This window comes from Pleurodeles waltl, chromosome 12 (assembly GCF_031143425.1).
Source record: "Pleurodeles waltl isolate 20211129_DDA chromosome 12, aPleWal1.hap1.20221129, whole genome shotgun sequence".
In the NCBI taxonomy this organism is placed as follows: Eukaryota; Metazoa; Chordata; class Amphibia; order Caudata; family Salamandridae; genus Pleurodeles; species Pleurodeles waltl.
Genome location: NC_090451.1, coordinates 45,052,000 through 45,124,088, shown reverse-complemented (window position 1 = coordinate 45,124,088; position 72,089 = coordinate 45,052,000). Strand labels below are relative to the sequence as shown.

General features: G+C 48.0%; 1 protein-coding gene across 1 annotated transcript; it reads right to left on the bottom strand.

Annotated features, from left to right (window-relative positions):
• Positions 1 to 12,598: 12,598 nt before the first annotated feature.
• On the bottom strand, positions 12,599 to 65,444 carry TMEM38A (transmembrane protein 38A). The gene is made up of 6 exons (XM_069217077.1): positions 65,204 to 65,444; positions 23,739 to 23,895; positions 21,908 to 22,092; positions 18,250 to 18,337; positions 14,930 to 15,047; positions 12,599 to 13,185 (listed from the first exon to the last, which is right to left on the bottom strand). Exons 1-6 carry the CDS (start codon positions 65,328 to 65,330, stop codon positions 12,949 to 12,951), a joined length of 912 nt encoding a protein of 303 aa, XP_069073178.1. The 5' UTR covers positions 65,331 to 65,444; the 3' UTR covers positions 12,599 to 12,948.
• Between the last annotated feature and the right edge of the window lie 6,645 nt (positions 65,445 to 72,089).

Below are 72,089 nucleotides of genomic sequence, written 5' to 3'. Positions count from 1 at the left end.
TGGGGGCTACATACTACAGAGTGGGATGGGTTTAGGGAAATGTAAAGAAGGGTTTATGGAGAGACAGGCAACTCCAAAAACCCACACACAAGAGGAAGCCCATCGCTATTCACAAACTACACATCTAAGGTTACGACAGCTCTAAAGGTGACAAAACAGTAGTAAATGTACTCCAGCCGGCCTGGGAGACAAGCTCTACGCATATTCTGCAACACACTCCCATTGAAAATAATGGAAGCAGGTACTTAATACAACAACCTAGAGAAAAATTATATTTAATGGTAAAAATAAAGTATAATTATTAAATAAGCATTTTACTAAATATCTGGAACTATTTCATATTTATATTTTATATTTAAATATCTTCACCCATTTTTGTAGATTGATAAAGTTTAATATTGTTCCTATACTTTCCTGTAAGTACATCCTCACTTAGGAGTGAAAAGTAAACCCTTATAAGTCTAACCCTGGTGAAGATCTAACCTCAGAAGTGGTGAGGAGTACAACTGCCCACTCACCCAGAACAAGAAGCAGGAGGCGAAGAGCACGGACTTCAGCAGCTGGCTGGTTTTCATGGCTCACGTCCTGGCAGTCAACTCCAAGAAGGGGGTGTCCACCGACGGTCCAGGAGAGAGCTGGGGGACATTCCAAGCCCCCCTTCCCCAGCTACAGGCGTGCTTCTTCTGTATGGAGACCTGCTGGGGCTGCCCTCCCACACCAGATACAGAAGAGCGCTGCTGTGATCATACCAGAGAGCTGCTGGAAGTACAATACCACAGCAGAGACCTGCAGTACCACAGAAACGGGCTACTGATAGAACAGCGCCACAGCACAGAGTTGTTGGGAATTCTGTACCACACTAGGGAGCGTCTGGGAGTACACTGGCAGAGCAGAGAGATGCTAGCGGTACAGTACCACAGGAGGGAACTGCTGGGTGAACAATACCATAGCAGAAAGCAGCTGGGAGTACAGTACCACAGCAAAGAGCTGCTTAGAATGCGGAACCACAGCAGACAACCGATGCAGTACCACAGCAAAGAGCTGCTGGGAGTGCGGAACCACAGCAGACATCTGCTGAGGGGGGAAGTGCCGTAGCAGGGACCTGCTCGGGGCGGCAGCACCTCAAGAGGGTGCTGCTGAGGGGACAGTACCACAGCAGAGAGTCTGAGGGGACAGTACCACAGCAGAGAGCTGCTGAGGGGGGCAGTACCACAGCAGAGAGCTGCCGGGGTACCGTTCCCGGCTCCAGCGCTGTGTGCCTTCTGTACAGACAGGAGCCTGGGCAGGGCAGGAGGCCGGCCTTGTGAACCGGGAAGTGCATCATCGGCGTGTGCGGGCACGCGGCCTGCATGCTTTCTTGAAAGGAATCCAGCCCTTACATCCTGGGACCAGCCCTGACCATGTATGGTTCCTGTCCGCTGCAGGAAGTGAATTAATTCTAGGTGCGGCGGTGGGAATTGGGAATAACATGCTATGTGTTGTGTGGCGCTCCATGTCGGCAGAGCATCTCCTGTCCAGTCCTGGACTTCCCATGTACACATCATTGCTGTCAGATGTGATAGGCCATTGGGTTTAACTGAAGCTCACGAAGACTACATCTCCCAGAATGCACTGGAGTGCCAATGAAATCCGAACACTGGCAATGTGGCTATGTGTTGAGAAAGGCGAGTTTGCAATGCTAGATTAACATTTGTATTTTTACATCACGTTCCTGTTTCTTGTGGTCGCATTGTCTTATGTGTGTCTGTTTGGTTGCATTGTCTGCAATAGTGCATGTTTGGTTGCATCGTCTTATGTAGTGCATATTTGGTTGCATTGTCTGGTATGGTGCATGTTTGGTTGCATCGTCTGTTGTACTCCATGTTTGATTGCATTGTCTAGTATGGTGCATGTTTGGTTGCATTGTCTGATAAGGTGCATGTTTGGTTGCATTGCCCTGTATAGTGAATGTTTGGTTGCATTGTCAGATAAGGTGCATGTTTGGTTACATTTTCTGGTATAGTGCATGTTCGGTTGCATTGTCAGATCAGGTGCATATTTGATTCCATTGTCTTGTATAGTGCATGTTTGGTTACATTTTCTGGTATAGTGCATGTTTGTTTGCATCGTCTGATGAAGTGTCTGTTTGGTTGCATTGTCTGATAAGGTGCAAGTTTGGTTGAATTGCCTGATAAGGTGCATGTTTGGTTGCATTGTCTCGTATAGTGTATGTTTGGTTGCATTGTCTGATAAGGTGCATGTTTGTTTGCATTGTCCTATGTAGTGCATGTTTGGTTGCATTGTCTAGTATAGTGCTTGTTTGGTCGCATCGTCTGCTGTAGTTCATGTTTGGTTGCATTGTCTGATAAGGTTCATGTTTAGTTGAATTGTTTGTTATTGTGCATGTTTGGTTGCGTTGTGTGGTATGGTGCATGTTTGGTTGAATTGTCTGATAAGGTGCATGTTCTGTCGCTCTGTCTCTCCTTACTCCTACCTTTATACTTCTGCCTTTACCTCTGTTTTTACTTAGTTTTTCCCTTTTCTTTCTGTCCTCAGGTCCCCTCTCCCTCCCGTGTTGCTGCTGCCCCTGCAGCCCCTTACACCCTGCGAATCGCTTCCCACCCTCCCGCCTCCCAGCTGACCGGACCACCCGCCTCCCTTCCCTTCTTAATGGCGCCCACACACAGCTGAAAATGTGCCAAAGGTAAGCCTGTCTTTGCCCATCCGCGCCTGGACCGCACGCAGCATCAGGAGCCCGGATCTCCGACGAGCCATTCCCTGGCCGCCCTCCATTGCGTTGCCAAGACCCTCCACCGCCTTAACACCGGACGTCTCAGCGCCAGTTGCACCGCATCTCGTAAGGACACCAACGACCCTTTCTCCTGCCCGAACTGCCACCCATAGTTTCAGTCACAAAAGACAACCGGAACACCCCAAACCTGAAACCACTGATGCCCGCCACAACCTCATCATCTGCCTCCTTCTGAATATACGCTCCCTCCTTAAGCACACCACCGAACTCTGGGACCTGATCAACTCCACCCTTCAGACATCGCCTTCCTATCCGAGACCTGGACCAATCCTACCTCTGGACCAGACATCACCATCGCAATCCCAGACGGCTACAACTTCATAAGGAAGGACCGACCATCCCGTCCGGGCGGAGGACAGGCCGTCGTACACAAGTCCTCACTCCACATCAAGGTCAACAGGGAGGAACACTACACCACAATGGAACACCTACACTTCCTGATCCATGCCACTCACAACTCCTCCCTCCGAGGCACCCTGGTCTATAGATCACCTGGCCCCTGCCCAGACTTCATCGACGCCATTGTAGACATCACCAGCCCCCATGCCATGGTGTCCACCAACTTTCTCCTCCTGGGCAACTTGAATTTACACCTCGAGGACCGCAACGACCGAAACACCGCTTCCCTACTCGACAATCTCACCACCCTCTGCCTCATGCAACTTCTCACTGCGCCCATGCACGCCGCAGGACACAAGCAGGGCCCCATATTTACCTCAAGCAACCGGATCACCATCAAGAATACCTCCACCGCGGACTGGACCAACTATCACTGCATACACTTCGCTATCACCGCACCCAACAGCCGCCTCCGAGTACCCAGGGTCCACCAAAGGAAATGGAACAGAATCACTGACGAGCAACTCACCACGACCCTCGCCAAATCACCCTCACCGACGAAGCGAACGCTGCAGCACGCAACATCAACTTCTAGATCACAGAACATGCCAATTCCTTAGCCCCCCTCTGATCAACTTCGGTCAAACGCGTCCCAAAAAAAGCCAGCTGGTTCAACACCGAACTCCAAGAATCGAAACGCACCTGCAGGCGCCTAGAGAAGAAATGGAGAAGCAGCAAAACCAATGAAGACCTCTCCTCCTTCAGAGCTGGCATTGCCACTCATCACCAACGCTTCAAGAACGCAAAAAAAGCCGCACTCCGTGAACGCATCAACACCTGCGCCCACAACACGAGAGAACTCTTCACAGTAATCAACAAATTCACCAATCCTCCCTCTGAAGCCACCAACATCCCTCCTATGGAAGACCTCTGCGACAAACTGGCCACTTTCTTCCACCGCAAGGTTAAGGACATCTATGACAGCTTTCTCCCGCAGAACCCACCCAGCGTCGGATCCTACGACCAACCCAGCCCCTCAGAACCCACCCAAACCATCCACAGCTGGTCCACTATCACCACAGAAGAGACCGAAATAGTCATGAACAGCATTCACTCCGGAGCTCCAACAGACCCCTGTCCTCACCACATCTACAACAGAGCCAGTGCATCCATCGCCCCCGAACTCCACAAGACACTGAACTGCTCCATCAAAACAGCCACCTTCCCCAAAGATTGGAAACATGCCGAAGTCTGCCTCCTCCTGAAGAAACCCACAGTTAACCCATCAGAGCTCAAGAATTTATGACCCCTCTCTCTGTTACCCTACCCAGCCAAAGTCCTGCCATAAACTCACAGCTGTGACAATTCCGGGCAACAACTTTCTGGACACCTCTCAGTCTGGATTTTGCAGCAACCATAGCACGGAGACAGCCTTTCTTGCAGGCCCCGACGACATCCGCACACTCCTCGACCGCAGACAAACCGCAGCACTCATACTCCTCGAGCTCTCAGCAGCCTATGACACGGTCTCCCACAGCACCTCATGCACCAGACTCCACGACGCAGGAATCCGCGGAAAAGCCTTGCAATGGATCCAGTCCTTCCTCACCGGAAGAACACAGAGGGTCGGGCTCCCACCCTTTACATCCAAACCAACAGAAGTCAGCTGCGGAGTCCCTCAGGGGTCCTCCCTGAGCCCAACGCTCCTCAACATATACATGGCCCCGCTTGCAGCCATCGTCAGAGGTCACGAAATGAACATCGTGTCATATGCTGATGCCACACAACTCACCATATCCCTCACTGAAGACCCGGACAAAGCTAAGAGGAACTTTCACACCGGGATGAAAGCCGTCGCCACCTGGACGAGGGAAACTGCCTCAAGCTCAACTCGGATAAGACCGAGCTCATCATCATCCTCAGAAACTCCACCTCAGCCTGGGACGACTCCTGGTGGCCCACATCGCTCAGTGCACTCCCTACTCCGAATGACCATGCTCGCAACCTAGGAATCATCCTCGACTCTTCCCTATCAATGACCCGACAGGTAAACGCAGTCACCTCTTCCTGCTGGCCCACCTTCTGCCAACTCCACAAAATCTTTAAATGGATCCCGGTCGACTGCTGCAAAATAATCACAAACGCCCTAGTCACAAGCAAGCTCGACTACAGCAACGTATCTATGCTGGCACCACAACAAAGAACATCAGGAAACTACAACTCATCCAAAACGCCACCACCAGACTCGTCCTGAACCTCTCCCACTACAAACACATCTCTTAAAACCTGAGGACCCTCCATTGGCTCCCAGTACAGAAGTTATTCAACTTCAGATTACTCACCCACACCTACAAGGCATTTCACAATATTGTACCGGCCTACCTGAACCATTGCATCTCTTTCCATAATCCCGCCAGACCTCTCCGCTCCACCCAGCAGGTGCTAGCTACCATCCAATGCATCCGGAAAACCAACGCCGGAGGAAGATCTTGTGCATACCTCGCAGCTAAGGCCGGAACAACCTGCCCATGCACCTCAGACAAAGCACATCTTCGAATGAGGCCCAGACCCACCACCAGAGCCTTGAGACCCTCACAGGTGAGTAGTTGCGCTTTATAAAAACTGATTGCTTGATTGATTGTATAATGCAAGTTTGGTTGAATTGTCTGATGAGGTGGGTGTTTGGTTGAATTGTCTGATAAGGTGCATGTTTGGTTGCATTGTCTGGTGCTGTGCATGTTTGTTGAATTGTCTGATTTGGTGAAAAATGAAGCTTGCATACCTGGTTGGCATTGTGCACTGTAGTAATATGCATTGTGGGCCCTAGGTTTAGACAAGGTGTTTTCAACTTGGCGCTACAGTTTGACACATCACATGTGTCATGAAAAGGAGCAAGGTGGATAGAGTAACGCATTTTATGTTGTGCACATCCCTACACCAACTCTTTCCTTTGAAGTACACTAGAGCCTTGCTGGGTTTGTACCAAAGATGGAAGCTGGGAGTGTGAATACCTTGTCCGGTTAGTGAGAACTGGCTGCTGTGTTGGGTTGCCTTGTTTACTCACATGTAAATGAGGAATTATATGCACGACTGCCTTGTGTGACTATGTGTTTGTAAGGTATAAAATGCATGCATGCCTAGCCTAATTATGTATAAGTGAGAGATTATATGCATGGCCGCCTTGTTGAATTATGTGGGAAAGATTATATGCATGGTTGCCTTGTTGGATTATGAGTGAGAGATTATATGCATAGTTTTCTTGTTGGATTATGTGTGAGAGATTATATGCTTGACTGTTTTGTCAGATTACATGTGAGAAATTATATGCATGGCTTTCTTGGTGGATTAGGTGTGAGAGATTAGATACATGACCGCGTTGTTGGGTTATGTGTGAGAGATTCTATGCATGCCTTTTTTGACAGATTATGTGTGAGAGATTATACGTATGGCTTTCTTGGCAAATTATTTGTAAGAGATTATGTACATGTCTGCTTTGTCAGATTATGTGTGAGAGATTATATGCATGTCTTTTTTGTCAGATTATGTGTGAGAGATTATATGCATGACTTTCTTGACGGATTATGTGTGAGAGATTATGTACATGGCTGCTTTGTCAGATTATGTGTGAGAGGTTGTATGCATGGCTTTCTTGGCAGATTATGTGTGAAAGATTGTATGCATGACTTTCTTGTCGAACTACATGTGAAAAATTATGTACATGGCTGCTTTATTGGATTATGTGTGAGAGATTGTATGCATGGCTTTCTGGGCGAATTATGTGTGAGAGATTGTATGCATGGCTGCCTTATTGGATTACATGTGAGAGATAATATGCATGGGTTTCTTGTCAGATAATGTGTGAGAGACTGTACGCTTGGTTTTCTTGTCAGATTATGTGTGAGAGATTGTATGCATGGCTTTCTTGACGGATTATGTGTGAGAGATTACGTACATGGCTTTCTTGGCAGATTACATGTGAGAGATAATATGCATGGCTTTCTTGTTAGATTATGTGTGAGAGATTATATGCATGACTTTCTTGACGGATTATGTGTGAAAGATTATGTACATGGCCGCCTTATCGGGTTATGTGTGAGAAATTGTATGCATGGCTGCCTTGTCGGATTACATGTGAGAGATAATATGCATGGCTTTCTTGTTAGATTATGTGTGAGAGATTGTATGCATGACTTTCTTGTTGAATTAGGTGTGAAAGATTATGTACATCGCTGCTTTATTAGGTTATGTGTGAGAGATTCTATGCATGGCTTTCTTGGTGAATTATGTGTAAAAAATTATATGTATGGCCTGCTTGTCTGATTGTATGTGAGAGATTATATGCATTGCTGCATTGTTAAATTATGTGCCACTTTCCTTTCCCTCTCTTTTTCTACAAAGAGGGAATGCAGAGAAGTGAAGTGCAGTGTGTAGGAAAGTACCATCTTGCCTGGCATGTTACCCCCATTTTCACTGTATGTATGTATGTTTTAGCCCCTGTGTCACTGGGATACTGCTAGGCAGGACCCCAGTGCTCATAGTATGTGCCCTGTATGTGTTCCCTGTTTGGTGCCTAACTGTATCACTGAGGCTCTGCTAACCAGAACCTCAGTATTTATGCTCTCTCTGCTTTCTAAATTTGTCACTGCAGGCTATTGACTAAATTTACCAATTCTCATTGGCACACTGGTACACCCATATAATTCCCATGTATATGGTACTTAGGTACCCAGGGTATTGGGGTTCCAGGAGATCCCTATGGGCTGCAGCATTTCTTTTGCCACCCATAGGGAGTTCTGACAATTCTTACACAGGCCTGCCACTGCAGCCGGAGTGAAATAACGTCCACGTTATTTCACAGCCATTTTTCACTGCACATAAGTAACTTATAAGTCACCTATATGTCTAACATTCACCTGGTAAAGGTTGGGTGCCAAGTTACTTAGTGTGTGGGCACCCTGGCACTAGCCAAGGTGCCCCCACATCATTCAGGGCAAATTCCCCGGACTTTGTGAGTGCGGGGACACCATTACACGCGTGCACTATACATAGGTCACTACCTATGTATAGCGTCACAATGGTAACTCCGAACATGGCCATGTAACATGTCTAAGATCATGGAATTGTCACCCCAATACCATTCTGGTATTGGGGAGACAATTCCATGATCCCCTGTTTCTCTAGCACAGAACCTGGGTACTGCCAAACTGCCTTTCCGGGGTTTCCACTGCAGCTGCTGCTGCTGCCAACCCCTCAGGCAGGATTCTGCCCTCCTGGGGTCCAGGCAGCCCTTGCCCAGGAAGGCAGAACAAAGGATTTCCTCTGAGAGAGGGTGTTACACCCTCTCCCTTTGGAAATAGGTGTGAAGGGCTGGGGAGGAGTAGCCTCCCCCAGCCTCTGGAAGTGCTTTGATGGGCACAGATGGTGCATCTCCCTCTTCGACTTCTACCAAGGATCGACCGCTGACTGCTCCAGGACACCTGCAAAACCACAACAAAGTAGCAAGACGACTACCAGCAACATTGTAGCGCCTCATCCTGTCGGATTTCTCGACTGTTTCCTGGTGGTCCATGCTCTGGGGGTCATCTGCCTTCACCCTGCCAAGAAGAAATCTCCTGTGGGTCGACGGAATCTTCCCCCTGATAACGCAGGCACCAAAAGACTGCATCACCGGTCCTCTGGGTCCCCTTTCATCCTGACGAGCAGGGTCCCTGGAACACAGGAACTCTATCCAAGTGACTCCCACAGTCCAGTGATCCTTCAGTCCAAGTTTGGTGGAGGTAAGTCCTAGCCTCCCCACGCTAGACTGCAAAACTGTGTACTGCATGATTTGCAGCTGCTCCGGCTCCTGTGCACTCTTCCAGGATTTCCTTCATGCACAGCCTAGCCTGGGTCCCCAGCACTCCGTCCTGCAGTACTCAACCCTCTGAGTTGGCCTCCGGCGTCGTTGGACCCTCCTTTGTGACTGTGAGCCAGCTCCGGTTCACAAATCTTCTAAGTGCCTGTTCAGGTACTTCTGCAGGTGCTGCCTGCTTCTGTGGGGGCTCTCTGAGTTGCTGAGCACCCCCTCTGTCTCCTCCTCCAAGTGGCAACATCCTGGTCCTTCCTGGTCCCCAGCAGCACCCAAAAACCTCTACCGTGACCCTTGCAGCTGGCAAGGCTTGTTTGCGGTATTTCTGCATGGGAACACTTCTGCAACCTTCAGCACACCGTGGAACATCTTCCATCCAAAGGAGAACTTCCTAGCTCTCTTCGTTGTTGCTGAATCCTAAGCTTCTTCCATCCAGAGGCAGCTTCCTTGCACCTTCATCCAGGGTTTCCTGGGCTCCTGCCCCCCCAGACAGTATCGCAACTCTTGGACTTGGTCCCCTTGCCTTGCAGATCCTCATGTCCAGGAATCCATCTTCAGTGCTTTGGGGGTGTTTGTGGTTCTTGCAGAATCCCCCTATCACTACTATTGTGTCCTTTTGGGGTAGTAGGTGTACTTTACTCCTACTTTTCAGGGTCTTGGGGTGGGGTATCTTGGACACCCTGACTGTTTTCTTACAGTCCCAGCGACCCTCTACAAGCTCCCATAGGTCTGGGGTCCATTCGTGATTCTCATTCCACTTTTGGAGTATATGGTTTGTGTTGCCCCTAGACCTATGTTCACCTATTGCATCCTATTGTAATTCTACACTGTTTGCATTACTTTTCTTACTCTTACTTACCTGTTTTGGGTTTGTATACATATAACTTGTGTATATTACTTACCTTCTTACTGAGGGTACTCACTGAGATACTTGTGGCATATTGTCATAAAAATAAAGTACCTTTATTTTTAGTAACTCTGAGTATTGTGTTTTCTTATGATATTGTGCATATGATATAAGTGGTATGGTAGGTGCTTTGCATGTCTCTTAGTTCAGCCTAAGCTGCTTTGCCATAGCTACCTTCTATCAGCCTAAGCTGCTAGAAACACCTCTGTTCTACTAATAAGGGATAACTGGACCTGGCACAGGGTGTAAGTACCACAGGGTACCCACTATAAGCCAGGCGAGCCTCCTACACAGTGTACAGACAGATCTCTGCAGCAGGACCACTAGCCCACTGGACTACCTTTCTGGTTGACAGTCCTTTTCAGGTACTAATCTTGAGAGGAGCTAGCCTCAAAGCATACCCTGGGGCAGATTCCATTTGATTACTGCCCAATAACCACTGACTGCCCCCAGAACACCAAGAAAGGGCCTCATAGGCTGCTTTCTGGCAGATGTCTCACAGTCAGTCTCTCCCGGCTTTTTGTCCATGTGGTCAGGGTCTGTTCCATCTCACACCTGGCAATCCAGCTCCCTCTTCTTCCAGGTCAGGCCACAGCAGAAGAACCTATCCGAATCCAGCCCTTCTCCTGGCCTAGCCTGACCCAACATAGCACACTTGACTTTGGCCTTGTTTACCATGGATCTGTGAAAGGATATCTCCCAAGTCACTGTCCACAGCACTAACCACAGAGGAGAAGCCACACCGCAAACACAAACAAAACATTAGAAAACACAGCTCAAATATGACAGTACCAGGCGTGGACTAACCCATGGAAACGCCATTTTGGGTTCACAAGAACATGAGTCTCTGCGCCTCCCTTGGAGAGCTTTACACACATTAACTTATCTTAGATCTGCTGCACCCAAAGTGGTTCAGTTTAACTTACTGAATTCCAGTCACTCTCATTTTTGGCAACATCTCTCTGGAATCCTGTACGTTTAGATCTGCCAAATAATCCACAGGATCACCAGTTCCTTACCATTTTCAATTCGGGATCACCTGGAAGCGCTAGAGAAGATAAAAGTAGTTTTAGTCCAGGTGGTGTAAGATGTGGGATGTATTAAAAAGGTAATGAGATGGGAACAAACTATTGTGCTACACAGAAGAGGATCATTTTAATGGGTCGCCTAAGGTTTCAGATCCTTGACGGTCACAATTCCAAAGTACTTGAACAAAAACAGGTTTAATCATACAAATTCATACCAATTTCTGTAAGGGTTTTTTAAGTTCAAACGAAATGAAGGGGGTTATTACAACTTTGGAGGAGGTGTTAATCCATCCCAAAAGTGACGGTAAAGTGACGGATATACCACCAGCCGTATTACGAGTTCCATAGGATATAATGGACTCGTAATACGGCTGGTGGTATATCCGTCACTTTACCGTCACTTTTGGGATGGATTAACACCTCCTCCAAAGTTGTAATAACCCCCATAGGGTCTGTAGGACTCAGTTCAAGTAAAATATTGTTACCTGTATTAGATCTCTCCGGTGTGAGTTGTGAGCGATGGTGAAACAGTCAAGACCGTAATTGTCAGCTTGTGGCCTGGACAGAGAGGATGTCTCATGCGAGGTGCCATGTTGGGTGTATCAGACAGGTGGTATACCAGTGGTTCCTAAGCATTTTAGAACCACGACTCACTTTTTAGAACAACTAACTTTTGTGACCCACCTACCTTTAATGGGCATGAGGCAGGCATTTCTTAATGCAACTAAAGCATTTTGTCATGTACAGACGACACATATTTCAACTAAATGGCCACTACATTTGCAGACATACAGTTTTACTGATGAAACTATACTGCACACAACTGGTTGCAGTGAATGTTTATGATGTGTGCACCACCAAGAAAAGTGTCTTGATTTGTTTTGATCCCATTCAAATATTTGTTTACACCACATTTCACAATTACACAAAAATGTGCTTCCGTTTTTGCCTTCCAACTGCTGAATGTGCACATTTAATTTACAGGTATTTATATTGGGCTTATTTACTTTTATTACTCTGACTGTAAAGTGAGTAGAGTTTGTAAATGAGATTCCTCGTGTTAAAAAAAAGTTGCAGTTTGTCAGAATCATTTGCCATCTGTCCTTGAAGTGCAGCAGAAGTGGCAAAAGAGATACAGAATTTACACGCATCTGTAGTTACTGCTTGGACTTTCGCAACCCACCAAAACTCGGCTCACGACCCTCCAGTGGGTCGCAAAACACAGTTTGGGAAGCACTGAATTGTACCATTTGTATTACAGAAATAGTTTCTTTATTGTTTATTAAAGATCTACAGCAGTGGGTTTCTTTAGGAAACTCACCTAAACTGAGCTGCAAACAGTGGTTAAGCTGCTGACCAATAATATGTGAGCATCCTCTTGGAATATGCTGGTACACATAGAAACTTGTGTGAGGCCATCATTTGTAAAAGGCTTTTGAGGGTAGCAGGCAACAATGAAAAGAGGGTATGGACATGGTGGTGACCTGAATAGTTAGACGTTACCAAGGCCTTAATAGTCAAAAAGTGTTTGATTTCACTGATAGAGTAAAGCTGTTTATTAGAAACTGATTTATGCCAAATGTAATTGCCTTGTCCAATCACATGTAACTAGGCACTGATCATACTCGGCGAACTGTCAGCAGAAATTGGCAAAAGCAAACGCCAAATTAAAGTGTAGGAGAAAATTTCAGAGAAAATATTTATTGTTGTCAATTCTGAATCTTTCTTGCATGTATAAATCATTTGCATCAAAAATCTCCAAGACCAATGTGTCATAAATAATATAGAAAAATGTTTAAAACATCTTATAAATATGATATGATACCAGCTTCCTTCCGGCACCCTGATTTCAAAGTACTTCCTTCTCACAGGGGTGTAAGAAACTTGGGATTCAGTTTTTTTAATAAGTTATAGTGCTTTAATTTTATTAGAAACTATGGTGTTGACACAAGTTGTCTTTCGTGATGTGCGGACTGGAGTCAAGGGGCATCGGTGTAGGTGTTCCAGTGTGGACACGCGCAACTGGGATCTCTCCTCATTCTGCCTTCTTTGCCTTCCGCTTTCTGGTGCTTTCGTTGAGCTCCTCCTTGGACTTGGCGGCGGGCTGGGCTGGCGCATGGACGCTGCCATGGGAGCTGTCATGGGAAGAACCATGGTCGTCATGGTGAAGGTCGTCATGGCTCCAGCCGATGGAGCCAAAGATGATGGGAGACAAGAATGCCTCAATGGGAGTGAAGGGCGAGGCGTGAGAGTGGGTGGCTGTCATGAAGACCTGAAATGAAACAGAAAATTGGTCAGCACAAAACCCAAGTCTACCAAAAGCTAAATGGGTGCATTTCTTAGGGCCTGATTTGAACTCGGCAGACGGTTTACTCCGTCACAACTGTGACGCATATCCTGTGCGCCAAAATCTAAATCCTATTATATTCTATGGGATTTAGATTTTGGCGGATGGGATATCCATCACTGTTGCAACAGAGTAACTTTTCCGCCGAGTTCTATAGCAGATCCTTAGAATGGAGGCAGGAACTTCTTGGATTGGAGTAGCCACTTATAGAAGAAGTTCTGATTATGCACGAAAAGGAGAATCTGAGCAGTGGAATTTCAGAGTTAAAGGCTTTCAAAAGATACTTGATACTCATCTACATTACCAGTGTATGTTCCAGCTTTCTCCCATGTGACATCTGACATTCCTGCAACTCAGCCATCATGGTGGCCAGTAGGTCTGAAGAAGTACCCTTGTGTGCTTGTTCAGAGGAACAGACGATGGAGTGGCCAGGATTTACCTTGTGAACCCCCTTAATTGGACTGGGTCTTGGAGTAAACCAAAGGAATTCAGCAGGGGCACCTCGCCCTATCTAGATATTCCAGCTCCAGCTAATACCTGGAGATGGTCACGTGGTCTTTTGGTTTTGTGCACTGACTCCTTCGGCATCCCCTGGTTTAGGTTTTCTGTATTTTCACCGGTGAATTATTAGAAACGAGGAAGTGGGTCGAATTCAAACTACTGCATGACTGGAGACACCTTTGTGACTGAAATATTTGAAACCAGATATCTAAGGTGCAACCTTTCAGTCGACTCAGCAGTCCTACTGAGATGCAGTTTAAAGCCTCTTTTTCATGCAGTATGACAATTACAGGGTGCGGCTTTGCACGCAAAAGAGAAATCATTTAGCAAGTCCCATTGGTTCAACATTGCAATGTCAGGTACCAGAAAGAGAGCTTTTAACAATTATTTTGCAAGCACCTCCAGGCCACAGAATAAAATGGTCTAGAAGGAGGATAGGACTCGACTTTTGCTTTGAATTGTAAGATGGGGGCTTTGAAAAGACAAATAAATACTTCTCTAAGATGTAAAACTCTCCAAATGTGTAGGAATTCCTAGGTAACTTTAAAGCCCAATCTGGAAATCTCAAAATAAATGCTTTGCTTCGTACATTTTTATTAATTTCTAATAAAAACGTTAGCACTTTTCTTTTTATTCATTGATAACAAATCTATAAATGTTTATATTGTATACAGTTGCACTAAAACGGAAGCCCTCTTCTTTTAAATAGCACTAATTTGCTGTGCATTCAGTTCTAGAAAAAGCTGTAGAATGTTTTCTTTTTAGTCAGTTCCTATAAAACTATAGAAATGTTTTATTAGATTCTTATAAAGTGATAGAGCTTTTCTTTGTGTTCAGGTCTTATAAAAATACAGCACCTTCTTGTATTCAGTACTAATAAAATCTAGAACTCTAATTTAGCTACAAAACATTTCTTTGCATTCATTTATAATAAAAACAATAAAAATCTTATTTGTATTCGATTCTAATATAACTATAGACATTTACTTTTCGATCATTTTCAAATAAAACAATAGAATTTTGTAAAAATGAAATTTTACTAATTCATTCTAAAGTAAAAACCATGTGTCATTTTGACTGAACCTTTCCATATTTCCAAAAAACAACGGCTCGAGCTATGGTCTTCACTGTTGTGTGGTATGCTTGACCACGAGCCAGAAACACATACCTTTGAGGCGGCCATGAAGAGTGTGAAGAAAAAGATGAGGTTGGCTTTAGAGACAGGAAGCCAGTGGGACTGCTGGAGGGTGAAGAGAATGGCTCCATAGAGACTTGCTTTGGTGGGGCTGCAAAGGAAACACACTGCAATTAGTTACAGTGGAAAGCCATCCAACAAACCCGTGACGAGGCTAGCCGAGTAAAATATATCCCAAAACATGGAAGAACTGGATCTTGAGTTTGAAGGTTGCTAGTTGAAGCCAAGTGGCAATTACCACATACCATGCCAATTCACTGGGGCACTTGGCTGTCAGTATCAGTTTTGAGATAGTACAGTGAAATAAATCCTCCATGTTACAATAAATAATACTTTGCCCCAAAAATGAGTATCAAAGCCATGCGTCAATCCAGGATTTAAAGTTTCCAATGGGCCACATTGCAATTTATGTACCAAATTTGCACAAATGTTTTTTAGTGTAAATTCAGGTTTTGAATTCCAGAATCATGGATTTACATTTAAACCAGTATGTTGTAAGTTATTGGGTCTTCCGGGACTTTCAAAATTCCAAAATCCAATACATAATTTTCTGCAATAGAAATATCAAATCATATTGCTAAATTTTGGATATCTCAAAACAATCTGATCACAGCACGGAAGATCTTTAAAGCACAATGATGTGGTGCCTTTAGAGAGAGACTGGACCAAACTTTTCACTTCAACTGATTTGCTAGCAGGCAGAATATTTCAGAATGCTGAACCATCTCATAGAATCCCTGTAAATGGCTTTACAGATCATTACATTTATACTTAAAGAATAGAAAACTAAAAAGGAATCTAACACTTAGACCAGCAGGTGCAAAATCCCCGAACGACTGCTAAATTTGAGAAGAATTACGGCCTGATTTAGATATTGGCAGATGGGTTACTCTGTCACAGCGGTGACGGAAATCCCGTCTGCAGAAATCCAATTATTTCATTTGGGATTTAGATTTTGGTGGATGGGATATCCGTCATCGTTGTGACAGAGTAACCCATCCGTCAATGTCTAAACCATGCCCTTAGTTTGAATCATGCTACAAAATATTGTGTCAAGGATGTCAACTACCAAAATACCCAATTTGAAGACATATATCTTCAAGGGGTATAAGTGTGGAGTTAAAAATATTAATACATGCCTATGAGCACAAGTACTTATCTTTATTAATATTTTGATAGTTGATATTCCAGTAATGAAATGTTTGTAGTTCGGTATTTTTTATCTGACATACAACCTATATGGGATACATGTAAAGGGGATCGCGGGCATCATTTAGTCATTTGTAAGATGCTAGTCTGCCTGTTAAACTCTAGTTTTGAGAAACTACATTAACAGAAAAAATGTAAAAACATTGCTGACCCGGTATTGAATAACAGGTTGAGATGTTACAAAACAAAAGTGTTTTTAACAAAAACTTCCAACAGTTCCTTAAAAAGAGTAATTGAAAGTTTGTACAAAATATTTTTTAAGAAAAACCTGGGAACAGAAAAAATGGACCAAGAGGACTCATGCAATGGTATCTATAGCAGACGAACAGCCAAATCATTAAAGAAGCTACAAAGAGAAGACCACGTCACAATTTGTCTCATTAATGGGTCTAACGTTTCAGTCCACATCATTCCGGCTTCGCAATGCCTTCACCAGCTACCTGTTGGGATCTGGATTGACTTCAAGACTCTGTGCCTCGCACACACAGCATTGCGCGGTTCAGCCGCGAGCTACCTGATGAAATTATTCACTGCGCATCACCTGGCCAGACGTTTATGGGTGGCCTCCCCTAACCGGCATGCACTGTGCCAGTCTAGAGTGAAGCAGTTTGGAGGAAGGTCCTTTTACCATTAAAGCTCATCCCTCTGGTATTCCCTCCAACAGTAAGTCTGTAGTTAACCCAACCGCAAATCTCGCCGGATGCAGCCAAAGGCCTGACTCTTCCTCCAAGCTTTTCCCTTGAATTACTTATTCCTACAGCCGTTCTTCCTCCCTGAAGCTCTTGACGCTCCCTAGAGTCTTTAGGCTGCATGGGTACATCATAAAAGCATGACAATGAATAAATTAATTAATAAATGTTAATATTATTGTAGGCTGTTTTTTTATTTCTAATGCAGACCTAAACCAGAGGTGGGAAGAGTGGAAGAGGGCAGATGAAGGCAGGAGAGTGAAGACAACAGAAAAAGGACAGGTAAGGCACACTGGAAAGAATGGGGGAGAAGGTAAGGACTGGTGGTGTATGTCTTGTGTTACTGCCATGCTCTAAGGGTTTGCAACATTTGAAGGCGCAGACATTTACCCAAGATCACTCAAGGTGGTGAAGTGGTGAAATCAACAACCTAGCCGTTGCACGTCTCCTCCAAAAATCAAGATTAGTAAAATGTAAAGAGTGGCAGCTACGGTTATATGTCGGAACCACAAGTGCTTCAAGCACCCATGGCTCAACAACGAGGTCGGAACAACGACCTCATTCTTATCACTAATGCCTTTACCACGAATGCGTTTACAATGATTTTTCGTTGTAAACGCATTCCTGGTAAAGGCATTAGTGATCAGCATGCACGGTTCCAGCATGCTGTTCCCTAGCTCCCACCCCCAAAAATTACCGCGATCCCCCCATCCCCACAACTACCCCACCCCCAAAATTACCACAACCCCAACCTCCCTCCCCTAAAACCTAAACCACCCCAACCCTCAGCCCACCCCTTAAACCTAAACCCTGGCCCCTTTCCCCCCTAAATCCTAATCACCCCCAGCCCTCCACCCCACCCCAAAAACTAAAAATACCCTAAGTCCCCACCCCGCCCCTAAAACCTAAACACCCCAACTCCCCAACCCACCCCTTAAACCTAAACCCTGGCCTTCCCTACCCCCGAACCCTAATCACCCCGACCCCCCCACCCCACCCACCACCCACAAAAAAACTGCCCCAGTCCCATCTGAACTTACCTCCTCCTTCGCCGCGTCTACTCAGACTCCCTTCTTCTGTACCTTAACCACGCATGTACGTGTTTCAGACATGCGTGGTTAAGGTACAAAAAACAGGAAGTCGTTGAAAACGAAGGCTTTGTTTCGCTTTAGTTTTTCACGACTTCATGGTTTCGGAGTCGTTGTTCCGGGTGTTTCCCGGCAGCTACATGTACTTACAGATTAGCTGGTTGTGACAGCAACAAAAAAGGGGAGTGGACTCTCAGTCCAGTAACCAATCAATGAGTGCTCTTTAGACATAAAACCTCATTTGTCCATTTGACCCCTAGGCTAATTTGAGCTAAAAACAAATTAAATATTTCATATACTTGCTTACAAGGTCATGTGCATAACTTCATTTGTTTCTGGTTTCCAGACACCTCGAAGCAGCTGCTCAAAGTTGGACATCAATGCCACTCCAGAGCCTGTGAAAGAAGCAGAGAGTGAGACCCCAGAAGCCGGTGTGAAGAGCCCCTCCGCCGGTCATGTATCTTATAGCCAAGCCCTTGCACATGCCCCATCTTACCTCATGAGTCAACAAGCAGGGCCTCATCCCATTGCATGAACCAGTGGAAAGCATCTGTTCTGATCTCAGAAGTCAATGTTCAGCACGCCTTCCTATCTCATGAGCCAAAGCAAAGCACTTGTTCCAATCTCATGATCCCTTACACAGTACTACCTTCCTATCTCATGCACCAACAGCCAGCACCCCTTCCCGTCTCATGAGTCAAGGCAAAGCATCCATTCTGATCTCATGAGCCATTGGAATGCACCCCTTTCTATCTCATGAGCCAGCGCGCAGCACCACTTTCTATCCCATGAGCCAATGTAAAGCAGCTGTCCTGTTTTCATGTGACAATGCCCAGCCCGCACTTCCTATCTGATGAGTGAGCCTGCAGCATCCCTTCCTGATCATGGGCTAATGCAAACTACCTCTTCTGATCTCATGAGCCAATGCAGAGGACACCTTCTTACCTCATGAGCCAAAGCACCAGGTGCAATCGCATGATTCTGCAGTACCACTTCCTCCCTGAGGAGTCAACACGCAGCATCCATTCCGATCTCATGAGCCAACACAAAGCACCAGATCCAATCGCATGATTCCGCAGTTCCACTCCCTCCCTGAGGAGTCAACACGCAGCATCCATTCCGATCTCATGAGCCAACACAAAGCACCAGTTCTGATCTCATGAGCTATTCCTCGGTACCACCTCCTATCTCAGAATCCAATCCCATGAGCTAACTCTCAACTCTGCCTTGTAATCGAATGAGTTATCCATGGGCCCAATCCCATTCTCCTGAGTATACTGACTGACTCCACTGTCTTCTTATGTCACAATTTAATGCATAGCACCTCTTTCAATCTCATAAGACAGGGCACAGCACCCTTTCTGAACTCATGAGCCAATGCATAGAAATCATTTCCCATTTAAGAGCCAACTCATGCAACTATCTTGTGATCTCACTCGTCAATGCACGAGTCCCATTCCAATTGCATAAGCCCTTTACAATTGTTGAGCCAACAGAGAGCACTACTTTGTACTCATAGGCCAACATACAGCACCCCCTTCCGATTCCAAAAGCTGTGCCCCCTTCTGATCGCCTGAAATAGTGCACGACCAAATGCACATCAGTCTCATCTGATCTCATGACCTAATAGGAAGCAGCCATTTCAATCTTATAAGCCACTACACAACCCCGTCGCAATCTCATGTGCCAATTCATGGCACCTCTTCTGATCCTATGAGGCAATGCACACCTCCATGTTATCGCATGACCTCTGCACAGCACCTCATCCAATCTCATGTACCAATCCAACCAGCATCTCTGGATCTCATTGTCCAAGACACAGCACCTTTTCGTGATCTCATGAACAAATGCACAGCACCCGCTTTCAATAGCCTGAACCATCTCACAGCACCTCTACTGATCTCACGAAGAGATGCAAGTATCATCTCTGGGTATCATTGCCCAAGGCATAGCACCTTTTCCTGATCTCATGAACCAATGCACAGGACCCTCTCCAATAGCATTAACCATCTCTCACCATCTCTACTGATCTCATGAAGAGATGCAAGCATCATCTCTGGATCTCATTGCCCAAGGCACAGCATCTTTTCCTGATCTCATGAATCAATGACCAGCCCCCTCTTCCAATAGCATGAACCATCTCTCAGCACCTCTACTGATCTCATGAAGAGATGCAAGCATCATCTCTGGATCTCATTGCCCAAGGCACAGCACCTTTTCCTGATCTCATGAGTCAATGCACAGCACCCTCTTCCAATAGCATGAACCATCTCACAGCACCTCTACTGATCTCCTGAAGAGATGCAAGCGTCATCTCTGGATCTCATTGGCCAAGGCACAGCACCTTTTCCTGATCTCATGAATCAATGCACAACACCCTCTTCCAATAGCATGAACCATCTCTCAGCACCTCTACTGATCTCATGAAGAGATGCAAGCATAACTCTGGATTTCATTGCCCAAGGCACAGCACCTTTTCCTGACCTGATGAATCAATGCACAACACCTTCTTCCAATGGCATGAACCATCTCGCAGCATCTCTACTAATCTCATGAAGAGATGCATGCATCATCTCTGGATTTCATTGCCCAAGGCACAGCACCTTTTCCTGACCTCATGAATCAATGCACAACACCCTCTTCCAATAGCATGAACCATCACGCAGCACCTCTACTGATCTCATGAAGAGATGCAAGTATCATCTCTGGGTCTCATTGGCCAAGACACAGCACCTTTTCCTGACCTCATGAATCAATGCACTACACCCTCTTCCAATAGCATGAACCATCACGCAGCACCTCTACTGATCTCATGAAGAGATGCAAGTATCATCTCTGGGTCTCATTGGCCAAGACACAGCACCTTTTCCTGATCTCATAAATCAATGCACAACACCTTCTTCCAATAGCATGAACCATTTTGCAGCACCTCTACTGATCTCATGAAGAGATGCAAGCATCATCTCTGGATCTCATTAGCCAGGACACAGCTCCCTCTCCTGATCTCAGAAGCTAACCTTGGCCCCCACCTCAGGATCTCCCAACAGTGCACTCTTATTCCAATATTACGAGCCAATGCACACCAACCCCACATTATGGGCCCTTTGGTATCACTCTCTGGTGAGCAGATGCACTGCACTTTCTGTTCTCCTTGGAAGTCAAGGCGCGGCACCCTCTTCTGCGGCGTCGTCTGAGGGCCTTGGGCCCTAATGCAAGCCAGGAAAGTGTGACCCCAGATGACCTTACGAGTAGTACGGTGCAGCAATAATCAGGATTCAGTGGGTCTCTCAGGTCTCTAGGCCCCGGTGCAAACTGCACCTGCTGCACCACAGACAGGTACACCGTTGCCCTCGTTCGGGCTCACGAACAGGTGGACACCACCCCAATCCAGGGTCATGTGCCAACACACAACACACCCTTCCGGCCGTACAAGTTAACACAACACACTGTCCCGATCTCAGCGGCACTGACCTGACGTGCACCCTCTCACTCTCACCGAAGGCTCACATCCCTCGTCTTCTACCCCTAATACACCAGCTCCTACTCTCTACCCGCCCCATAAAGGACACGTGCTCCCTCCTCAGACTCAACTTACCCCCTGTGCCCCTCCTCACTTGCCTTCATGCCCCCCGCTTTCGTGCTCCAGTTATTTCGAGTTTCTAGAATCAGTCTTACTTTTGACTATGTTTTAACGCACTTTCTGTGACCGAGGTACCCAGTTCTTGTTAAAGGTAAAGCGCACTGACACCCTCCCAGAGAATGAGTAGCGCTATCTAAAAAGTATACATTTGCATCGAGACACAATTTACTACCCAGTGCAGTTACAAGCCATGTGAATGAATTAACAGAAAGTACATGTGTCTTAATTCCCCGCGGACACCTGTGGCAGGTGGCATATCATGGCAGGTGGCATATCATGGCACTGCCGGTGAACCCTCACACCGCGGAAGGTGGCCCCGGGTTACCTTTGACCCATCCGGTGAGGACCATGATGAACCAGCCGTGGTGATAGTGATGGTGCGCATGGTGAATGCCCACGGCGATCTTGCGGACTCGGACCACTTCCTTCAGGGCAACGAAGACCAGCTTCACCGGCAGGAAACTCACGCACTTGTAGAACAGGTTCATGGGGCAGAAGAAAATCAGGTACCTGCAGAGGCGGGGAGAGGACGGTGCTGTTCACAAGAGTTCCACCGGGTGGCGGTGTTGAGCCGTAAACAACACAGGATGGTGCGGGCAGCTCATTATCCCACCAGGGCACCGTAGAAACAAACTTCTGCATTCTTACCACCTCGCTTAATTTGAACGGGTGCGCTATTGTGCATGTGAAAATGCCCTCCCATTAATGTAATTGTGCTGCTGTTTTTTTTCTCCACATCAAAATATTTTTTTCTTGCAGAAACCCCTTACCCAAAACAACCCCACCAGTTTTGGCAGGCTCTCACCCCATCCCCACCTTGGAAACAGATTTACTTCTGCCCTTGACAGGAGTAAATCTCTCGTTGCTTTAAACCGTTATGTGGGTCAGTTTGGGTTGGAGAAACCCACGAACCCTTGAGTTTGTGGATGAGAGCAACCTTTCCATGGAATCCCGCGTGGATGGTCACTCCCTGCCCTTTGAAAAATATTAATTCATGTGCAATATTACTAATTATGGGGTGTAAATTCACACTTAGTGAATTTTCACAGTGAGTTTGCACTTCCTATTGTTAGGGATTCGTGAAGATTCCGGGGACTATGTATGGATTTCTAGTTAGGCCCTGTGTTTCCATGTGGCCCCATGTTCTCATGTTGTTCCAATTGTACCTCTTTGAGTGGTGGACAAGCTGTGGGTTCATGCCTGGCAGTAATGTATATAAGGGCAAGATTATTTTGTCTCATTTTTTTGTGCAGGCAACATATTTTCTCAGTGGAGAATTCCCTTCCCCTGTACCCCATGATATACTGGGGGTTTCCTTCCCTATGGGACCTTGGACATGCATTCACCACTGCCTTTTGAAGGAATAGTTTTATCAATGTTTTCTGAGTTGTACATGTCTGCAGATTCTCAATTTGGAAGTCAGTAGCTGGATACTGACACACACAATCGGAGCACATAACTTCCATTTAGGTTCCTTAGGCTCAACCAAAAAGTGTGTGAATGAGGTTTTGGTGTGTGAGGCCCATCTCTAGAGGTGCTTGCTTACAGTCAGGGCCACTGGAATTATGCGGTTCCACATTTTCTACACAATTATGGATTTACTGCGCTCGCCACATAGGGGGTTATTACAACTTTGGAGGAGGTGTTAATCCGTCCCAAACAAAAGTGAGGGTAAAGTGACGGATATACCACCAGCCGTATTACGAGTCCATTATATCCTATGGAACTCGTAATACGGCTGGTGGTATATCTGTCACTTTACCGTCACTTTTGGGACGGATTAACACCTCCTCCAACGTTGTAATAACCCCCATAATGCATCACCGGCTAATTAATTTGTAGATTTTAACAAAAAATATTTTAATTCAGACGGATCAAAAGTGAGCAAAAGCCATGCTGGACATGTTGTTGCGCAGTGCAGACCATCCGCATAGGTTACCTGGCCACCTTTCGGTTGCGGACCTCTTTATTTTAGTGTTAAACTGGAACATGCAATTTGTATTTTTGTAGGCTCCCTGTCTTAAATCACATGAAGAAATGAGGTCCCCCAAAGACCTCAAGCACCAGTACAAAATGGCACCATAAGAAGTCATTGCATCTGGCAGGGGCCCAACATGAAGCCCAGGGGTGACATTTCTGACGTCAGACGTACTCACCAGACCGCAGAGGCCAGCAGCACATGGGGGTTGTTGCTGAAGTAGTCGATGGGCGATTCTCCAAGCAGGACGTCGGCTAAGATATAGCTACCGAAGCAGTACAGCATGGCGCAAAGCCAGGACGCGACCGGGCTGCGACGCGACAACTCCACTGCGCCTGAAGAAGACATACAACCCTGCGTGAGCTTCTGGGCACATAGGTACGTTCGGGAGAGTGGGGGTGCCTGTCAGTTACCCCGCTTATGGAAAATGAGAGCAGTTTTACTGCTTGCTAGCCGCAGCATCTAAACTCCCACAGTGTCAGCGCTTTTCACAATGTCCCAATCACATAGGTCAAATGCCTTTACACGTTACGCTGTGTGCTGCAAACAGGTAAGTTATGCAGAACATTTTTAACACAACCACAGACCAATGTACACATCTCTCTGCTTCACCAAGAAATACAAAAAATGCAAATAAGTTTTTTAGCAATGCTGCACAATGGCTGCTTGGTTCTCACACAGGCAGAAAGATATCCTGGGTAGCAGGCTATACCCACAATGTCATAAATTCTGAATCTGGTAAGACAAATTAACTTTTGAAAAGCACCTTGAGGTCTATCCCTGAGATGACAGCTGTAAAGCGACAACAAAATCACGTGTGCTGTACTTTTTGAGGGGGAGGGAAATAACCAGAACTGTAATCAGGTGCAGCAATACTGTGCATTTTCTGATTGTGCACATCCTATAAGAAGCCTATAGGTGGGTAACAGATAAGCCCCTTCCCTTTCACGCGCCTAGAAGCCTTATCTAATTCTAAGCTCCTGTAAAGTGTCAACATCCCTTGCGGGCATCTCGACATGTGGTCTATTTCACCCCATAGGAACATTCCGTAACAACCTGTGTACAGGTCCTGTGGGAATCCTGTGTGCCAGGCTACAGGGAATGTGCAGATTTAACAGGGTTCTACATATTATAATAATGCCTATCAACTTTTTTGTAATTTACAGAAATACATATTTTCCTGCATTTCACTCTTCATTTGTGTCTTGTGTTTTTAGACTCTTCTATGTTCAACCATAGAAGTAATTTTTTTTAAATGTCATCAAAGTATGCTGCTCAATTAATGATTAATTCTGGGGATGTTTTAATGATTGTGTAATTCTGCAGGGGTTGAAATATGTGTTGTGCTAAACAAAACACTGTTTTAGCTTTCCTTTCCTCTGTTTTATAATGTATTTTAAGAACATTTTAGTACACTGTTCTGTAATTGCTTTGTACTTTAGAATGTTTTAGGGGTATAATGTTGCAAAATAAATATAATGAGTGATACATTGCTCGATTGACACAATCCCCATAAGCAAAATTAATAAAAAATATTCCTTCTTGTGGGAACTAATGTTTTTTGGAAACAGTCTTATAAGTGGCACATTTTGCAGTTATTAACTGTTCAATTCGTTCAAAAAATGACCCAGTTTAAACACTTTAAAATGGCAGAAGTAGGTATTAAAACCTGAAAAATTATGATAACTGTTTCTCAAGTCTCTTTTATAAATAAAACTATTGAAGGCCTACAATGTATATTACATTTCTTAGTAAAGTTGCCAAGCAATTATGGTTTTTTTTAGGCTAGACTGTCAGCAAAAAGATAAAGAAAATCAGTTGTTGACATAATAAAACCCGAACAGGCCTTTTCATGAATTTACCTTAATCTGATTGTTTTTAGGATTTTAACATTGTTTCTATAACATCCCTATGTAAATCTGCTACAGTCCCGCCAAAGATACCCTTTTTTCTAATTTCCCGTAGCTGGAAGATACTGGGCGTAATTGCAATCTAAAGGACAGGCTCTTATTTTGAATTCATACATAGTAAAGTGCCATTTAATTATCTGACTTTAGAAGGGATCTCCTCTTTCTAAGTTCTCGGGTTAACAGATATGAACAGACTGAGAGTTAATCTCTGCCAGCAGGTGTGAGCCCAGAGTGGCATCAGCAGGACTCGGCTTTTTTTTTGGTCCTCAGGAGGCGCGGGTTGGAGGAGGAACAGATCATCCTTGTCATGGTCTAAAAATGGAACACGCCACACGTACCAATAGGCATTGCTGCATTAACCCTTGGTGACCCGCAAACCTCCCGCCACCTGCTCCCTTCGCTCACAACTGGACAACTGGTGAACCGACCCCCAGGCAAGGTCTTGTGGCCAACCAGCCTGTCATCATCAACGCCTTCCTCCCGTTGACATCCGAAGGCTCTCAACCAGCCAGCGACCCATCCCTTGGAAAGAGGATCCCGCGCCCTAGGAAACGATTGGTTGCATACGTTTTGGTCGTGCTTTCTTCTCGAAGAGGCTCGCAAAACCAGTTTCCAACAATCCAAGGCCTTCAAGCACAACACGATGACCAATAGCCTGAAGGTTGTGGTTGTACAACACCAAGACCTGCTGTCAGGTGACCACAGACCTTAAAAGTAAGAACTATGCCAAAGGTAATGTTTAGTAGACATATACTTACCTCAGTAGTATTGCTCGTAAATATCTGCCTTTCCATACTGTGGTAATGCACCAATTGTTGCTTTGGCGATGACTTTTATTGTGTATTATTAATGGTTAATTCAGTTTGCTCCATCCTGTGTAGTTATTTTATGATATTGTTTTGCACGTAACAAATAATAAACAAATAAAAACATACAGATATTGCTATCTAAGCAATAGTACCATTCATTGCCCAGTTCAATGCCCTCTCATGTAACTCGCCCCTCAAGAATAAATAGTCTTTCGCGCACAGGTAACGCTCATCTATACAGTGGGCACTGAACCAACTGTGTTATGTTACTTTAAAAAATATATATACATTTTATTCAAACAGGTGGGTGAGCGGCCACCAACCATGAACAAAGTTAGGAGACATGCCGCTCAGTTACAAATAATTTTGTACCCCTCCTTTTCCTTTCCCCACCAAGGACCCCCTCCTTGTGACTCCAATCAAGAGTTGGTCTCTTCGGCGCTCCAGGATGGGCCCCATATTTTATCGAAAATCCTCAGGCATTCCTGTGCCTAATACACCCGTTTTCCAGCCCTCGTGCACCAGTCCATATTGCACGCCCAGGACTGAAGCATCAAACATCCCGCCTCCCCAACATTTCTGCAAAATTGCAAAACAGAAGTGCGTAAGAGTCCTAGGGCCAGATGTAGCTAAGGATTTTACCCATTCTGTGTCTCTGGGAAAAAGCTTTCGTACATATGGCCCCTACTGTCCAGAGTTTGTTACCCCCGCATGACCAGTGTCACTAACTGAGCTCCAGTGTGAGCCCCAAGACCGGTGACAGCCTTCGGCCGGCTGACTCCCAGTAGTCATGGATCCTAGGGTAACCCCGAGTGGTGTGTACTGTAATGTGGTGATAGCATATTAACAGGAGGGCACTAGGACCTCGCAGATAGAGGGGTGTCCGGTCAGGGGTGAGGGCCAGCATTACACGCACCTGTGTGCCTTCCTGTGCGCACCCCCGTAAGCAGAGGTCCAGGTCAGTCCTCCCCGTTAGAAACAATCTGGTCCTCGTGAGGTCGGCTCTGTGGGGTATTTTCAGATGAATTACCTGTATTCTGGTCCTTATGGGCACCTCCCCGGGGTATCAGCAGGCCGCCCCCTAGTCGTCGTCCTCCAGTCTGCCCAGGTCCCTCTGCCATTTATCCCTGAGGTGTCTAAGGGGGGGGGGCTATTCTGAAGAAGAGAGGGGTACAGTCGGGACACGCATAGCCGGCCAGGCACTCTGCTAATTATTGACTGCTCCAGTCTCAAGTGCCTCTTGTATTTCATCTGAAGACTGGGTACGTCACAACACGTCCTTAGGCAGTCACTTCCGCTCTCTGCTTTTTAATGTCATTTTAAATGTTTTTCTCTGACATGTCCTTCGTTTTAACCGACTCTGAGCGAACTAATACTATACCTAAATGTAACTCTACATTCTTGAGCTATTCACAATTTCTGAGTGTAGAAGTACACCTATGTGTGGATTTACATGTCTCCACCCCCTCAAATCACAAGGTGGAGCATCCTAGTAAATTTACTGGAGTAGAGTTGCTACTAGTAACTTGAAAACATAAATGGAGATCGTTACCATCGTGGCTGAGAGTTCCCTATGGGTAGGTATAGGGAAAATGATAAATTTTATTATTCTCTAAAAATATATATAATGTATTCTAATATCTAAAATTAAATGTAAAATCATTTAAAATAGTCACCACTAACCTAGACTGATAAAATAACATGCTACAGTACATTAATCCATAAAATCAAATGTGTATGAAATCATTAATTTAAATATATTTTCTTTTTATTTAATTTGCCGTAAATGTTGTTAAAAGTTATTTGTTGAATTATTTCGATTATGTATCATTTATAGTTAAAAGTGTGATAGATTAATTTAGTTTTTTAATTTAAACATTTTATTACATTTTTAAATAAAATAATTAGTAATTGTATATAAATTATTAACACTAAAAACGTTTAGAGCTGTAGTAAATGGCGAAGTGCAGTTTAGAAATAGCAGTGGTGTTACTCTTTAGTGGGTGTGCGTTTGTATTAGCATGTCCCGCCCTAAACCCCTCCTTACATTTCCCTAGACTCCTTCCATCTACTAGGAAGCATTCCTTGTTTCCCAGCCATTCCTCCTTGTTCCTCCCACATTTAATATAAAAACCTATACCTAGAAAGGACGGGGGAGGCGGAAGTCTCCGGACGAAGGTCTGTGAATAGCATTTTGTAGTACATGAACGACTGTAGTATTACTTCCCATGCTCATAAATCTTTCTGCGAATCGACTTCTTAGTCGACAATCCTTCTCTTTGGGATCTCTCTTTGAATAAGGACACAGATTAAGAACTTTACGCCAGGAGACAGAAACAGCCGCAAACCAGGACATGGCCCAGAAGGAGGTGTGAGCTTCTGGTTTTCATTTCGAATGACCGTACGTCTCAGATTACCCACGATGTCCTTTGCGGCCAACGATTTGTCATTGAGGGTATGAGGCAGCTGCCAAGGAAGGCGGTTAGAGTGGTCTTGTGCTGCAAAATTACCTCAGATCCATCATACTCTACTGAGTGAGGGGTCTCTACACAGACTTAGTTGATGTGCAGAATAGGGGGCAAAAAAGCATCTAATACATGTCGTAAACGACACATACGTGGGCCTACAACTTAAACACAACACTTTTTCTTCAGCAAGAGGTCTTTGCATGGACGTTAGACTACACTGAGGTCTAAGCATAGACATAAAGACTGCGCTGAGGTCTTAGCATGGACGTAAGACTGCATTGATACCTTAGCATAGACTTAAAGACTACGATGAGGTCTTAGCATGGACGTAAGGCTGAGCTGAGGTCTTAGCATAGACGTAAAAAAGGCAATGTGGTCTCAGCATGGACGTAAGACTGCGCTGAGGTCTTCGCATAGACGTAAAGACTGCACTGAGCTCTTAGCATGGATGTAAGATTGCACTGAGGTCTTTGCATGGACATAAAGACTGCGCTGAGGTCTTAGCATGGATGTAAGACTGCACTGAGGTCTTTGCATGGACGTAAGACTGCACTGAGGTCTTTGCATGGACGTAAGATTGCACTGAGGTCTTAGCATGGACGTAAAGACTGCGCTGAGGACTTAGCATGGATGTAAGACTGCACTGAGGTCTCAGCATGGACGTAAGATTGTGCTGAGGTCTTAGCATAGACGTAAAGACTGCACTGATGTCTAAGCATGGACATAAAGACTGCGCTGAGGTCTTAGCATAGACTTAAGACTGCACTGAGGTCTTAGCATGGACGTAAAGACTGCGCTGAGGACTTAGCATGGATGTAAGACTGCACTGAGGTCTCAGCATGGACGTAAGATTGTGCTGAGGTCTTAGCATAGACGTAAAGACTGCACTGATGTCTAAGCATGAACATAAAGACTGCGCTGAGGTCTTAGCATAGACTTAAGACTGCACTGAGGATTTAGCATGGACGTAAGACTGCACTGAGGTCTTAGTATGGACGTAAAGACTGCACTGAGGATTTAGCATGGACGTAAGACTGCACTGAGGTCTTAGCATGGATGTAAGACTGAGCTGAGGTCTTTGGATGGACGTAAAGACTGCGCTGAGGTCTTAGCATGGATGTAAGACTGCACTGAGGTCTTAGCATAGACGTAAAGACTGCACTGAGGTCTAAGCATGGACGTAAGATTGTGCTGAGGTCTTTGCATGGATGTAAAGACTGCGCTGAGGTCTTTGCATGGATGTAAAGACTGCGCTGAGGTCTTAGCATTGACGTAAAGACTGCTGAGTTCTTGGCATGGACGTAAGACTGCACTGAGTTCTTGGCATGGACGTAAGACTGCACTGAGGTCTTAGCATGGATGTAAAGACGACGCTGAGGTCTTAACATGGATGTAAAGACTGCAATGAGGTCTCAGCATGAATGTAAGACTGCGCTGAGGTCTTAGCATGGATGTAAGACTGCGCTGAGGTCTCAGCATGGACGTAAAGACTGCTGAGGTCTTAGCATGGATGTAAGACTGCGCTGAGGTCTCAGCATGGACGTAAAGACTGAGCTGAGGTCTTAGTATGGACGTAAAGACTGCGCTGAGGTCTCAGCATGAATGTAAGACTCCTCTGAGGTCTCAGCATGGACGTAAAGACTGAGCTGAGGTCTTAGTATGGATGTAAAGACTGCGCTGAGGTCTCAGCATGGACGTAAAGACTGAGCTGAGGTCTTAGCATGGACTTAAGACTGCGCTGAGGTCTTAGCATTGACATAAAGACTGCGCTGAGGTCTTTGCATGGATGTAAAGACTGCGCTGAGGTCTTTGCATGGATGTAAAGACTGTGCTGAGGTCTTAGCATGGATGTAAGACTCCTCTAAGGTCTTAGCATGGATGTAAGACTGCACTGAGGTCTCAGCATGGATGTAAAGACTGTGCTGAGGTCTTAGCATGGATGTAAGACTCCTCTGAGGTCTTAGCATGGATGTAAGACTGCACTGAGGTCTTAGCATGGATGTAAAGACTGTGCTGAGGTCTTAGCATGGATGTAAAGACTGTGCTGAGGTCTTAGCATGGATGTAAGACTCCTCTGAGGTCTTAGCATGGATGTAAGACTGCACTGAGGTCTCAGCATGGATGTAAAGACTGTGCTGAGGTCTTAGCATGGATGTAAGACTCCTCTGAGGTCTTAGCATGGATGTAAGACTGCACTGAGGTCTTAGCATGGATGTAAGACTGCACTGAGGTCTTTGCATGGATGTAAGACTCCTCTGAGGTCTTAGCATGGATGTAAGACTGCACTGAGGTCTTAGCATGGATGTAAGACTGCACTGAGGTCTTTGCATGGATGTAAGACTCCTCTGAGGTCTTAGCATGGATGTAAGACTCCTCTGAGGTCTTAGCATGGATGTAAGACTGCGCTGAGGTCTTAGCATGGATGTAAGACTGCGCTGAGGTCTCAGCATGGACGTAAAGACTGCTGAGGTCTTAGCATGGATGTAAGACTGCGCTGAGGTCTCAGCATGGATGTAAAGACGACGCTGAGGTCTTAGCATGGATGTAAAGACTGCACTGAGGTCTTAGCATGGATGTAAGACTGCGCTGAGGTCTCAGCATGAATGTAAGACTGCACTGAGGTCTTAGCATGGATGTAAGACTGCGCTGAGGTCTCAGCATGAATGTAAGACAGCACTGAGGTCTTAGCATGGATGTAAGACTGCGCTGAGGTCTCAGCATGAATGTAAGACAGCACTGAGGTCTCAGCATGGATGTAAAGACTGTGCTGAAGTCTTAGCATGAATGTAAGACAGCACTGAGGTCTTAGCATGGATGTAAGACTGCGCTGAGGTCTCAGCATGAATGTAAGACTGCGCTGAGGTCTTAGCATGGATGTAAAGACTGTGCTCAGGTCTTAGCATGAATGTAAGACAGCACTGAGGTCTTAGCATGGATGTAAGACTGCACTGAGGTCTCAGCATGGATGTAAGACTGCGCTGAGGTCTCAGCATGAATGTAAGACAGCACTGAGGTCTTAGCATGGATGTAAAGACTGTGCTCAGGTCTTAGCATGAATGTAAGACTCCTCTGAGGTCTCAGCATGGACGTAAAGACTGAGCTGAGGTCTTAGTATGGATGTAAAGACTGCGCTGAGGTCTCAGCATGGACGTAAAGACTGAGCTGAGGTCTTAGCATGGACTTAAGACTGCGCTGAGGTCTTAGCATTGACATAAAGACTGCGCTGAGGTCTTTGCATGGATGTAAAGACTGCGCTGAGGTCTTTGCATGGATGTAAAGACTGCGCTGAGGTCTTAGCATGAATGTAAGACTGCGCTGAGGTCTTAGCATGGATGTAAAGACTGCTGAGGTCTTAGCATGGATGTAAGACTGCGCTGAGGTCTCAGCATGGATGTAAAGACTGTGCTCAGGTCTTAGCATGGATGTAAGACTCCTCTGAGGTCTTAGCATGGATGTAAGACTGCACTGAGGTCTTAGCATGGATGTAAAGACTGTGCTGAGGTCTTAGCATGGACGTAAAGACTGTGCTGAGGTCTCAGCATGAATGTAAGACTGCGCTGAGGTCTCAGCATGAATGTAAGACTGCGCTGAGGTCTTAGCATGGATGTAAGACTGCGCTGAGGTCTTAGCATGGATGTAAGACTGCACTGAGGTCTCAGCATGGATGTAAAGACTGTGCTGAGGTCTCAGCATGAATGTAAGACTTCGCTGAGGTCTTAGCATGGATGTAAAGACGACGCTGAGGTCTCAGCATGAATGTAAGACTGCGCTGAGGTCTTAGCATGGATGTAAGACTGCGCTGAGGTCTCAGCATGAATGTAAGACTGCACTGAGGTCTTAGCATGGATGTAAGACTGCGCTGAGGTCTCAGCATGAATGTAAGACTGCGCTGAGGTCTTAGCATGGATGTAAGACTGCACTGAGGTCTCAGCATGGATGTAAAGACTGTGCTGAGGTCTCAGCATGAATGTAAGACTGCGCTGAGGTCTTAGCATGGATGTAAGACTGCGCTGAGGTCTCAGCATGGATGTAAGACTGCGCTGAGGTCTTAGCATGGATGTAAGACTGCGCTGAGGTCTCAGCATGGACGTAAAGACTGTGCTGAGGTCTTAGCATGGACGTAAAGACTGCTGAGGTCTTTGCATGGATGTAAGACTGCGCTGAGGTCTCAGCATGGACGTAAAGACTGCTGAGGTCTTTGCATGGATGTAAGACTGCGCTGAGGTCTCAGCATGGACGTAAAGACTGTGCTGAGGTCTTAGCATGAATGTAAGACAGCACTGAGGTCTTAGCATGGATGTAAGACTGCGCTGAGGTCTCAGCATGAATGTAAGACTGCGCTGAGGTCTTAGCATGAATGTAAGACTGCGCTGAGGTCTCAGCATGGACGTAAAGACTGTGCTGAGGTCTTAGCATGGACGTAAAGACTGCTGAGGTCTTTGCATGGATGTAAGACTGCGCTGAGGTCTCAGCATGGACGTAAAGACTGCTGAGGTCTTTGCATGGATGTAAGACTGCGCTGAGGTCTCAGCATGGACGTAAAGACTGCGCTGAGGTCTCAGCATGGACGTAAAGACTGCTGAGGTCTTTGCATGGATGTAAGACTGCACTGAGGTCTCAGCATGAATGTAAGACTGCGCTGAGGTCTTAGCATGGATGTAAGACTGCGCTGAGGTCTCAGCATGGACGTAAAGACTGCTGAGGTCTTAGCATGGATGTAAGACTGCGCTGAGGTCTCAGCATGGACGTAAAGACTGCTGAGGTCTTTGCATGGATGTAAGACAGCACTGAGGTCTTAGCATGGATGTAAGACTGCGCTGAGGTCTCAGCATGAATGTAAGACTGCGCTGAGGTCTTAGCATGGATGTAAGACTGCACTGAGGTCTCAGCATGGATGTAAGACTGCGCTGAGGTCTTAGCATGGATGTAAGACTGCGCTGAGGTCTCAGCATGAATGTAAGACTGCGCTGAGGTCTCAGCATGAATGTAAGACTGCGCTGAGGTCTCAGCATGGACGTAAAGACTGCTGAGGTCTTTGCATGGATGTAAGACTGCGCTGAGGTCTCAGCATGGACGTAAAGACTGCTGAGGTCTTTGCATGGATGTAAGACAGCACTGAGGTCTTAGCATGGATGTAAGACTGCGCTGAGGTCTCAGCATGAATGTAAGACTGCGCTGAGGTCTTAGCATGGATGTAAGACTGCGCTGAGGTCTCAGCATGGATGTAAGACTGCGCTGAGGTCTCAGCATGGACGTAAAGACTGCGCTGAGGTCTTAGCATGGATGTAAGACTGCGCTGAGGTCTCAGCATGAATGTAAGACTGCGCTGAGGTCTCAGCATGGATGTAAGACTGCGCTGAGGTCTCAGCATGGACGTAAAGACTGCTGAGGTCTCAGCATGGATGTAAGACTGCGCTGAGGACTCAGCATGGACGTAAAGACTGCTGAGGTCTTTGCATGGATGTAAGACTGCGCTGAGGTCTCAGCATGGACGTAAAGACTGCTGAGGTCTCAGCATGGATGTAAGACTGCGCTGAGGTCTCAGCATGGACGTAAAGACTGCTGAGGTCTTAGCATGGATGTAAGACTGCGCTGAGGTCTCAGCATGGACGTAAAGACTGCTGAGGTCTCAGCATGGACGTAAAGACTGCGCTTACGTACGAGGGGCTGCCACATGCAAGATGATACTCTGTGCTCAGTAAAAGGCCTTGGCATTGATGTAAATACTGGGCTGTGGGCTTACCATTGATGTAAATGCATCGAGGTCTGCGGTGTAAGGAGCAGCTCATTTCTAGAGGCCGTCGCTCGCATGGGCTACACACTCAAGAAAACAAATAGGAGCAAGCCACATTTAGGAGGGAACTCTGGGCACTTGAGACAATACGTTTTGCTGACTCCCCATAGGGGCTATCCAGTGTAGAGACAAAAAAGAGCTTTCTTCTTCCAGTCCGACCTCACTAACAATCACCAACAATAGTCATTCTAGAATTTTCCTTTGTGTGACGATGTCAGCTTGGGTTTTGACATTTATTGTGACAATATTCACACAATGGCCTTTTAAAAAGGCGAAACAATTTGATGTATTTAACATTATTTTCTGTAGGGTGCTACTTTAAACCCCGACATCTCTGTTTTCTGTGGGTGTGTTACAGAACCTGAGTGGCCTTGTACAGTGAGTGCTGCACTAACTCCAAGGCTGAGCTGGAGTACATTTTCTACAGGTTTTGGAACCTTTTCTTTGTAGTAACTTTAGAAATATATTTTATGAATAGCAATGGAGATACTAATTTTGTAGGATGTTGTTTGCATTCCCATGTACCTCCTTATACCACGTCTTACCCTCCCTCACTAAACTCCTCCCATTTAGGTGAAGGTATTCCTAATGTTCCAGCCCCTTCACCTGTCTTTCCAATTTTTAATACTAAACCGTAGACCTACATTTGCGTAAATCTCCACACACGTGACGGATCTCCGCAGAGGAAAGGCTGGAGTAAGGAAGCCGAGGCCTCTGGCTGCTGGTTAGTGAATAGCATTTTGAAGTACCTGAGCCACAATACTGCAGCAATACTTCACACACTACAAAATGCAGTTTATGGCTAGGCCCCATTGTGTTCAAAAAGTAATTTAGTGTTAGATTATAGTACAATATACCCAGTGCTTAATTTGTAAATAAAAACATGCTGGTGCCCTCCACTTAAACACGCGAATACTGATGCAGCGTAATCCTGAAGCCATCTCTGGCCTCTCTAATCCATTTACAGCCACTCCCTGCCCCTTCAGCTCACTCTTGCAGCTTTCTGCTTTCTCCTTTTGTGACACTTTTTCGTTTTTGTCTTCCTCCGTCTTTCCCATATGTGCCTTTTGCAGTAAATGCTTGCGGCAGAAAAATAACTGCCGGCCCTCAAAAATAAGTGCCGGTGCTCTGCACCGGAAACAACAAGCACAAATTAAGCACTGAATATACCACTGGATTGGGTAACAGTAAACATAATTTAGCTTCAAGATGTCCAAGGGTTGAACACGTGCATTACAAATACACATTATGTTATGATATAGTAAAGCTACTAGTTTTCTAGTAAATGAGAAAACAATAAAAACAAATATGAGAAAAATAAACAAATAGGAAACAGAAGTGTAAAATACAAAAGCAATACTATAAAAGTGAAAGCCTGGGTTAGAGGTTACTAGTATTGCACATATATCTTCCAGGGGCGTCTTCAGAGCACCGCGACTGCCCCGGTAGCGAAGATGTGCTGTGACGTGTTACAGCGGGAAAGCAATGTTGAAATTTAAGCATCAGTGTCACTCTGAGATGCCTTCCTGAGGTGCCAAGAATCAGGGTCCCAGGGCTTATGCAACAGCGAAGGGTTAAGCTGTGCTGCGGGGTTGATTAAATTACGCATCAAGAAATGCATGTTACGCAGCGTAATGCGGCGTATTCTGCGACAGGATGATTTCACAATTCTGTCATTGTAGCAAACACTAATACTGTTTGTACAAGTGTGTCACCTCATTAGTGGCAGTTTAACACGTGGATGAAGCCATCAGTACCTGAAATGTGACCGGTTTGTTTGTGCTCAGGGTCTTGGCACTACAATGTTCATTAATTTCAGCTAGAAGCCATATGTTTTGTTGAAATCTGTAAATTAAGCAGCAGATGATGGAGTGTATGCTGGGCCATTGGAATTATGTGGCAAAGGAGAGTCAAATTATGGGGCAGAGTTGACAAAATTATGAGGCAAGAGAAGGCAAGTTACAGAGCATAGAAGGTACATAAATAGATGTTTAATTTTTGGATGGAAACAGTCCAATGTTTAGGTTTCCGCCAGACCGTGTCCACTTCCTCTCTCTCAAGGCCAGAGAGGATTTCCTCAACGCTGACTTGTTTGTAGAAATCGAATTAAATAAAAAGGCGTTCGCCAGACGGGCTCGAGGTTCTGCCAGGGGTGGAATGAGCAAGGCGGGACTGGAAACCAAGAGCGACCCTGGCAAAAAGGTTCAAACCAGCCCATCTCCCCCTCTCCTCGCTCTCGCTTCTCTTCCACTTCTGGGGGGGGGCACACCCCGCTTGCTGTAGCTACTTGGGGAAGCTCGGGAAAGAGACAGAGGCCCGAGGAGCACCCCCTGCCTTAAAAACAGGCCTTCGAATGCTCCAACCCACCAGGGAAATGCCAGGTGGCAAAAATGGCAGTCCAGGCCAGGGAATGACTTACAGGGACATTTGGAGACATTCCAAGAGGCCGGAGCCACTGAAAGGCCCATGGATTTGGGAAGTTAGCCGGATGTCAGACAACCGTCTGCCCAACAATGGATTCTCCCACAGGCTTTGGGGGGCATCGATCCCCCCCCCACCCCGCCAAGCCCCCAGATGCGTCTACTAGCTGCCCGACCCTTGCTTCCTCGTGGGGTTCTTTCCCACGGGACTTACAGGGGCCTATTCACAGATGTGTTGTGGAGTATTTAAACTAGTACTCATGTAGAACTGTCTTAAGTGATCTTGCATTCTTTTGTTAATTGGTCCCAGGGTATGTACAATGTCAATATTTTGGAAATACGTGTCCTAAATGACCCAGATGTGGGCTACAAATTAATTTGACGATGTCAGTTTGGGTTTTGGGGATTATTGTGCTATCGTTCACCAGATGTTCCCTCCCCCCCAAGTCACACCCGTATCTGACTGCTTCTGTTGGTAAATATACAAGAAAACATTTTTTTTAACTTGAACAGAACCCACGACCTTGTCGTTAAAGTTAGTCTAGCTTGTAGATCACCGTAAAACATTTTAAAATTGGTAATATGGCCAAACTAAATAAAAAACTGATAAAAAACACTCAATTTGTTTTACTACCAGCTTCAGATTTTTTCGAGGTGATTTTTAGCTTTTTAATCCATCAAAGACCAAGAGAAACACATTTTTCCTAGAAAGGCAAAGCAGGCCTTACAGGTCCGCCCTCTTGCTGCCTGCAGTGATCCTGGAGACCACATTTAAGGTCTATTTATTTTTTGTTATTTTGTTAACCACACTCAGTCCCGTAAGCTTAAGGAATCCTGTAAATTAGTGGGCCAAGCAATAGATAAGCTAAAATGCCAAAATACAACATTAGCAGGTGAGACGAGAAGCAGGCATGAAGAATGAATAAACATAATTATAATAATTCAGAGTACAGGAAAACGAGAAACTAGTTGGACGCTGTATTTAGTCACACATGAACTAGCTGACTGGAAAGCATGTTTACAGCTGCTTCTTGTGCAGTAGGTGCGGGGAAGGACCAGTTGGGGGCGGTGTGAGGGGAAAAGTCTTGGTGCACAAATCTGTCACAAAACCAGTAGAGGTGTAAGTCTTGGCTTCTGATCATTGGAACCAAGGGACACCTGTCCACCAGGGCCACCCGGCCGCCAGGGACAAGGCTCTGAAGGGCACAGGGCAGATCCTGGACTCTGTCCAGTATTACAGTGTGACCCAGGGCCACCAAATGTGCAGCGGATGGAATACAGCCTTCAATGAGCTACAGGGGTCTGAGGGTCTATACTACTGTAAAATTCACAGGGGATATATTCAGCCTTTCTTTCAAATAATTCAATCTCAAGAGTTAATAAAGTGATGACTAATGTGCGGCTTGAAGCTGCGCCTTGAGGCGCCGTGGAATACTCCGATTACGTCACCCCTGAGGGCCAATCCGAGTCATGCTTCTCTCCCGTCATGAGTAATTAGGGATGGGCCCGGCTTTCGTCATGGTGTGATCCGGTCAATCCGAGCGTGACGTGTATGTGGGCGGGGCCCAAGCCTGCTGCTCTATCAAGCTGGAAGACCGGGGTTGCTTGTGTTCCTATTCAGGAGACCTGTACTGTTTAGGTCGGGGCTTAGCAGAGAGCTTTTGATTTTACTTACATCATATTTACACAGTATACTTATTTGTAGGGGGTTTCAGCCAGCTCTCTTCATTGGTCTGTTGTTGTCTAATTCACTCTTTTTTTCAGCCCACTACAGCATGGGTCAGCCCACTGCACCCATTGGCCAACTTCACTGTGAGTAACAGCATTCTGCCCTTTCACGAGGAACAATTCCTCCAGTGCCATGGACCACCATGGTTCTGTGTGCAGCCACCAATAGTGCACGTGTAAAGACCCCTCTTCTATTCACTCTGTGTCCAGCCACCTCGTTCACCAATCCACAACAGAATACCCTCTCACCATGGCTCTGTGTCCCCCTGCCTCTTTCACTAATGCACGGCTGAATACCCTCTCACCATGGCCCTGTGTCCAGTCACCTCTTTCACTAATGCACGGCTGAATACCCTCTCACCATGGCCCTGTGTCCAGTCACCTCTTTCACTAATGCACGGCTGAATACCCTCTCACCATGGCTTTGTGTCCAGCCGCCTCATTCACTAATGCACGGCTGAATACCCTCTCACCATGGCTTTGTGTCCAGCCGCCTTGTTCACTAATGCACGTCTGAATACCCTCTCACCATGGCCCTGTGTCCAGTCACCTCTTTCACTAATGCACGGCTGAATACCCTCTCACCATGGCCCTGTGTCCAGTCACCTCTTTCACTAATGCACGGCTGAATACCCTCTCACCATGGCTTTGTGTCCAGCCGCCTCATTCACTAATGCACGGCTGAATACCCTCTCACCATGGCTTTGTGTCCAGCCGCCTCATTCACTAATGCACGGCTGAAGACCCTCTCCCCATGGCTCTGTGTCCACCTGCCTCATTCACTAATGCATGGCTGAATACCCTCTCACCATGGCCCTGTGTCCAGTCACCTCTTTCACTAATGCACGTCTGAATACCCTCTCACCATGGCTCTGTGTCCAGTCACCTCGTTCACCAATCCACAACAGAATACCCTCTCACCATGGCCCTGTGTCCTCCTGCCTCATTCACTAATGCACGGCTGAATACCCTCTCACCATGGCTCTGTGTCCAGCTGCCTCGTTCACTAATGCACGTCTGAATACTCTCTCCCCATCACTCTGTGTCCAGCCACCTTGTTCACTAGTGCATGTCTGAATACCCTCTCACCATGGCTCTGTGTCCAGCTGCCTTGTTCACTAATGCACGGCTGAATACTCCTTACACCATGGCTCAGACACCTCATTCACCAATACACATCTGAATACCCTCTCACCATGGCTCTGTGTCCAGCCGTCTCGTTCACCAATACACAATTGAATACCCTCCCACCATGGCTCTGTGACCACCTGCCTCATTCACTAACCTGAATACCCTCTCACCATGGCTTTGTGTCCAGCCACATCGTTCACTAATGCACGTCTGAAGACCCTCTCATCATGGCTTTTTGTCCAGCCACTTTTTTCACTAATACACATCTGAATCACCTCTCACTATGGCTCTGTGTCCAGCAGGGCAAAAGTCATAAAAAAAGAAGTGGTGGGACTATCCAAGTTAGACAGTATACAAGTGACATCATGGCACATGATATCACAGCATGTGACATCATGGTGTGTGACATGCAAGTGGTATCACAGGAAGTAGCATTACAGCCCATAACCTCACAGGAAGTGACATCAGAAGGAGTGACATCTGATCTTAAGACCTCACACATATGTTTAGCAGGTCTATAAGGAGTACATTTGACAGAATTTCCAGATTTAACAAATTAGATTTTGCATTGGGGTTGTGCCAAACAAGTGACACAACCCCAACACAAAATATGGGCCTCAATTTCCAAATTTATTTTTTAAAATCTCTTCCACAAGGATATTGACACAAGGAGAAACTTGGCCATTAATCTGTTCTGCTTAATTAGTTGCAAAAACTGCATTTAAAAAAATCTTTTGGGGTTAAGGCGCCTGCTGCAGAAAGCTTCGTATGGCCTGTAAATCTCAGGGAATAATAATGTTAAAATAACTCTGGTGGTTAACACTTTGGCTGGAAAGATGTGTGTCGTGTCCAGTCCCAGTTTTGAATCAAAGTAGGATAGAGGATTAACGTGTCTCCTGCAACACGCCTCATGGCAGATTGGTTACTTTATGTAGATAACTAAGTGGGCTGCTGCTTTTAACACGGAGATGCGATTGTTACTTGCAGTTCATAGATTGCAATCCTTCTAATATAGCACAGTGACCTATGAAGGACACGTGGCTCCTACACCTTGTAACCTTCATTATCCCATGTAAAACATCCTTTACATAGATTTACACTTTTATGATTTATTGTCTATGCATAATGTGTACATATGACATAAGGCGCTCTTACACCTTGCATTGGGATAAGTAGTGCTATAAAAAAAAAAATAGTGGTATTTATATTGCTATTTGTGTAAATATAGGAGCAGACCAGCATATCAGACATTCTTACTGTACGCGCATATCTCTTGTAGCCTGGGAAGGACCAACTCACAATCAGGCCTCTCAAGTAGCGGTGAAGTGACAACATCCTGTGTGCCTTTGTTACCCCTCCATTGCATTTGTAGGTAGGTGTGAGGCTCAAGATAGCTCCCGCAAGAACAAAAGGAGGCCTGATGGCCACTTAACTTGGCCTATGTTTTGGCTGCAGCTCAAATTTAAAATAAACCCCCCCCTCCTTGTCACCTGCGCATTACTACTCAGAAGAAAAGCAGGCAACCTGCAAGCGCTGCTGAATGCGTTGCGGTGTTTAAACATTACACTGGGATGAGTTCAGCATATTACAGTGCGGCACAACAACGTGGCAAGGTGGACGGTGCCCAACTTGTGAAAATAGTGGAGGGACGCTGTGTACCTGCATGTACCCCAGACTTGTGCCCTGGTGTGCAGCCACCTTGTTCACTAATGCACGTCTGAATACCATCTCACCATGGCTCTGTGTCCAGCTGCCTTTCGGGTGCGGTTTCTGCCTCTAGTGCACGTGTGATCTTGGTTCAGCATATGTTTAATTTGTTGGGCTGCACATGACGTGTTTCCATTACTAGTGCGTCGCACCATCGCACAAGTACGTCACTCAGCAGCAAACGTCAGGCAAGGCAAGTGGTTGCCTGAGTCGCCCTACTGGAGCGAAGCTGGTGAAGTCTGAAACAATATAGATGTGCCACATATGCCGGCACCACTTCTCTTGTACCCAGTTCTTGGTCACCCATGTCTTGTTCTAATCAGTGCTTTAAATGAAAACGTAGAACTGCAGGTACTTACTATGCAGAGTACCTTTTTGCTCCAGAGAAGTGCCCATTAAATGTATTGCAGCAGTGTTGAGACCTGCAGGTCCTCTCCCTTAGAAATTAAAGAAGTGCAGGTACTCAGTACCGGACAGTACCTGCCCATTTAAAGCATGGGTCTAATCCAGTGTGAGGAGCCCAGAGAGCTACCTACAGGGTCCCTGCTCAGTCGAGGCTCCTATGGTCAAGGCTAGATACAGAGGTGGGCTAGGAGGTCACCTGGGGCTCCAAGTTAAGTAATACTCCAAAATATAACATTTAAAAATTGATGATTGTAATGTTTTCCTAGGGCAGCAGAGAGTCTAGGGCCAGCCCTGCTTCTTGCGAAAGTACCAGCTGTGCCTATTATCTGTGTCCACAGTGCCAGCATTGTTACGCCCACCATGAGATTACTTTCTCCCACCAGGGAGCTGAGAATCATAAAGAACCAGGCACTGACTGGTGCCCTGCTCCCTGTAATCCCAGACCACCCTCCAAGGACATCCTGCATGCTGCAGTACGTCTCATGCAGGACAGGAAGAAAGATGACCATATCACCCCATCCTGATGGAATTCCTATGGCCTGCCAGTTGGCACCATCTTCAAAGCCAGCTGTATCATCACAAAGCCATCACAGTGGTACCCCCGCCAACCTGGCTGACAAGATCACCACCTGCGGCCCACCCGCATCCAGGACTCTATCAGACCAAAGATGAAAAATGCAGAAAAAAGAAAAGTATGCCTGGCCTTCTCCACTACGCACTCATGGTCTAGAACGACATTGGTGTAGCTATCATGACCGCACCAACGCCGCTCCAGTTTATTGAAGAGATGAAGACTGATCTCTTTAAGGAACACAACATCACAATGCAGTAACAGTTCACTTCTGTTCCCAGAGATTGCTACTCCTCCAATCACTCGCTGACTGCATCCTTGCCTTTCACCCTCTACAGTGCCCGCTGTCTTTTGGTTACCTTTGTGCCATACAAACACCACATGCAAACAATGGTTAATAAAGAACACCTGGCCCATTAATTGGGCAGAGCCCCGTTCGCTGCTACAATGTGGGGCCCGGTGATGCCCTGATCCTGAGTAGGCTCTAAGTCTCACACCAAATACAAACCGACTCCCCAGGGTTTGGCATTTATCTGGTGCAATAAAGAGCACATAGTCAAGTTTTGGGGGGAATACCATGGAGATGTTGGAGTGGTAAGATGTGTTAAAATCCAAAACAAAGGACGGGACATTTAATGTAAACACTACCCAACTTGAGGTGCTTAGTTTGAGCCGGTGGTTGTTGGTGGGAGGCACCGGCACCTATTTTTGGGCACTGGCAATTAATTCTCCACATCAGACATTTTCCAAGACGAACAGTGGGAAAAACAAACAAAACCAAGAGATGGAGCAAAGGAAATACAGAAAATCTGTCTCCAAAAGAGAAAGCAGAAACTTTTAAGAGTGAGATAATTGGGTAGGGAGTGCCTAGCAGTGAATTAAAGAGGCTTTACATGGATTCAGGACTGCGCGTCCTTGTTATTAGCGCTCTGACATTTCATAGCACCAGCAAAGGGTCTCTGAGCAGTGCTTTGAGCACCGGCACTAACTATTTTACAAATAAAGTACTGCCAGCTTGGAATTCCAGCCCTGGAACAAACAGGGGCAGGGGGCAGAAAACTCCGGTAACTCCATGTTCAGCTCTCTTTTTGGCCCAGGCCTCAATAAACACAAGTGAAAGTCTCTCTATCTATCATTCACTAACACTAGTGGGTTCACCAACTTCACAACCAAAGTGCAAACACTGGAGCGTTCACCAACTTCACAACCAAAGTGCAAACACTGGAGCGTTCACCAACTTCACAACCAAAGTGCAAACACTAGAGCGTTCACCCAGTTCACAAAAACCGTGCAAACACTAGAGCGTTCACCAACTTCACAACCACAGTGAAGGGAGGTTCCTAGACTCAGTGATTTTCCTACATGCATATTTCACACTGTGTGGCGTGTTTGCTCAGCTCACGCCCATGTTGACTTTTGTCTTTGCACGATTACTTACTTATAGGGCAGGTACACTACATACCGATAAGATTTGTATTCACCTCTGCGTCCAGGCCCAGAAATCATACATTTTTAAAAAAACAAAACACCTCTCCCTTCGACTGGTCTCAGGAGCCTTTCACCTCTACTCCTGACTCTGACAATTTATACTTTCTCTCTTACTGCTTAATACCCTACCACGTGCAGGACATTTCGGTGTAAAGTGTACCCAAAATGTAGTATGTCACAAATGCTTTAGAATAAAGGTCACACACTGTTCTACTTTGTATCCATATTTCTGTAAGTAAAAATATGAAAATAGCATAGTAATTGTGGTACCTGGACCTTGTTGCAGGGTCATCCCCAATCTTTTTGCCTCCTTCCTCCTATTTTTTCTTACCAGTTTTTGTTGGCTTTAGGATTCTGGGCACTTTACCACTGCTAACCAGTGCTAAAGTGCAAGTGCTCCCTATGTAAATTGTACTGGTGATTGGATTCTAAATGAGTGGCATATTTGATTTACTATTAAGTTCCTAGTAAAGTGCACTAGAGATGCCCATGGCCTGTAAATCAAATGATACTAGTGGGCCTGCGCACAGATTGTGCCACCCACATGAGTAGCCCTGTAAACACGGGTCAGACCTGCCACTGCAGTGTCTGTAGGTACAGTTTTAAACTGCCAATTCGACTTGGCAAGTGTACCCACTTGCCAGGCCTATACCTTCCCTTTTTCTACATGTACAGCACTCCTACGGTAGGTCCTAGGTAGCCCCAAGGGCAGGGTGCAGCATATGTTAAAGGTGGGACATGTACTGGTGTGTTCTACCTGTCCTAACAGTGAAATACTGCCAAATTCGGTTTTCACTATTACAAGGTCTATCCCTCTTGTAGGTTAACATGGGGGCTGCCTTTAATTATCATTAAAATGCAGTTTCCCTTTGAGAGCAGATAGAGATATGGAATGTGGGGTCTCTGAACTCACAATTTAAAAATACATCTTTTGGTAAAGTTGTTTTTAAATTGTTTGTTTGAAAATGCCACTTTTAGAAAGCAGGCATTTTATTGCTTAACCCATTCTGTGCCTCTGCCTGCTTGTGTATTCCACGTCTGGGTCAGACTGACAGTTGGGCTGTTGTGAATTCCCTCTAGACAGTGACACAATGGGAGCTGGGGTATAGCCTGCATATCCCGATGGGCCATGTGGGCTAGAGTGGAGGGAGGAGTGGTCACTTACACCTGAAAGGGCTGTGCCTGCCCTCACAATCCAGTCTCTAACCCCCTGGAGGGTGTCTGGGGTCAGGACTGGGCAAGGCAGGATCTTGTGAACAACAGAGATTTTCCTTTGAAGTTTCCTAACTTCAAATGCAGAAAGGGGTATAAGTAGTGGACCCAAAACCCCAGACTTTTAGAACCTTTCTGGAATCAAGAGAAACCTCTGCCAAGGAGAAGAGCTGAGGAGCTGGAGGAGGAGTACTGCCCCTTTGCTGTGTTGCTTTGCTGGGTTGGCCTGCAGTTGTTGTTTCTGTCTTAACAGTGCAAAGGGTGAACTTTGCTATGTATCCTGCTTGAGAAAGTTCTCAAGACTAGAGCTTGCCTCCTGTTGGAAGTCTCAGGGAGATCAAAGACTTCAGTTTCATCTGCCTACAGCACTGGGAACTGTGTGTTTTGTGCTGTTCAAGGAGAAAAACCATTGCGAAGCCGCCAACGACGCCGCTGGCCTGCACCGCGACCAACCGACGCCGCACAGAGTCGCACTGCCCTGCTTCGCACCGCAACCCTGGTCTCACCGCCGCCACCGAGCCACTGCTTGCACCGTGACCTGTGGGCCCCGCACTCTGGCATCGCCTTGCTCACAGCACAGCCTGGGCATCCTCGAAGACGACGCTCCTGCTGACACTAGTGCCGCTGACTCCACCGTGGCCTGTGGACACTGCTCGTAAGGTGCACGAAGCACCGTCCCGTCCCGCACCACAGCCCTGGTCCACTGATGCAGCATCATCAACTCCAGTGTCATCACCAGACATCCCTGTCTGCACCATGAACATTCCACGGAGCCCGCCCCGTGCCGCACCACCGACTTGGGCCTACCGACGACAGCGCTTCAGCAACAACAACGCCGCTGCCTGCACCGTGACCTGGTGACACCACACGGCCCACCTCCCCCCTTGACACTGCAGCCCTGGTCTCACCGAGGCCGCTGGATGACTGTCACCAAGCCGCTGCCTGCACCGTGACGCTTTGCACCACAGCCCCAACGCTATCCACGCTAGCGCTCCTGACTTCATCAGCCCGGAGTTCGATCCACAACGCGTGTGACTTTAAGGGTCCGATGGCCTCCTCACCGACTCCGAAACCGACACCGCGATGCCAGTGATGCCACTCTCTGGATCTCATTGCAAAGATCATGATGCCCTGCAATTCCAAGGTACTGTTTGCGGATCTTCCTGACACCGTAGCTGGCCTGTGACACCGCCCTGAACTGTTGGTTTTGTTGATCACGATCCCGTGATAGGGCATCTGTGGTCGAAGGAAGGGACCTCGGTGCGTGTAAACAAGGCAGGGAGTGCTGCACAATGGAGCTGCCATGCAAAGCATCCTCCTGTCCATCCAGAGATTTACATATTCTCATACGCCCCTCCCACCCCCACAGCCCTCTCCCTGATTGGCCCAGGCGCTCTCTCTTCTTGCAGGAGAGCAAGAAAACGCTCGTTTCTGTACGGCTCTGCCTTTCCACCTAAACTATTGGAATGTCGTATCTCCTAACATACTCCTTTGGTCAGAGTTCAAACCATGCAGTGCCACATTGACTGACATTTCCTGAAGTGTTCTCATCTCTTACACAATGATGTTTGTAGAGTTCAGGATGTAGGGCGGCGGGACTGCAGAGTGAACTGCTGACAACCGTGTGTCCTGCAGATCATGTGGTAGAATGACGCCAACTCTGCCTCTCATCCTTCTGAAGCCGATAAACGGTGTACCACTGCATAGTGTAATAGGAACACCTGCTACGCTTCCAAAAAGCAAAAACAAGGATATTAAGGGATCTCCTAAGGCTCAGCGGGGCCTCTCAAACTATGCAATTCAGCGGCTGTGGCCTTTTCAGAGTAACTTGCCACACAATCCACCATTAGCTGGGAAGGATGAAAGGTGCAGAAAGCAAGAGTGCACATGTGGTGCAGCATAGCACCCCCCCCCCCCATACTAGGTATTCTGTAATCTACCAGCTGCTGACTGTGGCATGCAGGTATTCACTCCAAGGAGGGGCAAGTGTCCACGTTCACTCAATGTCACCAGAAGCTGGCCTGCTCAAGAACGTCTGTCTAAAAACAAAATGCCATTCATCCGGTGGAAACAGTGATTATTTGTTGTATCAGTGGGACAGTTTATTGCCATTTCATAGCCACTGCCCCAATGCAGTGGTTCCTGTAACTGGGTATCCAGAATGTGGAATAATCCCAAAGATTTGACCTCAGTGTGCAAGGCCTGGTGTCTCTTGAGATGCACAATGCCTCCTGGTGGCACACTTTCATTGCAGGCCTGTGTTGTACACTACTATTCCACAGAACTGCTTCTTAATGGAAAAAAGTACTTCAAGAGGCCCACACAGCGGGCAGAGAGTAAATGAGGAACTGAAGACCACTTTCAAAACAGATCTGAGGTGCGCAAAATAAAAGAGGCACACCTTTTATTAACATGAATTCCGAGCATGTAGGTTTGTTTTCTGCTGAATGTAACGCTGAGTGTTTAAAAAACACTATTATTACTCGGGAGGTTAAATGGGACAGTGTCAATAAAAAGTGCCTTTCTGTGTTTCTATGCAAGACAAAAGCTTTAATTGTTGGTGGATGACACGCTGAATGAGGTTTGCTAAAAGCGCATGGTTTATGAGAAACCTCTGTACTTGTGGAATTCAGATCATGTCTGCATCAACGTTGGCTAAATGTCAAACTACAGAAATAACAGTGCTAAGGAACGTACTCAATAACAAGGCATAATTTGTCTTTCCGTGCCGCATAATTTAGGTACCCCTGCCGCATAGTTTGCTCCTGCATTGCCGCATAATTCCAGTGGTCCTGCTCGTTACTGACAGAAGCGCTTGGGCTATAAAACAAGGCACTAGCTGGCTCAGACTGAGTCTGTCTCAGGAAGCTTAGCATTTCCTGAGATGTGAGGTGTGAAGTGGTGAACCAGGCTCATTGATGTCTGGAAAACACGCTTAATTTTCACAACAATCTGAATTGAGGATGCGTGCATACTATGTCAGGGTGAGTTTGAGGGGCCCTCGTGCTCATACTCTGTAATGTAACGAAACCCTTGGTAGTTTGATAAAATATGATGTAAAATTATTGTAAATTCTTTGCATTCTGGGCTGATGCTACCTTACTTCCGGGTAGAAACTAGTCCCTGGGTATTAACAAGAAAAGGGGCCCTCCTAGGAGTACAAAGGGCCTACTGCGCTTCCAGAATTGGCCCCTAGTTCTTGAAAAACGACACATAGCCATGGTGTGGAAGTCGAGTGGAGCCCCCTTCTGGCCCCTGGCAGGGTGAGGTGAGGAAATGGGCAGCGGTCAAGTTGAATGTGCACAGGGCGCTGTGCGCGAGGGGGAAGGGGGTGGACCTGCTAGGCCGCCAGGATGATTACCTGGAGCAACTGGACGCGCGCTCTGATGAACGCCCCCTATGCGCACACTCATAGCCCCCCCACAATGCTGCGTGGCTGTCTGAGGCGTAACAAAACGTAAGCCCCTACCACCCTGCAAAATACATGGAGTGGGCCACCCACGCTCGGACCGAGGGCCTGATTTAGAGTTTAGCGGATGGATTACTCTGTCACAAATGTAACAGGTATCCCGTCCGCCGTATCACGGTCTCTATAGGATGTAATGAACTTGTAATTTGTTTGTGATGAAGTAATCTGATCCGCCAAAGTCTGAATCAGGCCCGAGTCAGGAGTTCTCAGGCTAGGGGCCCGCCACCCATGCAGACAATGCCAGTGGGGTCCCCCTGGAGCTCATGGGGGGCTGCGGGGGCTATTGTTAGGCCACTGGGGGCTGTGGGAAGGCACTCCCGGTCATCGGTCCTGCGCAAGGATTCTGGATGATGGGCAGCACAGGAGCAGTTCATTTGCGCACACTACGAACGAGGTCGCTCCACTGAAGGACGCCCTGATGGGCGCTTAGGAAGACACCGGGCATTATGGAGGGGCACGGGGGCTGGGAACCCGGAAACCACACACGCAGTTCATGATTGTTTACCTTTATATTGTTTATGCTTAACAAGAATATGGTTATTGTTGTCGTTTTTTTCCTTATTTTTTCTTCTTTGCCTACCAACTATGCTCAGTATCTTGTTGGTTCAGCTTTAAGGCCACCCCATCGGAAGGGTCCCATGTACTGGCAACGGGGACAATGAGAACGGCCGAAACATGTTGACTGGTAAGCAGAGGCTGGGGTGGATGGGTAATTAGTCCCTAGACATCACCACCAGGAATCTCTATTGTTAACCCTGTCCAGGGGGTCCCTTAATAAAGATGAGGGGTGGACACCCATGAGACAGTTTTATGTGAATCTGCATATACAGATCCCCGTTTGTTTTGTTATGTTGTGTATTGTTTTGTGTTCCCCGCCCTTGCTGCTCCACTCCTATGTGGGTCTGCGTAGGAACGTGTTAGCAGAAGCCCAATGATGAAGCAAGCCACAATGAGTGGGTGAGGGCAGTTTTTCAACCGCGGTGCCGTTTCCATAATGAGGTGTCAGCGTGCTTAGCTGGGTAGGGTGTTTCTACCGCTATTTCTTGTCCTTTTGTTGTGAGAGTGGTCTAACCGGTGGCAGTCAGGGCTCCATTAAACTCAATAGAGATACTCCAGGCTCTAACCAGTGGCAGTCAGAGCTCCATTAAACTCATTAGTGATACTCCAGGCTCTAACCGGTGGCAGTCAGGGCTCCAATAAACTCAAGAGAGATACTCCAGGCTCTAACAGGTGGCAATCAGGACTCCATTAAACTCATTAGAGATACTCCAGGCTCTAACCAGTGGCAGTCAGGGCTCCATTAAACTCAAGAGAGATACTCCAGGCTCTAACAGGTGGCAATCAGGACTCCATTAAACTCATTAGAGATACTCCAGGCTCTAACAGGTGGCAATCAGGACTCCATTAAACTCATTAGAGATTCTCCAGGCTCTAACCGGTGGCAGTCAGAGCTCCATTAAACTCAAGAGAGATACTCCAGGCTCTAACAGGTGGCAATCAGGACTCCATTAAACTCATTAGAGATACTCCAGTCTCTAACCGGTGGCTGTTACGGCTCCGTAAAACTCAGATGAGATACTCCAGGCCCTACCTGGTGGCAGTCAGGACTTCATTGAACTCAACTGAGATACTCCAGGCTCTAACCGGTGGCTTTCAGGACTCCATTAAACTCAACATAGATACTCCAGGCTCTAACCAGTGGCAGTCAGGACTCCATTAACCTCAATAGAGATACTCCAGGCTCTAACCGATGGCAGTTAAAGTTCTGTTAAACTCAACAGAGATGCTCCAAGTTCTAACTGGTGGCTGTCAGGACTCTATTGAACTCAAATGATATAATCCAGGACCTAACTGGTGACAGTCAGGACTTCATTAAACTCAACTGAGATACTCCAGGCTCTAACAGGTGGCAGTCAGGGCTCCGTTCATCTCAACAGAGATACTCCAGGCTTTAACCAGTGGCAGTCAGGGCTCCGTTAAACTCAAATAAGATACTCCAGGCTCTAACCGGTGGCAGCCAGGGCTCCCTTAAACTCAACAGAGCGGCAATGCTCTGTCATGGTGGGCGTGGCTTCCTGAACATTTGTGTGTTTACTTCCCTGCTGTCACTGAGCGATCACAGCAGGAGAGCTGAGCTCACCAGTATTCAGTGGCAGCAACTGGAGCCTGAGGGAGGGCGGCCAGGGTGGTGTCCCTCATCTGACCCCTCCCTCTTTACTACTTATAGTAGTCTGGCCAACTTCCCCTCCCCCTCCCGCAGCCCCAGCTGTGGCACACTGACAGTTTTATCGGGAGCCACACATGTGCCTTCTGCTGACTGTCACTGTGCCACCGCAGGGGCCCTGAGGGTTGCCAAGGGACTTCCTGTCACGTGACCAGTGGTTCTTAACCTGAGGTCCCCGACGCCTACTCGGGGGGGGGCGCCACTGTTTAGAAAATTAAATAGTGTTAGCAGAGTAATCAAGTATATGTATGCAAAAAAAAAGCGAATTTTAAAACATTCTGTAAACATGAAGGAATTTGAAACAGCAGACAAAAAATTAGATAGGAATCTTTATCTTGATTCGTGAGAGCAGTGCCAGTACTGCACAGTACTGCAAACAAAGTCTAGTAAGGACAAGCTGCACAACAACAAGAGATCATGGACTAACAGCAATAGAAAACAAAGTGATCTGCTAGAGTCTGGCGTACTGCTTCGTCTTTTAGAAAGAAAACTACACTTTGAAAAGCACAGTCTTCCCATTAAAACGTCGATGTTTGCAAATTTTTGCCTTGTGGATTACACATTGTTTCATAATTTGTGTATTTGTTTGTTAAACTTCTTTGTTTATTTTTTAATACGGTTTTGAGGTTGAAATCGTAGAAATGGCTGAAGTGGGGGCGTCTGGCTTTCAGTTGTGATTTGGTGGGTGCCCCACACCAGTTGAGAACCCCTGGACCTTCAGCCAGTGCTGACATTTTAGCAACTGCTCTTTGCATTGTGGTAGTTTCAGTTTCACTTTTAACATTAGAGAAGTGTGGGCTCCATGATCCCAGCATGCAAAGCGGGGACTGACTCGAGGGGTCACACAAGAGCTCTTAGCACAGCAGCACAGTTTCCCAGGTCAATGCATGGTGTGCTGCTTCATTCTAGATTTTTTTTACATTGAATCAAGTCTCAAACTTAAAAGAAAATAGGTGGATTAGAGCACCACATCATGCATAGACCTTGGAAACGTGACAGGGCTCAATCTAGAGGCGAGAAAAGGCATTCAGCACATGTTTATGGGGTTAATCGGGACCCAAGAGAGTTCCCTGTGCCCCCTCCCTGCAGCTCTGTTTCCCAGATCCATGCGTGATGTGCAACTCTATTCCATTTTTTCCCATTGAATTCTGGGCCTTGTAGTTTTGTTTATTCCAAAAGAAAACAGGACTGCACATCATATAGACCTGGGAAACTTGGGACCCGGTAAATGTAGTAAAACCACATTTCACAGCTTTCTTAATTCCGCGTTTGGGCCCTAAACAGAATTACAAGTAGTGTGAAATATTCGCAGCTAGGTACAGCAGGCAGGCCAAGCGAGCCAGCGGCCTGGTGCCCAGCAGCAAGGCGCTTTCATCCGAATCTCTTCCCCCCAACCCCCTCCACTGGCCCCGCTCCTCGCAGCCCAGCCTTATATAGCCATTTAATTGCACCCTCCGCAATCTGGGCCAAAAACACCAACTCCGAGGCAGACAATAGCCGAGTGTGTCCCCCCCTCCAGCCCTCCTGAAGAGAGAGGCGGCCTCATTCACTTCTCAGTCCTTCAGCTCATTAGAGGATTGCTGTGCTGGGCCTGCTCTCCAGCACAGGCTGCAGGCAGGTGTTTGGGGTACCACTGACGTAGGGTGACCAGATTTTGAACAGCAAAAACCGGGACAGGTCAGACATAAAAGGACTAAAGGCTTTACTCTCACTTTTATATCTGGCATGCCCCCTTTTTAGGGTCAAGCCTGCGTTGCATGCGCTCGCGCATGCGTATCGCAGCGAGACTCTTTTGTATTTAGAAAAGGGCTCGGAGCCCTGTCAACTTCACGTCAGTGTTTTTTATTGGTTCATGGGCTTGCCTAATAAAATCTGCTTGCTTTCATTAGTCGAACGCAGGCATAACTCATTCTTTTTCCGGTGGCTAGCCCTCCTCAAGCGCAGCGACCAAGTACAGAAAACATGCGAGGCTCGCTGTTTTCCATCGGGCTGGTGGACTTCTTTTTCTCTAATTCACGAGCGCGATCTCGCTTGGCAGAAGTCGAGCGCTTTACATAGTTAATTTCACTTTTTCGGGGTTATGTACATAAATGCACTTTTGCCCGATAGGTGAAAAGTCGGGTTAGGAGTTTACAACGCGATCAGCTCTAACATGAGGAAACGCGAGACCCGTTGCATTGTAAATGCTTGTTTTGCCTGACTTCGTGAATGTGTGCCTATACATGTGTGTGTGTGTGTGTGTACATATATATATATATATATATATACATATACATACACACACATAATTTACAAGACTACATAGACAAAATTAGCTATGGCTTGACCTCCCACCCAGCACCCTTAACTTTCCCCCACCCACCTCGTTCTGCTCCCCACTCCATCTCTCAGCTTGGAACAGACAGGGGACTGTGTTGCCTGACAGTAACAGATAAATTACTTGAATTATCTCATACTTCTTGGCGGCTTTAAATTATGCTTCCCTAGATGATCTGACCTTTGTCCCAAAAACCAGGACATTTATTTAAAATTAAGAGAAGCGTTGGGACACCAGGACAGTCCTCTAAAAACCAGGACCGTCTGGGGAAATCCGGGCTATCTGGTCACCCTACATTTCCCTCCCCCACCTCAGCGCCTTGAGACCCTCACGGGTGAGTAGTGCACTTTACAAATTCCTGATTGATTGATTGATTGAGGGGTGCATCAAGAGGGAGGCTGCCTGCTGGGCGTTGTGTTCCGTCACGTGGTGACGCCATGTCATGTTATTTCCCTCTGCTATTTCTCTCCTAGTTACGATGAAATGCTATGTCATGTCACATATTGTTATGTTTCAAAGCTGTGCTCTGTTATGTAATGTTATGTTACAGCACCGAATGTTATCTAATACTGTGTTGTTACATTATGTTGCCATGTTATGTTATTTTAACATGCCATGATGCTTTGTTATGGATGCCGTGCTACATTGTTACATATTAGGTTATGTTACGATGTTATGCAATGCTGTTATGTCATGATGTTCTATAAAGTCGTACTGTGTTATGTCACAATAGGTTTCGCTAAAAAGTTGCTATGTTATATTGGTGTGATATGTTAGGTTAAAGGATGTTATGCCATGCTTTGCTGTCACGTGTGATGTTGTTATGGTATTATAGTGCTGCAGTGTTTAATTTGAGCAGGTGTTTTCCGGTGCTCGGCACCAGCACTTAACTATCAACACAGCTACTTATTAGAGCCTGCCACTTGGTGGTGCTGTCTGTCTAAGTTGGAGCTGAGCACAACAGTTATTTATTAATCCAGTGTACATTAAAATGACTAATACCTGCTGCCCAATCCACTCTTATAGCATTGGCGGCCCGGAATAGTCTAAATTGCCACGGTTGTAGGAGTGTGATGAGGAGTGTGATGGTTAGTAGTTGTGCTGGCTGTGCCATTGGTAGCCATGGGCAAGCTGCAGTGGCCTCCTGACGCGGGCCCTGGCACTTCTTGTTTTACAAATTAACCACTGGTGTGCTGTTAGGTCATGTATACAATGTTCTCATGCTATGTTACATTGCATTATGTAGTAATATTACGTCCTGTAGCTTTGGTAGGATGCTATGTAACGTTAAACACAATTGGCTAGCTTCTCAGTGAGTCACAGCCGTCACAAGGGGCTTAACCACACAAAAAGTAGCTCCCTTAAGTGCCAGGAACTACTATGGCAATGTGTGCTTTTTGAGACAAAAATAATATTTTTGTTGCTTTTAATTACTTTTTTGTTAAGGAGGGAACTGGCAGCTTATCAACAATAAAATTTGCTAAAAAAAAACAAGAAAAAAAAAACAAGCATTGACAAAGCCAAATGCTGGCATTCAATGCCAGAACTATAGCATTGTATGATACCTGTTTGATAGGGCGATGTTCCTGTGGGTGACATTTCGAAATACAACCTACTGAGTTATTAAAGGTTTCGCAGCTCCACGGGCGGTAGTACCACTGCCCCATCAGAGGAATAACATCCCGGCGGAGCAGTGATGTGACAGCTTCAGCACAGGAGGCGTGTCTAGCAGTACCAGCCAGTGCAGACACATCTCAGCAGGCCTGCAGTACTTGTAAACCGAGAGGGCTAGATTAGCATGGTTCCTACTCAATGTAGAGGAGGCTTTCCAGTACTGGCACATTAAAAGTAGAGCATCTCAACAAGTAACTCACAGTAAAGTACTGCAGCCCGGGTAAGAAGTGCTGGTGCTATCTAAAGATGCAGTACTGCTCTCTGAAAGTACTGCGGCCCGGGTACGAAGTGCTAGTGCTATCTAAAGATGCAGTACTGCTCTTTGAAAGTACAGCAGCCCGGGTACGAAGTGCTGGTGCTATCCAAAGATGTAGTACTGCTCTCTGAAAGTACTGCAGCCCGGGTAGGAAATGCTGGTGCTAGCTAAAGATGTAGTACTGCTCTCTGAAAGTACAGCAGCCCGGGTACGAAGTGCTGGTGCTATCCAAAGATGTAGTACTGCTCTCTGAAAGTACTGCAGCCCGGGTAGGAAGTGCTGGTGCTAGCTAAAGATGTAGTACTGCTCTCTGAAAGTACTGCGGCCCAGGTAGAAAGTGCTGGTGCTTTCTAAAGATGTAGTACTGCTCTTTGAAAGTACAGCAGCCCGGGTAGGAAGTGCTGGTGCTAGCTAAAGATGTAGTACTGCTCTTTGAAAGTACTGCGGCCCGGGTACGAAGTGCTGGTGCTATCTAAAGATGTAGTACTGCTCTTTGAAAGTACTGCGGCCCAGGTACGAAGTGCTGGTGCTAGCTAAAGATGTAGCACTGCTCTTTGAAAGTACTGCAGACAGGGTAGGAAGTGCTGGTGCTATCTAAAGATGTAGTACTGCTCTTTGAAAGTACTGCGGCCCAGTTAGGAAGTGCTGGTGCTTTCTAAAGATGTAGTACTGCTCTCTGAAAGTACTGCGGCCCGGGTAGGAAGTGCTGGTGCTTTCTAAAGATGTAGTACTGCTCTTTGAAAGTACAGCAGCCCGGGTAGGAAGTGCTGGTGCTAGCTTAAGATGTAGTACTGCTCTCTGAAAGTACTGCGGCCCGGGTAGGAAGTGCTGGTGCTTTCTAAAGATGCAGTACTGCCCTTTGAAAGTACAGTAGCCCGAGTAGGAAGTGCTGATGCTATCTAAAGATGCAGTACTGCTCTTTGAAAGTACTGCGGCCCGGGTAGGAAGTGCTGGTGCTATCTAAAGATGTAGTACTGCTCTTTGAAAGTACTGCGGCCCTGGTACGAAGTGCTGGTGCTATCTAAAGATGTAGTACTGCTCTTTGAAAGTACTGCGGCCCGGGTACGAAGTGCTGGTGCTATCTAAAGATGCGGTACTGCTCTTTGAAAATGTACTGCAGCCCGGGTAGGAAGTGCTGATGCTATCTAAAGATGCAGTACTGCTCTTTGAAAGTACTGCGGCCCAGGTACGAAGTGCTGGTGCTAGCTAAAGATGTAGCACTGCTCTTTGAAAGTACTGCGGCCCAGGTACGAAGTGCTGGTGCTATCTAAAGATGTAGTCCTGCTCTTTGAAAGTACTGCGGCCCGGGTACTAAGTGCTGGTGCTATCTAAAGATGTAGTACTGCTCTTTGAAAGTACTGCGGCCCGGATACGAAGTGCTGGTGCTATCTAAAGATGTAGTACTGCTCTTTGAAAGTACAGCAGCCCGGGTACTAAGTGCTGGTGCTATCTAAAGATGCAGTACTGCTCTTTGAAAGTACTGCGGCTCGGGTACGAAGTGCTGGTGCTATCTAAAGATGTAGTCCTGCTCTTTGAAAGTACTGCGGCCCGGGTAGGAAGTTCTGGTGCTTTCTAAAGATGTAGTACTGCTCTTTGAAAGTACTGCAGCCCGGGTAGGAAGTGCTGATGCTATCTAAAGATGTAGCACTGCTCTTTGAAAGTACAGTGGCCCGGGTAGGAAGTGCTGGTGCTAGCTAAAGATGTAGTACTGCTCTTTGAAAGTACTGCGGCCCGGGTACGAAGTGCTGGTGCTATCTAAAGATGTAGTACTGCTCTTTGAAAGTACTGCGGCCCGGGTACGAAGTGCTGGTGCTATCTAAAGATGTAGTACTGCTCTTTGAAAGTACGGCAGCCTGGGTAAGAAGTGCCAGTATTACCTGTTTAAAGTAAAGCACCATGCTACGAAGTGCTGGTACTGGCCCTTTTAAAGTGGAATACATACACCTGAAGATGCTGGTGCTGTGCTGTGAGGTGTAAAGCAGCCCTACTGTGCAGGGCTGGCACATTCCCATTACCAGCCTACGAAAAGTGCTGAGACTGCCCATGAACATCAGGGCAGCAGTGCCATGAAGTGTCGGTGCAATCTCATTCCAAAGCACCATCCCTGCTGAGGAGTGTTGGTGCAGTCACACTACAAGTATAGCATCCCACCTGACAAGTGCCGGTGCAGCCCCATCAGAAGCCACAATAGAAAGTGCAGGTAATGTCCCACTGAATGTCAATCAGCCCACAGAAGAAGCAGGGGAGCTGATCCCTCTAAGGGAAAGGAGACCAGTTCAGAAGTTAAATGTCTGTTCCATTAAAAGTACCACAGCCCTGCTTAGAAATGCAAGTTCTCACCCCTTAAATCCTCCATAGCACTGCTTGGAAATGCAAACTCTGACCCCTTAAATCCACCACAGCCCTGCTTAGAAATGCAAGTTCTGATCCCTTAAATCCACCACAGCCTTGCTTGGAAATGCAAGTACTGACCACTTAAGTTCTGACCCCTTAAATCCACCACAGCCCTGCTTGGAAATGCAAGCTCTGGCCCCTTAAATCCACCACAGCCCTGCTTAGAAATGCAAGTTCTGATCCCTTAAATCCACCACAGCCTTGCTTGGAAATGCAAGTTCTGACCCCTTAAGTTCTGACCCCTTAAATCCACCACAGCCCTGCTTAGAAATGCAAGCTCTGACCCCTTAAATCCACCACAGCCCTGCTTAGAAATGCAAGCTCTGACCCCTTAAATCCACCGCAGCCCTTCTTAGAAATGCAGTTCTAACCCCTTAAATCCACCCCAGCCCTGCTTAGAAATGCAAGTTCTGATCCCTTAAATCCACCACAGCCTTGCTTGGAAATGCAAGTTCTGACCCCTTAAATTCTGACCCCTTAAATCCACCACAGCCCTGCTTAGAAATGCAAGTTCTGATCCCTTAAATCCACCACAGCCTTGCTTGGAAATGCAAGTTCTGACCCCTTAAGTTCTGACCCCTTAAATCCACCACAGCCCTGCTTAGAAATGCAAGCTCTGACCCCTTAAATCCACCACAGCCCTGCTTAGAAATGTAAGCTCTGACCCCTTAAATCCACCGCAGCCCTTCTTAGAAATGCAGTTCTAACCCCTTAAATCCACCCCAGCCCTGCTTAGAAATGCAAGTTCTGATCCCTTAAATCCACCACAGCCTTGCTTGGAAATGCAAGTTCTGACCCCTTAAATTCTGACCCCTTAAATCCACCACAGCCCTGCTTAGAAATGCAAGTTCTGATCCCTTAAATCCACCACAGCCTTGCTTGGAAATTCATGTTCTGACCCCTTAAATTCTGACCTCTTAAATCCACCACAGCCCTGCTTAGAAATGCAAGCTCTGACCCCTTAAATCCACCACAGCCCTGCTTAGAAATGCAAGTTCTGACCCCTTAAATCCACCACAGCCCTGCTTGGAAATGCAAGTTCTCACCCCTTAAATCCACCACAGCCCTGCTTGGAAATGCAAGCTCTGATCCCTTAAATCCACCACAGCCCTGCTTGGAAATGCAAGCTCTGACCCCTTAAATCCACCACAGCCTTGCTTAGAAATGCAAGCTCTGACCCCTTAAATCCACCACAGCCCTGCTTAGAAATGCAAGTTCTGATCCCTTAAATCCACCACAGCCTTGCTTGGAAATGCAAGTCCTGACCCCTTAAGTTCTGACCCCTTAAATCCACCACAGCCCTGCTTAGAAATGCAAGCTCTGACCCCTTAAATCCACCACAGCCCTGCTTAGAAATGCAAGCTCTGACCCCTTAAATCCACCGCAGCCCTGCTTAGAAATGCAAGGTCTGACCCCTTAAATCCACCACAGCCCTTCTTAGAAATGCAGTTCTAACCCCTTAAATCCACCCCAGCCCTGCTTAGAAATGCAAGTTCTGATCCCTTAAATCCACCACAGCCTTGCTTGGAAATGCAAGTTCTGACCCCTTAAATTCTGACCCCTTAAATCCACCACAGCCCTGCTTACAAATGCAAGTTCTGATCCCTTAAATCCACTGCAGCCTTGCTTGGAAATTCAAGTTCTGACCCCTTAAATTCTGACCTCTTAAATCCACCACAGCCCTGCTTAGAAATGCAAGCTCTGACCCCTTAAATCCACCACAGCCCTGCTTAGAAATGCAAGTTCTGACCCCTTAAATCCACCACAGCCCTGCTTGGAAATGCAAGTTCTCACCCCTTAAATCCACCACAGCCCTGCTTGGAAATGCAAGCTCTGATCCCTTAAATCCACCACAGCCCTGCTTGGAAATGCAAGCTCTGACCCCTTAAATCCACCACAGCCTTGCTTAGAAATGCAAGGTCTGACCCCTTAAATCCACCACAGCCCTGCTTAGAAATGCAAGTTCTGATCCCTTAAATCCACCACAGCCTTGCTTAGAAATGCAAGTTCTGACCCCTTAAGTTCTGACCCCTTAAATCCACCACAGCCCTGCTTAGAAATGCAAGCTCTGACCCCTTAAATCCACCGCAACCCTGCTTAGAAATGCAAGGTCTGACCCCTTAAATCCACCACAGCCCTTCTTAGAAATGCAGTTCCAACCCCTTAAATCCACCCCAGCCCTGCTTAGAAATGCAAGTTCTGATCCCTTAAATCCACCACAGCCTTGCTTGGAAATGCAAGTTCTGACCCCTTAAATTCTGACCCCTTAAATCCACCACAGCCCTGCTTAGAAATGCAAGTTCTGATCCCTTAAATCCACCACAGCCTTGCTTGGAAATGCAAGTTCTGACCCCTTAAATTCTGACCCCTTAAATCCACCACAGCCCTGCTTAGAAATGCAAGCTCTGACCCCTTAAATCCACCACAGCCCTGCTTAGAAATGCAAGTTCTGACCCCTTAAATCCACCACAGCCCTGCTTGGAAATGCAAGTTCTCACCCCTTAAATCCACCACAGCCCTGCTTGGAAATGCAAGCTCTGATCCCTTAAATCCACCACAGCCCTGCTTGGAAATGCAAGCTCTGACCTGTTAAATCCACCACCGCCCTGCTTGGAAATGCAAGCTCTGACCCCTTAAATTCACCACAGCCCTGCTTGGAAATGCAAGTTCTCACCCCTTAAATCCACCACAGCCCTGCTTGGAAATGCATGATCTGACCCCTTAAATCCACCACAGCCTTGCTTGGAAATGCAAGTTCTCTCCTATGAAAGGTAAAGAAGGCCTGTTTAGAATTTCAAGTTCTAAACCATTAAAGGTGCAGTGGACCTGCTTAGAAATACAAGTTCAGAACCATTAGAGTTATAGCAGACTTAGGAAACACAAGCTCTGATCCATTAAATCTACAGCATCCTTGCTTACAAGTGCAACTATTCGTTTATTAAAAGTGTGGCTGTGCTGCAGAGAAGTGCCGATACTGCTGCTCCTTTACAAATAACCATTGGCAAAGCCAACCCATCTGGGTTCAATGAGCTAACACATGGGTATTCACAAACATTGTCCCAGGGGCCGCACTGTTTGGTCTGTGATGTGACCAAGGGCCGCATTGATGCCAGCAGGTTGGCAATCAGAGGGCTGGGGGTAGGGCGGGAGGGGTAGTGGTAAAGTGGTTGTAGGAGAAGTGAAGCATATACATCTACTGTCTGAATTGCACAATCTGAAACCGGAAACTTGGGTATAAATCCTGGCTTCTCCACTTAACCAAATTGTATGATCCTAGGCAAATGTTTTATTTCACTTTACCTCCTTTTTCTTCATCATCATATATAAGAACCTTGGCATACATCTCAAGGATGTATGCGGTATAAAACCTTCTGTGCCTGATTTAAGAAACTATAATGTTGTTCATGTATAATAGAAACCCAGCCCTCCCAAAGAGTTCACTTAACAACTGACTTGCCTCTTAGTTCACAGTTCACATTGTTGTCAGGGAGTGGAGGGGGGTGAAAGTTTCTAAATTCATGTCTGAAAACTATCACTTTAAAAAATACTTTTCAATGCAGTGATTTACTCTTGTATACTAAGGTGAAACAGTTCTGCATGTTAGTGAAATGCTTTTTTTGAATTTCAAACAGATCATACTTTTATATTTTTGCTGCTGGATGTTTTTAATAATGAAGGTGTTTCTAAAGTTAAGAGTTCGAAGACACCCTAGGCACTCCCTTTCTTTAACCTTAATAAGCCCCCAAATAAATACTTGCCTGTTTATTCATCATTTTTTAGTGCTAGTGCCCAGACAAATCAACAGCAGCACAGTGACCTGGGGGCCGCATGTAAATGTCAGGATGGCCGCATGCGGCCCCCGGGCCCGTACTTTGAGTATCACTGAGCTAACACATGCAGCTTAAGCTGGAGACACGTAGAATGGATCCAGTAGGTGCAGGCTGAGAGGTTTATGGTGAGAAATAGTCCCTCATGCGGTTCAATGTAAGCACATGGAAGGAGGCAGAAATAATCATCCTTATAGCCAATAGCATTGGGGGAAGGATGGATACTCCACTGGGTTGAGCCAAGACGTGATTGACAAAGTCTCAAGCCAATGGCTGAAAGCGCCTGTTTGAAGAAAGCCAATGGTTTAGAGGGGTAGACCCCAAAGCCTCTCTGTCAATTGTTAATAATACATAGAAGATGGCTGGGTCCAAAAACTCAAACTTAAAAACATTTCAGGCCTGCTAGTGCCGGCGACTTGCTGAGAAGTGCCACTTCAGTTCCATTAAATGTAAATGAGGCCTGTACAGAAGCGCCCGCTCTTTCATTAAAAGTTGAGCAAGCCTGCTCAGAAGAACAAGTGATGTTTTTTTTAAAGTAGCAGTGGCTCTGCTAAGAAAGCAGCTCGTGTCTACATAAAGTGGGAGGTCCAACACTCAAGGCCTGCTACCCCTTCCTCCTTCTGAGGACTTGCTGACCAGCTCTTCCTTGAATAAACAAGCAGTGACAAAGCCAATAGATCTTGCCTAGGGGACCTACTGTCCTTGCAAGTGGTTCTTAGCCACGCTGCTCAAAATCCTGAATGCCATGGAGCATTGCTAAAGTTTCAGCAAAAAAAGCTTATGATGCATGTGCTTTTTTTTCTTTTTAGTTGCGAATCTGAGTTTGATTGGTATAAAATTGAAAATAAAACATACACAAGCATTGTATGTTTTTTAAAAGCTGGTGGGGAGAGGGAGCAACGGGGTGGAAGCAACCGGGGGAAGAAGCAACAGAGGATGCTGAAGCAACATGGGGGACAGAGTGATAAGGAAGCAGCACAGGATGCGGAAGCAAGACAGTGGAAGGCGGGGAGACACAGAAGCAATATGGGATGCAGAAGCAACACGGGAGGGCGGGAGTGGGGCAGGGCAGAAGCAACACGGGGAGAGGAAGGAGGGTGTGAATGTGCGGAAGCAACGTAGAGGGCACAGGGAAGCAATACGGTGGAGCACACAGGAAAGCATAACAGGAGGGGAGGAGAGAAGCATATGGGTGCGAGAGCAACATGGAGTGCAGGGGCAGAAGAGTACCCGAGGGGGACCGGGAAAACACATGCACTCTTATCGAGTGCTTAACACAAAAGAACAAAGGGCCAGATGTATGAAAAAAGCCTTTTGCGAAACAGAAATAGCGATTTTTAAGAAATCGCTATTTCTGATTCGCAAAATGCAATGTATCATATTTGCAATTCGGTAATAGCAATTTCTTAAAAATTGCAAATGCTATTACCGAATTGCAAATTGCGATACTGGCCCCCATTCGCATCTATGGGCCTGTCAGCCCATATTTGCGAATATTTTGCATGTCCCAAATTGCGAATTCCTAACTGGAATTCACAATTTTGGGAAATGCAAAGTCCAGGGTGCTGAGGGCCTAAGGCCCCCTCTGCTGCACCCCAAAACATTTTTTAACAACATGTAAGGTGCACACATGCCAAAAGGGCATGTGTGCTTTACATGTAAATTTTAAAAATGCATTTTTAAAATCTGCACATGGTTATCACCAAGTTCAACCTGGTGGTAATAGCGATTCCTTAATGCCCAATTCGCATTTAGGAATTGCTTCATACATGTGCTTTAGAAATCGCAAATAAGGAATCCTTATTTGCGATTTCTTATTTAGAGAGACGGAATTTGCGACTCTCTAAACAGGGTCGCAATATTAAGGAATCGCTATTTTAGCGATTCCTTAAAATTGCATTCAGAATGCCTTTGATACATACTGAAAGGGCTTTTTGCATTCGCAAACTGGCATTCACACCGTTTGCGAATGCAAAAACCTTTGATACATCTGGCGCAAAGTGCTTTAAACCCAAGCAGTGGAAGCAGAAATGCCCGCCACAGAAAAGAATGGTAAAAAGGCAGTGTTCCATGGGAGGGACAAACTTAAGATTGACAAGCTGGGTCACCGCTAAGAAGCAGACAAATGAGAGTGACAGGAAAGACAACCAATGGTAAGCAATCGGCAGGTTTCGAGCCTCTCTTTGGTCTTGTTAAGCCACAATATGTCTCACAATAAACAGCTCATGCCCTGTCTAGGAGGCTCGACCTAAAAACACCCGCTGCACCTGCGTTCCAGGGCTTTCTGAATAAATAATAACCAGTTTTTCCCATGCGCGGCATCTCAGAGTTCAAAGAGAAAATATTTTCAGAGGGGACCGTAAACGCCCCAAAGCTGTTCAGAGTGACATTTCGGAATGCACACAGGAAGTTTTACAAGGCACGTTTCACTGTTATAATGTACTGAAGAATAAATATTTGTTTCATTTTTTTTTGGTAGGTAAAAGTCACCAATATCCATTTTCATCTAATATAGCTGCTTATGGCAGAGGTGACCGTGTGGAAAAAATTTGGCCTCTGAAACTTGGAAAGTTGCGTTTGAATGCTTATCTTCCTTCTTCAACAAGCTTTATGATCTTGTGCAAATTACGTTATCTGCCCGTGCGTCACCACCTCCCTCAGGTGACAAAAACGTGTAGCGCTTAGAAGCAGGCTAACTTCTGTACTCAATGAGAAAATGTTTATACCAACTGGACATTTACAAAAAGACAGGACAGCTGCCCCATCAGGGGGTTTCCTCTTTCTAACCCAGCGCTGCCCCTGTCGAGTACAGGCGCCCCCTCTTGTACCAAAGCAGAGGAGGCAGGGGGTGATTAATTCAGGGCAGGTGGGGATCCTGAGGGCAGGTGGTCTGCCCCCTGCAAGCCCCCGCCTGGAGCAGGCCTCGCCGAGGGACGTTTGAATACAGCACACAGCTGTCCAGCCGGCTTTGCTAACATATCCACCATCTATGCAAAGAAATGTTTACCTATGAAAGCAACATTTGCATTCATTAAAAAAGGGCATCCTTTTATTGGAATGGTTGTGGCAGATGGTGCTATAAATGTTTTTTTTTTGTTTTAGCAATGGACAGCTCTGCAGAAAAGTAGAGGTAGAGGGGGCCTACGAGGGGGGCACTGGCCTGGCTCACACATGAAGTAGGGTGTGTTTTTGAGGGGGGCACTGACCAGGGTCACACATGAGCTAGGGGCACTGAGGGGACAATGAACTGGCTCATACTTGAGGTAAAGGGGGTATGTAGGGTGCATTGACCTGGCTCACACATGAGGTAGAGGGGATCTGAGGGGGTACTGATCTGGTTCACACTTGAGGTAGGGGGGGCTGAGTGGGGCACTGACCTGGCTTATACTTGCGGTAGCGGGGGTCCCCGGGTTGGGGGGCACTGGCCTGACCTGGCTCACACATGAGGGAGAGGAGGTCTCCGGGGGGCACTGATCAATGTCATACTTGAGGTAGAGGGGTCCCCGAGGGGGGCACTGACCTGGCTCATACTTGAGGTAGAGGGGGTCTCCCAGGGGGTCTCTGACCAGGCTCACACTTGCGATAGAGGGGTCCACGAGGGGGGCACTGACCAGGCTCACACTTGAGATAAAAGGGGGTCACCGAGGGGGGCTCTGACCAGGCTCACTCTTGCGATAGAGGGGTCCCCCAGGGGGTCTCTGACCAGGCTCACACTTGCGATGGAGGGGTCCCCGAGGGGGGCACTGACCTGGCTCATACTTGAGGTAGAGGGGGTCCCCCAGGGGGTCTCTGACCAGGCTCACACTTGCGATGGAGGGGTCCCCGAGGGGGGCACTGACCTGGCTCATACTTGAGGTAGAGGATGGACACGATGTAATAGGCCACATCGAAGACGGGGAACATGGGCAGCTTGGCGAAGGAGGCCACCAGGTCCCCCAGGTTGAGGGCGGACAGCACGTCTTCCATGGCCGGTCTCTGCGCTCCGCTGTCCCCACTGATGCTCCGTGTGCCCCTGAGCCCAAGCGGCGGCCGAGTGAGAGGGAGGAGGGGGCGGCCCTGCCAGGGCGAAGGGTACCCGCGGCAGTGCCCGCCCCGGACCGCCCCTGGACTGCTGGGACCGCCCCCGGTCTACCCAGCCCGCCCCTGGACTGCATCAGCCCGCCCAGCACCAGCTGGGCACAGCCCTGCATCACTACTGCCCACCCCTGGAACTGCCCTGCTCGCCCCTACCCTCATACCTGCCCCCCGCTCCTGGCCAGACGGAGGATGCCCCTGGACCACAGTGATCCTACCCCTGCCCCCCCCAGCCCTCTATCAGCCCTACCCTGGGCCACCACCAGTCGTAACTGGCCTACTGGAGCCGTCCCTGGGCAGTTATCACGTCGCCCCTAGGACAGCGTGGCCTCGCCCCCGAACTACTGAGCACCACTCTACTCACTCTCTACTGAGCCCACCTTACTCACTCCCACCATTCTGAACCCACCAGACTAACCCCACCTACTCACTCCTGCCCTATTGAGCCCACCCTACACACTACTGAGCCCACCCTACTCACTACTGAGCCCACCCTACTCACACACTACTACGCCCACCATACTAGCCCCACCCTACTGAGCCCATCATACTAACCCCACCCTACTGAGCCCACCCTACTCAATCCCACCCTACTGAGCCCACTCTACTCACTCTCTACTGAGCCCACCTTACTCACTCCCACCCTTCTGAACCCACCAGACTAACCCCACCTACTCACTCCTGCCCTACTGAGCCCACCCTACTCACTACTGAGCCCACCCCACCCCACTCACACTACTGAGCCCACCCTACTCACACACTACTGAGCCCACCCCACTCACACACTACTGAGCCCACCATACTAACCCCACCCTACTGAGCCCACCCTACTCAATCCCACCCTACTGAGCCCACCCTACTCACTACTGAGCCCACCTTACTGACTCCCACCCTTCTGAGCCCACCATACTAACCCTACCCTACTGAGCCCACCCTACTCACTCCTATCCTACTGAGCCCACCCTACTCACTCACTACTGAGCCTACCTTACTCACTCCCACCCTTCTGAGCCCACCCTACTCACACACTAGCGAGCCCACCGTCCTCACTCCCACCCTTCTGAGCCCACCCTGTTCACACACTACCAAGCCCACCTCACTCACTACTGATACCACCCTACTCACTCCCCCCCTTCTGAGCCCACCCTACTCACACACTACTAAGCCCACCTTACTCACTCCCACCCTTCTGAGCCCACCCTGCTCACTCACTACTGAGCCTACCCTACTCACTCCCACCCTTCTGAGCCCACCCTGTTCACACACTACCGAGCCCACCCTACTCACTCACTACTGAGCCCACCCTACTCACTCCCACCCTTCTGAGCCCACCCTACTCACACACTACTAAGCCCACCTTACTCACTCCCACCCTTCTGAGCCCACCCTGTTCACACACTACCGAGCCCACCCTACTCACTCACTACTGAGCCCACCTTACTCACTCCCACCCTTTTGAGCCCACCCTACTCACACACTACTAAGCCCACCTTACTCACTCCCACCCTACTGAGCCCACCCTACTCACTCACTACTGAGCCCACCCTACTCACTCCCACCCTACTTACAGCCCGGTTCAGACCGCCCTACTAGTGCTCCCATCCCCGCCTTGGCAGAGCCCGTCCTGGGCACCGCGGGGCTCTGACACCACCCCTCCCCCTATGTCGCCTCTGGCACCTGACATGCGGGGCCCGTGTATCCCCCCAGCCCCCCTCCCTGACAGGGCCCGCTCATCACAAGGCTACGGACCACCAGCCCCTGAGGGCTGTCGGGGGCCCATGGCAGAGGATGGGTGAGAGTGCCGGGGTGGGCAGGGCGTGCCAGTGGTAGGGTGAAAGAGCGAGAGGTGGGCAGAGAGTGACGGTGGGGGGGGTGATGGTGTCATGGGTGGGGTAAGAGTGACCGGGGTAGGCTGAAAACGCCATAGTGGGGCAGAAGGTGCCAGGGACTGACTGAGAGTGCCAGGGGTGGGCTTTGAGGATCAGTGTGGGCTCACGGTGATACGAGTAGGCCTGGCGCACCAGAGTAGTCTTAGACAGTGGTGGCTAAGAGTGCAGGGATAGCCTGAGAGTGCAAGGGATGGGCTGAGAGTGCCCTAGTTGGGAAGAGAGTGCAGGGTTGGTAGTCTGAGAGTGCCAAGGGTTGGGCTGAGAGTACCATGGTTGAGCAGAAAGTGATCAGGGTGGCTGACAGAGACCAGGGTGGGCTGAGAGTGCCATAGTTGGGTAGAGAGTGCGAGGGATAGCCTGAGAGTGCCCTAGTTGGGTAGAGCATGCGAGGGGTAGCCTGGGAGTGCCAAGGGATGGGCTGAGATGGCCAAGGGATGGCTAGAGAGTGCGAGGGGTAGCCTGAGAGTGCCATGGGTGGGCTGAGGGTGTGGAGGTAGGGGTGAGAGTGTTATAGGTGGGATGAGACTGGCGGGGGTAGGGTTGAGAGGACTAGGGCAGGGCTTAGCGTGACAAGGGCGAGATAAGACTAAAGGGATAGGGATTAAGAGTGTTAGGGCAGGGGTGAGAGTGCCAGAGCCAGGCTGAGAATGACATGATGGGGGTAGAGAGTGCCAGAAGTGAGCTAGGCATGTGCCCCAGGATGATGAGAGTGTGTCAGGGGCAAGCCAGGAGCATGCCGGGAGGAATGGGGTGCCAGGGGGGGGCAGCGTGCCAGAAGTGAGCTAGGCGTGCACCCCAGGATGATGAGAGTGTGTCAGGGGTATGCCAGGAGTATGCCGGGAGGGATGGGGTGCCAGAGGGGGGCCCAGCGTGCCGGAAGTGAGCTAGGAGTGCGCCCTAGGATGATGAGAGTGTGTCAGGAGCAAGCCAGGAGCATGCCGGGAGGGATGGGGTGCCAGAGGGGGGCAGAGAGTGCCAGAAGTGAGCTAGAAGTGCACCCTAGGATGATGAGAGTGTGTCAGGGGCACGCCAGGAGCATGCCGGGAGGGATGGGGTGCCAGAGGGGGCCCAGCGTGCCAGAAGTGAGCTAGGCGTGCGCCCCAGGATGATGAGAGTGTGTCAGGAGCAAGCCAGGAGCATGCCGGGAGGGATGGGGTGCCAGAGGGCGGCCCAGAGTGCCAGAAGTGAGCTAGGAGTGCGCCCTAGGATGATGAGAGTGTGTCAGGGGCATGCCTGGAGGGATGGGGTGCCAGAGGGGGGCAGAGGGTGCCAGAAGTGAGCTAGAAGTGCGCCCTAGGGTGATGAGAGTGTGTCAGGGGCATGCCTGGAGGGATGGGGTGCCAGAGGGGGGCCCAGCGTGCAAGAAGTGAGCTAGGAGAGCGCCCTAGGATGATGAGAGTGTGTCAGGAGCATGCCTGGAGGGATGGGGTGCCAGAGGGGGGCCCAGCGTGCAAGAAGTGAGCTAGGAGTGCGCCCTAGGATGATGAGAGTGTGCCAGGAGCATGCCTGGAGGGATGGGGTACCAGAGGGGGGCCCAGCGTGCCAGAAGTGAGCTAGGAGTGCGCCCTAGGATGAGAGTGTGTAAGGGGCATGCCAGTAGCATGCCGGGAGGGATGGGGTGCCAGAGGGGGGCCCAGCGTGCCAGAAGTGAGCTAGGAGTGCGCCCTGGGATGAGTGTGTGTCAGGGGCATGCCGGGAGGGATGGGATGCCAGAGGAGGGCCCAGAGTGCCAGAAGTGAGCTAGGCGTGCTCCCCAGGATGATGAGAGTGTGTCTGGGGCATGCCGGGAGGGATGGGGTGCCAGAGGGGGGCAGAGAGTGCCAGAAGTGAGCTAGAAGTGCACCCTAGGATGATGAGAGTGTGTCAGGGGCACGCCAGGAGCATGCCGGGAGGGATGGGGTGCCAGAGGGGGGCCCAGGGTGTCAGAAGTGAGCTAGGAGTGCGCCCTAGGATGAGAGTGTGTAAGGGGCATGCCAGTTGCATGCCGGGAGGGATGGGGTGCCAGAGGGGGGCCCAGCGTGCCAGAAGTGAGGTAGGCGTGCGCCCCAGGATGATGAGAGTGTGTCAGGAGCAAGCCAGGAGCATGCCGGGAGGGATGGGGTGCCAGAGGGGGGCAGAGAGTGCCAGAAGTGAGCTAGGAGTGCGCCCTAGGATGATGAGAGTGTGTCAGGGGCATGCCGGGAGGGATGGGGTGCCAGAGGGGGGCAGAGAGTGCCAGAAGTGAGCTAGGAGTGTGCCCTAGGATGATGAGAGTGTGTCAGGGGTACGCCAGGAGCATGCCGGGAGGGTTGGGGTGCCAGAGGGGGGCAGAGAGTGCCAGAAGTGAGCTAGGAGTGCGCCCTAGGATGATGAGAGTGTGTCAGGGGCATGCCGGGAGGGATGGGGTGCCAGAGGGGCACAGAGAGTGCCAGAAGTGAGCTAGAAGTGCGCCCTAGGATCATGAGAGTGTGTCAGGGGCACGCCAGGAGCATGCCGGGAGGGATGGGGTGCCAGAGAGGGGCAGAGAGTGCCAGAAGTGAGCTAGGAGAACGCCCTAGGATGATGAGAGTGTGTCAGGGGCACGCCAGGAGCATGCCGGGAGGGATGGGGTGCCAGAGGGGCACAGAGAGTGCCAGAAGTGAGCTAGAAGTGCGCCCTAGGATCATGAGAGTGTGTCAGGGGCACGCCAGGAGCATGCCGGGAGGGATGGGGTGCCAGAGAGGGGCAGAGAGTGCCAGAAGTGAGCTAGGAGAACGCCCTAGGATGATGAGAGTGTGTCAGGGGCACGCCAGGAGCATGCCGGGAGGGATGGGGTGCCAGAGGGGGGCAGAGAGTGCCAGAAGTGAGCTAGAAGTGCGCCCTAGGATGAGAGTGTGTCAGGGGCACGCCAGGAGCATGCCGGGAGGGATGGGGTGCTAGAGGGGGCCCAGCGTGCCAGAAGTGAGCTAGGAGTGCGCCCTATGATGAGAGTGTGTCAGGGGCATGCCAGGAGCATGCCGGGAGGGATGGGGTGCCAGAGGGGGGCCCAGCGTGCCAGAAGTGAGCTAGAAATGCGCCCTAGGATGATGAGAGTGTGTCAGGGGCACGCCAGGAGCATGCCGGGAGGGATGGGGTGCCAGAGGGGGGCACAGAGTGCCAGAAGTGAGCTAGGAGTGCGCCCTAGGATGAGAGTGTGTCAGGGGCATGCCGGGAGGGATGGGGTGCCAGAGGGGGGCAGAGAGTGCCAGAAGTGAGCTAGGAGAACGCCCTAGGATGATGAGAGTGTGTCAGGGGCATGCCGGGAGGGATGGGGTGCCAGAGGGGGCCCAGCGTGCCAGAAGAGAGCTAGGAGTGCGCCCCAGGATGAGAGTTGTCAGGGCTATGCCAGGAGGATGCCGGGAGGGATGGGGTGCCAGAGGGGGGCACAGAGTGCCAGAAGTGAGCTAGGCGTGCTCCCCAGGATGAGAGTGTGTCAGGGGCATGCCAGGAGCATGCTGGGAGGGGTGGGGTGCCAGTGCTGAAGAGACGACTAGGGACCTTCTAGGAGCGTGCTAGGGGCGTTACCGGGGGTGTGTGCTAGGGGAGGCCTCTGTGCTTTGTAAACTAGGGGAGTTTCCAATCTTCTCTAGGCCACACCCATGCCGCGCCCCCGACCTCCCCCACAGCCGTCACTTTCATGACTAAATAAAGCCGAGCGCTGCGACTATTTATAGCGGGATTCAGTGAGCAGCGCTGGTGCTTGAGGGACCGGGGCAGGTGCCCTCCTGCCCCCCGCAGAGAGAGGTCGGAACAGGCGCTCCACTGTCCCCACACCCCTCTTCCTGCACCGAGAGAACAAGTCAGGGTCTCCACCCTCACTGACAGAGTGCGTGTGCCTCTCCACTCACCACCCACTGAAAGGGGGGCACCACCCATCCACTCACGTACAACTAAGAGGAGGTCCCCACTTCCCACCCACCCGCTGAGAAGAGGGTCCCACTGCCCACCCACCTACTCACACACCACTCACTGAGACAATGGCCCCACTGCCCACCCATCCACCCACCACCCACTGACAGAAGGGCCCCACTACCCACCCATCAACTCACCACCCACTGAGAGAAGGGCCCCACTGAGCACCCACCCACCCGCTGAGAAGAGGACCTCATTGCCCACCCCCCTACTCACCACCTACCCTCCTACTCACTACTCACTGAGATGAGGGCCCCACTGCCCCCCATTCAATCACCACCCACTGAAAGGAGGGCCCCACTGCCCACCCATGACCCACTGATAGGAGTACCACACTGCCCGCCCACTCACCCGCTGAGAAGAGGGCCCCACTTCCCAACCACCTGCTCACACACCACCCACTGAGACAAGGGCCCCACTGCCCACCCACCCACTCACCTCCCACTGAGAGAAGGGCCCCACTGCCCACCCACTGAGAGGAGGGCCCCATTGCCCATCCATCCACTTATCTCCCACTGAGAAATGGACCCCACTGCCCACCCACCACCCACTGAGAGGAGGGCCCACTCACTCAACTGAGAGGAGGGCCCCACTGCCCACCCACCCACTCACCGCCCACCCACTCACCACACTGCCCACCCACCCACTCACCTCCCACTGAGAGAAGGGCCCCACTGCCCACCCACTGAGAGGAGGGCCCCATTGCCCATCCATCCACTTATCTCCCACTGAGAAATGGGCCCCACTGCCCACCCACCACCCACTGAGAGGATGGCCCACTCACTCAACTGAGAGGAGGGCCCCACTGCCTGCCGATCCACTCACCACCCACTGAGAGGGGGGTCCCAGTGCC

Coding starts and splice junctions, on each gene's coding strand:
- TMEM38A (XM_069217077.1), bottom strand. CDS start 65,330: ATGGAAGACGTGCTGTCCGCCCTCAACCTGGGGGACCTGGTGGCCTCC. Junction 18,338..21,907: donor CCTCACCGGATGGGTCAAAG/GTAACCCGGGGC, acceptor CTTCTTTCACAG/GCTCTGGAGTGGCATTGATG. Junction 15,048..18,249: donor GAAGTTATGCACATGACCTT/GTAAGCAAGTAT, acceptor TTTCCTTTGCAG/CCCCACCAAAGCAAGTCTCT.